The 66176-nt window shown below is 37.6% G+C and overlaps 2 protein-coding genes across 5 annotated transcripts in view; both read right to left on the reverse strand.

The window, feature by feature from the left end:
• KERA (keratocan) overlaps positions 1-5538 on the reverse strand; it is an 8691-nt gene extending 3153 nt beyond the window's left edge. The window contains exons 1-3 of one of the 3 annotated variants that reach the window (XM_012174075.5): positions 5477-5538; positions 5257-5308; positions 3040-3933 (exon numbers count right to left, since the gene is read on the reverse strand). In XM_012174075.5, coding sequence (XP_012029465.1) covers positions 3040-3925 — 886 coding nt within the window. In that variant the 5' untranslated portion in view covers positions 3926-3933; positions 5257-5308; positions 5477-5538. Of the gene's footprint in view, positions 1-3039; positions 3934-5256 lie in introns of all 3 variants that reach the window. The other 2 variants (XM_042246599.2, XM_004006250.6) reach the window with 2 other exon arrangements.
• Positions 5539-40646: 35108 nt separating this feature from the next.
• LUM (lumican) lies at positions 40647-50174 on the reverse strand. Of its 2 annotated transcripts, none has more exons than XM_012174076.4 (3): positions 50134-50174; positions 44502-45395; positions 40647-41517 (listed from the first exon to the last, which is right to left on the reverse strand). In XM_012174076.4, exons 2-3 carry the CDS (start codon positions 45373-45375, stop codon positions 41363-41365), a joined length of 1029 nt encoding a protein of 342 aa, XP_012029466.1. In that variant the 5' UTR covers positions 45376-45395; positions 50134-50174; the 3' UTR covers positions 40647-41362. The 2 variants fall into 2 exon arrangements, with proteins under 2 accessions (XP_012029466.1, XP_004006300.1); XM_004006251.4 differs by lacking the exon at positions 50134-50174 and adding an exon at positions 47812-47907.
• Positions 50175-66176: the final 16002 nt, after the last annotated feature.

A 66176-nucleotide genomic window follows, 5' to 3' on the forward strand; every position in this document is an offset into this window, starting at 1 on the left:
CTCTGATTGTATACCATTTTGTAAATTTAACTTGCTAAAAGTAATGACTTGCATTTTATAGCAGATTTGTGTTCCTCAGGGTATTTTTCTTCACATATATTACCACCTTATCATGATGCAACTTTTATTGGGCAACATTCCCTACCTGGGTATTGCTTAAATAGTGACTCAGGTGGGTAAGGTCTTGTGCACCAGGTATTTCATTAAGTAAGTAGCTGAGTCCCACCCTTTTCCAACTGCATAGGGTCACTTGCCTACTAGGGAGATTATATCCTTTCTGATATGTTATCTCTTGTCTTTATTACCCTTATTGCCCATAATCCATGCATGTCTAAATAACTAGAATGTAAAAAACAAGTGTTCTAAATGTAATTATATTTTCATGAAATAATTTTAATGTTTCTGAGAGAGTACCAAGAAGCAACTTGTTTGAATAGGTAACATTATTGCCACATTTAAAGTCCCCTAAAGTATTCAGAAGAAATAAACATTTCTATCATTTTGGATAAATGTTTGCTGTCCTATAAACTCTTCATATAAAAGTTATGTCTCTGGGAAACCAATTTATTAACAACTAGAGTAGATTATGTGGTAAGAAGAACTAAGTACTTTAGCAGTCACTATAACGCAGTGTGATATAATCATGAGCCAAGAACTCTTGCCAGGGAAATTCTTCTTTTCCATTTATTTTCTTGGAATATAGAAATGACTGTGCTTGATATCTACATTAAGAAACAAGTAAATCAATTTCTCTATGTAGACTTTGCAGCTGTGAAAATGATTTTTACCTCTTTTGCTAGAAATCTGTCTTAAGCCTTATACTCTAGAGATTGAAGAAAATGTCCTATGATTATGCTGCTGGACTGAGAAAGATCACCTAAGGGAAACCCTGGATTCAGGTCCTGTCTATTATATTTACCCTTTGTCCTTGGCAAAATACCCTCAACTAGTTGAGCCTCAGTTTTTCTATCTTCAGAAATTCGTAATAGTGCACAAGATTCCTTAGAGGGCTCATTTGTGCTTCTCAAAGTGTGGACCAGCAGTATCCGTACTACCTGAGAACTAAATCCTTATACCCCACCCAGACTTACTGGGTCAGAAACACAGAGACTGGAGCCCAGAAATCTTTTATAAGCCTTCGAGGTGATTCTGATGCATATTAAGATGGAATGTGGGAAAACAGAGACATGAGACAACTTCGATGAAAAAAACACTCAGAGTAGAACAGAGTCCTTCTCTTCTTTGGGTAACCTTGTATAGCTATGTAATTACCTTGCATGGGTGCCCAAGCATGTGTTGAATTTTACTACCTCACTCCTGAACACTCTCATGCTCATAGTCCCAGTTCAGGGGAATCCTCAATTCACAAACAGGGATCTATGTGGAATCCCTTTATAAACTGACTTCCTACCTCAAATGTCTATGGGACTTTTGTTGTCAGGTAAGGAATGCACCTGTAGAAGCATAGAACTTTTGTCAGGAAAAATTACATTTATTTAGGTTGATATTGGGCTTTCCGGGTGGGTCACATGGTAAAGAATCTGCCTGCAGTGCGGGAGATCAGGGTTCAATCCCTGGGTCAGGAAGATCCCCTAGGGAAGGGCATGGCAACCCACTCCAGTATTCTTTCCTGGAGAGTTCCATAGATGGGGAACTTGGTGGGCTACAGTCCATGGGGTCACAAAGAGCCGACATGACTGAGCAACTAACACACACACACACACACACACACACAGGTTGATATTGGCTGTGGTACTATTTGGTTCAGTACAACAGATTCAGCTATTAAGATATTTTCCTGTTCCATCTTTTGCTTTAACTACAAGATTAAACAATGTGTCTCATCACCATGGCAAAAAAAATCACTGCTGTGGCAGCAGCCTGCTCATTAGTTCCTGGATTTTATGCTCAAGTGTGCTGTTAGGAAAAAAATACATATCTCAAATAAATGAAGAATTCATAGTGCAAAAATGGTCTGTTCTTACAAGTGGGATATTTATGTAATTATTTGCTTAAATGGCACAACCTTCTGACAATTATCTGTGTTACTTTCCTACAAACCATCCAACTGATTCTCACTTTAAGAATGTATTTTATAAAGTTGTTCAGAAGCCCCCCTCAAGATTATCTTCCTTAAGGGCCTGTTCGAGGATAGAGCATTCCTGGACACTTGACAGGCTGATAGCACAGCCTGTAGCTGGACCAAGACGTTGTCCACTTCTACACCAGAGTCAGCCTCGTCTCAGGCATAATTGCGAAGATGCCAAGGTTGCCTTTAATGTCTCCAGCTTCTTCCCTTCACAGCATCTCTGCCTCCAAGGCACACTGCACTCATCTCTCTCTTTTCAAAGCTATTTTCAGGAAAGGAGTGAGTATTCTACCTTGTTGATTGCCATTAGTCTTAAGGAATTGCCACCTTCCAGGGACAATTGTTTTCATTTCAACTGAGCAAAACCTTAAGGCACAATATTGGTTCCCAATGGATGGTCCCTGAAACAGTAATCTCAGCATCTCTAGGATACTTGCTAGCTATGAAAAGTCTCAGGTCAGAAACTCTGGAATGAGGCCACCCATCTACATACTCCAAAGTTTGAGAAACCCACTGATCTAAAGCAGAAACTCTAATTAGGGTGACTGTAGGCATCAGCTGTCTGCAGTCTTTAAGACTGGGGTCCCTTCTTGATACCTCCTAAATCATATTCTGTCTCTTACTATCCATGAGATTGTTTGCGCCTGATACACTTTCTTCAGTAAGTCTGAAGAATCTACTCAGTAAAATAAGATAGAGACATTTAGTTTATCCAACAGATAATATACCTCTGTAGATTACTAAAATCAACTTTTCAATCTAAGATTTCAACCTCTTGGATCATTGACACTATGAATAGACAAAACTTGAAAATACGCTTTAAAAAAATCTAAAAGTACAAGAGTTGGAATAAAACACCCACATTATTGAAACAACAACAACCACAAAAGAAGATATAGAGTTAACTTAATGAGTATCTTAGTCAATGACACACCCTGATGGTTACTTACTTCTAATTTTGTTGTGATCGAGATGAAGGTGCTGCAGATGAGCACTGATTTTGGGGACCTTTGTGAGTTGATTGTGAGACAGTTGAAGATCTAGAATTGATGATACATTAAAACCACTAGAAGGAAGGCCAGCATCAGATAATTTGTTGTGGTTGAGTCTCAGGAAGGCCACTTTAGGAATCACATTAAAATAATTTTCTGGTATTCCTTCAATGGAATTGTTGTCTAAGAACAGCTGCATTGTATTGGCCGGTAATCTTGGTGGCATATTCCTCAGGGCATTCTTAGCCATGTTTAGCTGCATGAGGTTCTTGAGTCCCTTAAAGGTGTCTCTTTGAAAGGCATTGTCTAATAGCTTATTGTGCTGCAGGTCAAGAAGGGTCAGGTTCTCCAGATTGCTGAAAGTCCCTTGAGGAATTCTGGACACCTTGTTTCTAGCTAATTGTAATTGTTCTAAGCTTCTTGGCAATGGAGAAGGTACCTCCTCTAGCTCATTATCTTCCAGAAACAAGAAAAGCAGCTTCTTCAGTTGGCTCAGGGCTCCCTTTTCAATTCCATAGTTGGTTATTTTGTTCTTGTTTAGGTTTATCCATCTCAGCTGGGTGGCATTCTCAAATGGCTTCTCAGGAATGGTTTCTATCAGGTTGTTTTCAAGATAAAGGTACCGGATCCTTGATGGTATAGCAGGGATTTCTTTGAGACCTCGGTTTTCACAGTACAAAGCAGTAGGGAAACTGGGGGGACAGAAACATTCCCTGGGACAATCGAAATCATACATTGTCCAGTCCTCTGGATCACTTGCCTCATAGACCTGTCTCACACTTCGAGTCCACACCGTATCTGTTACGAATAACACCCAGATGATGAAGCAGATTGTGGTTGCCATTATAGTATCTAGAGTAAGAGATTTAAAGAGTTTGACCTTTAAGTAACTGCGTGCACCAAAATGATCAGTAAACATAGCTTCTTCGGTGAGTGGGGAGGGAGGGAGGGAAAGACTTGACAGCATTTGATGCATAGTTATCAATCATTACCCATCTATTTAGTGAGCACTATCTGCAAAGCATTTTCCAAAAGTAAAACTGACTCACCAACTTGTAACTTTCCAGTTTTAACACAATCATGATGAAAACTGAGTAAGAAAAAGCAAATTTTAGGAACTCTAAGTGCTTTTCCATTTCAAGCTATTTAATACAAGGAAGTTAACTGAAACCCAGAGTTGAACACACATGTACAAAAAAGTGACCTTTTAATAACTCGAATTTAGAGTCTACATTGTTCCTAAGAAACAGGCATATGCTTTTACTTTTGCTCCTAAATGAGCAGAACATCTGGGTGAGATTTCCCAGGCTCTTTGGCCCTTGAACCAAAGAAATAGCGAGATCAAAGAACATTTCAGCAGTTTTGTGTGTGTGTGAAGGAAGGTTTTAGGATTTGAAGAAAAGTATGTGATTAATCGCTTGCTCTGTTGCCCAGCTTCTCAGGTAAGTTTTATTTTGGGGGTTTAGGAAAATATTTCTAATATTTTAATACAAGATCAGGCTGTTTAGCCAAGAAATCTGGATTATGAAACTCTCTCTAGATAGGTATAGGTATAGACATAGATACAGATATAATCACACTTATGTAAGTGGCATTGCTATGGTCAGTAAGAAAGAAAACAAAAGAACATGCTTAGGGCAGAGGTGATCTCCATAGTTTCAGTATGGCTGCTAACAAGCATAAGTTAACACTTACTGATATGTGAGACATTTAAAAGACAGAAATCCTCCCAGCTGAGTATCAGCAAGGCTATGGGAAAATAGAACTATCCTAACGTGAAAAAAATATATGTGTGTGTGTGTGTGTGTGTGTGTGTGTGTATCTATATAACAGTAACATTCTGACCAAGGTACGTTTAGTTCAAACCCTTGGTAATGAAGACCAAATAAATTTTACTGCTTCCTTAGGAAAAGACAAAATGAGCATCGTTTAGAAATGCTGATCTTTTGATTTTGCCACTAAATCAAGGCAAGCTCAGAGCTGCTTCCTCGAGCTGTCAAATTTCTTGTGATTGCAGAATGCTCCTCTGGTCATCCTCCAGAAACATTAAAATATTATTTTTTTTTTCAGAATAGGGATTTGCTTTAGTTACTGACGCTGTAACCCTGCCTCAGATGAATCATAACTTTGAATTCTTAACTTTAAGAGTTACGAAAATTGTAAAAAATAATTTACCTTGCTGTCCAGGAATGTATCGCTTGAGTCCTGTGTCTGGAGCTGAAGTTTGCTAAAATCAGTTAAGGAAAAAAAAAGAAAACTTTGACTAAGGGAATTTGTTTTTATTTTATGCTGTCAAGCCTCCTGTGAGGAAAAAATACAACCTCCTCTGACCGGCCACCATGAACACCTTTGATCTATTGTTTCCACTTTGACAGAGCCTCAGAACACCGCTTACCTCAGCTCTTGGATCTTCTTCTTCCCTTTCTATTGGTCACTGCTCACTCATAGTAATGGACTGACCCAGGCTCCACGCTGGTGTTCTTATAAATCCTCCCTAATATATATGCATCCATGGCTCCAGCTTTAACCCCTCCAACAACGACAGCACTTCTGTACCCAGGCAGCCCAGCACAGAAAATTCTGACTTTAATCTCAAGAACCCATAACAAAAATTCAGTGTCATTTTCAAACTCTGAGCTCACAGTCCCAAAGATATTGTAATGCGGTGATCTGGAGTAACAGCAAGAAACTAAACGCAGTTTTAATTTCAAGTACAACAAAAAAAGAGATTTTAAAGCATTTTTCTTTTTTTTAATTGGATACAAAGAAATAAGGGCCAATGTCCTCTTTATATGGAAATCTTTTACTCATTTTTTTTTGTATAAAACAGTTGCTGAAATTCTATTTAGATGTATTGATTTTGATAAGGGAAAAAGAGATAGAAAATATATTTGAGAAATTTTAAAATGAAATCTGGAAAGCTCTACCTGATGTTGGCACTAAATATGCTGTTATGCTTTGTTTTATAGAAGTAATTCTTCTGTCTCTCTTTCATATTGGGAGCTTTATTCCAAATAGCTATTAAAATGAGATTTTTTTCTCTTTATAACAGATGTTTTGCATTTAGGGCATTATAGGACCTTATGCTGCTCTCTTTTGTTTCTTTAGCATAGAAGTTTAGGATAATGTTTCTTCTAGTTCTTGTATTTGAGAAAAAAAAAGTTATGCCTCTTAAGGAAAGATAAAAATTTTTGAAAATCTCATTTTCAGATGTTATCCTGTTGATTGATTGTAATCATTGTGTTTTCTAAATCTATCTCATTCTGAGAAAAGAAATGTGTAGTGATATGACTTATTTGACACTACTCAGGCAAGTATTATCAGAGAGGGAACACAGTGAAGAGCAGGGAGCACTGGACTCACAAAACTTCTTCTGAACCACTTACTGCCTTTCTCTTAAACAGTCTTGTCAGCTACAACACAGGGCTGGACCCCCTCACAAGTTTGTTGTAAAGGATAGGAAACGTTAGCCTTTTTGTAGCAATACTCTACACTCTCAAATGGAAAATACCCTTCAATTTAAGGGCTTTTTTAGCCCAAGATCTAAATCAGACATGATCTCTTAGTAGCCCAACAGGCACATTTATATCTTAAAAAAAAAAAAAAAATTAAGGGTTATTTGCTTTTCTCACAGGGCTTCCCTTGCAACTCAGCTGATAAAGAATCCACCTGCAATGTGAGAGACCTGGGTGCTATCCCTGGGTTGGGAAGATCCCCTGGAGAGGGGAAAGGCTACCCACTCCAGTAATTCTGGCCTGGAGAATTCCATGGACTGTATAGTCCGTGGGTTCACAAAGAGTCCGACACAACTTTTTCTCACGACAATGATCTCTCTTTACTGCATTTTTCCTTTTCTTTTTCTTTTTTTTCTAAACCCTCATGACATAGACAACAGATAATGTCTAAACTGCATGACCCCCTTCAGCTACTCTCTTATTTAATTTTGTTTTTTAGCCAACCTTATGTCAGTCACTTCTTAATTCTATTACAGAAATGTTGCTACATATGTGTCCATTGTAGGAAAATTAGAGTCATGCATTGGCTACCTCTAATCTCCATTTCTAGCCACCATCCCATCCACGATTCAGCCACCAAAATAGAGTTTCTAACCCCTCCATTTCCCTCACGTTTCTCTGACAAAAAAAGAAAAAAAAAAAAACAACAACCCAGCAATGATCTTCGTGGTTACTAATCTACTGACGTCTTTTAGTTTTAGCCTACTTGACTTGTGACTTCTAGCAGTACCAACCCACCCCTTTAATGAAATGTTTCTGTCCTGGTTATTCCTCCTCTTTCCTTGTGACTTCTCTTTATCTGTATACTGAAGCTCTGTGTTTCCTGTATCATTTTTAAAAAAATTGTTTCTAGCATTTAAAGCTCTTCAGAGTCTAAGATCTCAAAATTTTTAAACAATTCCAAAGTTTTAAGCATTCCCTCCGTTATGATGACTCGTGAGGCTCTTTCTTCACTCCAGCCTCTGGAAGCAAACCTGAATTCCAATGTGTGTATCCACGCACTATATAGACATCTCCTGTTGCAGGTCTCACAGCCGTGAATCTTTTACTGCTCTTGTCACTTTATACTTTTGAGCGACGCTATCAGCTTATTCAGTCTCGAAACTAGAAATCTGGAAATCATTCTCAACTCTTCCTTCTTATTTTGTGAGCATGTGATAACATTTTAAGGACGCTGGGAGACGTGATATAAATAAAAAGGATCATCAGCAATGCTTGCCAGGTTTGGTATCATTGTTTCCAGACCAAAACATAGGGTGTTTGCCACCATTACTGTAATCTCTCTCTGCCTATGTCTTGGTTTTTCCCATAACAATTCAATCTACCCTTCTTGGATTGCTGATTCTTAGATGATTCTAACTCTTCATTAGAACTACTTATGTGGAAGTTCAGTAAATTAAATGAAAATAATGGTAAGAATATCTGAACCAAGCTACTTGATACAAGAATTAATGAAAGACTGCTGAGTCATACCTCATTCTGGTAAAAGGAGAAAAGAACTCTAGTATTTAATGATGAAGCTTGGAACTGTCTTTCTAATGAGAGATTCAGTTCAGTTCAGTTCAGTGCCTCAGTCATGTCCAACTCTTTGCTACCCCGTGGACTGCGGCACTTCCCTGTTCAACACTAACTCTCGGTTTACTCGTGTCCACCGAGTCAGTGATGCCATCCAACCATCTCATCCCCTGTTGTCACTTTCTCCTCCCACCTTCAATCTTTCCCAGCATCAGGGTCTTTTCCAATTAGTTGGTTCTTCGCATCAGGTGGCCAAAGTATTGGAGTTTCAGCTTCAGCATCAGTCCTTCCAATCAAAATTCAGGACTGATTTCCTTTAGGATGGACTGGTTGGATCTCTTTGCCTGTCCAAGAGACTCTCAAGAGTCTTCTCCAACACAACAGTTCAAAAGCATCAATTATTTGGCACTCAGCTTTCTTTATAGTCCAACTCACATCCATACATGACTACTGGAAAAACCATAGCTTTGACTAGACAGACCTTTGTTGGCAAAGTAATGTCTCTGCTTTTTAATAGTCTGTCTAGGCTGGTCATAACTTTTCTTCCAAGGAGCAAGCATCTTTTAATTTCATGGCTTCAGTCACCATCTGCAGTGATTCTGGAACCCAAAAAATAAAGTCTGTTGCTGTTTTCACTGTTTCCCCATCTATTTGCCATAAATTGATGGGACCCAATGCCATGATCTTTGTTTTCTGAATGTTGAGTTTTGAGCCAAATTTTTCACTCTCCTCTTTCACTTTCATCAAGAGGTTCTTTAGTTCTTCTTCGCATTCTGCCATAAGTGTGGTGTCATCTGCATATCTGAGGTTATTAATATTTCTCCCAGCAATCTTGATTCCAGCTTGTGCTTCATTCAGTCCAGGATTTCTCATGATGTACTCTACAACAAAGGTCCATCTAGTCAAGGCTATGGTTTTTCCAGTGGTCATGTATGGATGTGAGAGTTGGACTATAAAGAAAGCTGAGCACTGAAGAATTGATGCTTTTGAACTGTGATGTTGGAGAAGACTCTTGAGAGTCCCTTGGACTGCAAGGAGATCCAACCAGTCCATTCTAAAGGAGATCAGTCCTGGGTGTTCATTGGAAGGACTGATGTTGAAGCTGAAACTCCAATATTTTGGCCACCTGATGCGAAGAGCTGACTCATTTGAAAAGACCCTGATGCTGGGAAAGATTGAAGGCAGGAGGAGAAGGGGACGACAGAGGATGAGATGGTTGGATGGCATCACCAACTCGACAGACATGGGTTTGGGTGGACTCTGGGAGTTGGTGATGGACAGGGAGGCCTGGCATGCTGCGGTTCATGGGGTCGCAAAGAGTAGGACATGACTGAGCAACTGAACTAAACTGAACTGAACTTTGCATATAAGTTAAATAAGCAGGGTGACAATATACAGCCTTGACATACTCCTTCCCCGATTTGGAACCAGTCTGTTGTTCCATGTCCAGTTATAATTGTTGCTTCTTGACCTGCATACAGATTTCTCAGGAGGCAGGTCAGGTGGTCTGGTATTCCCATCTCTTTCAGAATTTTCCACAGTTTGTTATGAGCCACACAGTCAAAGGCTTTGGCATAGTCAATAAAGCAGAAGTAAATGTTTTTTTGAAACTCTCTTGATCCAACAGATGTTGGCAATTTGATCTCTGGTTCCTCTGCCTTTTCTAAATCCAGCTTGAACATCTGGAGGTTCACAGTTCATGTGCTATTGAAGTCTGGCTTGGAGAATTTTTAGCATTACTTTGCTAGAGCATGAGATGAGTGCAATTGTGCAGTAGTTTGAGCATTTGGGGCATTGCTTTTCTTTTGGATTGGAATGAAAACTGATCTTTTCCAGTCCTGTAGTAACTGCTGAATTTTCCAAATTTGTTGGCATATTGAGCGCAGCACTTTCATAGCATCATCTTTTAGGATTTGAAATAGCTCAACTGGAATTCCATCACCTCCACTAGCTTTGTTTGTAGTGATGCTTCCAAAGGCCCACTTGACTTCGCATTCCAGGATGCCTGGCTCTAGGTGAGTGATCACATCATAATACTATTATTGTCCAAAGTCCATGGAACTTGGGACATTGGAGGTTTCCAATAACTATTTACCAAATTATTAAATGAACAAACAAATGCATAAGGCACCTGTGTCATTTTGATAACTGATTTTTTAAATCAATATAGCTATGTATATTGAAACATAGTGAAGAGCCTTTGAAATATAGTTTAAAAAAAACAGTGACAGAGTTTTCCTGTTGCATCTTACTAGTTATTAAGCTGGCATAGGCTATTTAACCATCATAAGCCTAAGTCTACTCTTAAAGTACCTGCTCTGATTACTATAAAGGGTGAATTGAAAACCAAAGAAAACAGTGAAGGTGAACATATCAGTTGGCCCAGAAATTTCTTTCAGCAGAGTGTATGATGGCTGGCATATACTCTTGACTACCTAGGTTGGTATACACTCTTGACTACCTAGGTTGGCATGCACTGTTGTCTAGGACTTAACCTACCTGAGAGAAGTCCTAGAAACTTGAGATGGAGTTAAAATCTTGTTGGTTTACTGCTCTTCCTTTTGTTAGCACATTTCAATGCTTTCTATTTGCTTCTCTTGCTTCTCCTCCTCATTAATAAATAACAATAATAATGATGATAAAAACATACTTTGCTAAACTGTCTTAGGCCAGGAAATTAATCTTGTTGCATTCCTAAAGATCATTGACATTTAAATAGAGAAGGCAGGGACTTCCCTGGTGAGCCAGTGGTTAAGGCTTCATCTTCAGCACAGGGATGTGGGTTTGATCCCTAGTCAGGAAGCCAAAATCCCACATACCTCAGGGCCAAAAAAAACAACCAAAGCATGAAACAAAAACAATGTTGTATCAAATTCAATAAAGACTTGGTCCACATGAAAAAACAAATTGATAAAAACAAAGGCAATACATGAGGATATAAAACACATAAAACTCTAGTAGAATTTCAAATTTGTTGGTATACATATCTGATGTGTCTATTTTAGCAAAAGTTGAACTATTAGGTACTCTTAGGACCTATGTTTAAGTCCAGTTGATGGTATGTTTGGTAAGAGACATAATTTTCTCTTCATTGATCAATTTTAGGCTATTAAACTAAATTCTGTAAAATAATTTTAAAATATAAAAGGGATCTGACCCAGAAAGATGTTATGGGGAGGGAGGTGGGAGAGGGGTTCATGTTTGGGAATGCATGTAAGAATTAAAGATTTTAAAATGTAAAAAATAAAAAACTAAAAAAAAAAAATAAATAAAAGGGATCTGCTGACATATATAGCTGACACACACATATATACATGTATATTTTTTTCAAATAATACATTTAAAATATAGCAACAACACATTTAAAAGGTCAAAACTACTATAAAGCTGATTATGAACCAAGCAATCCCCTACTCCGCGCTTCAGTCTAAGTCCCTCTCCCAAGAGGCCATTATTTTCAACTTTACTATGGATTTCTTTTAATATTTACTTTAATATTCTTGCTGGTACTTTTTGTTTAACTTATCCATTTTAAACATCAATTATTTTCTTATTAGATAAACATTTAGTACATTTGCTTAGTCCTACCCTTACCCCACCTGAAGTCATGATTCCTTTCAATAATTCCTAGTGTATGCATAGCGCAAACTTAGATTAAATAGTTGCTACATATGTTATTACACAATATAAATATTGTTACTGCTGAAAAAATAATGCAAAATTATTTTAATTTCTTTATTGCACTGCACTTATTTGCCATGCATCCATGCATGCATACTAAGTCAGTTCAGTTATGTCCAGCTCTGTGCCAGCCCCATGGACTGTAGCCCACCAGGCTCCTCTGTCCATGGAATTGTCCAGCCAATTGGAGTGGGTTGCCATTTCCTTCTCCAGAGGATCTTCTCCATGCAGGGATCCTCTCTTAAGTCTGCTACATTGGCAGGCAGGTTCTTTACCACTAGCACCACCTGGGAAGTCCTTATTTTTTATTTGCCATATATGTATGTATATTTATAGTGTTCTCTATACATTCAAAGGGCTTTCCTGGTGGTCAGTGGTAAAGAACCCACCTGCCAATGCAGGAGACATGGGTTCAAGCCTTAGGTCAAGGAGATCTCTTGGAGAAGGAAATGGTAATCCACTCCAGTATTCTTGCCAGGGAAATGCCAGGACAGAGAAGCTGGAGGGCTGCAGTCCACGGGGCTGCAAAAGAGTCATATACGACTTAGAGACTAAACAACAATACATATAAAACTATTTCAATAATACTTTCCAAAACCAAATTATAAAACCACTTTGGAAGTTTTCTGCACCCAAGGGGTGGGGGTAGCATAGTGTGCTGGTTAAATCAGATCTACTTGGATTTAAATGAATCTCTCTTGTTTACTAGTTATGAAAAATTGAGCAACTATTTGTCTTTGCCTTGGTCTTCTCATCTGTAAATTTTGGAAAATAATAATAATGTAAATAATCAGAGTACAAATACCCCCTCATAGGGTTACTATGAAAATTGAAAGAGCTACTGTTTTTAAAGCATTTAGAACATGGTAAATGTATTCATAAATAAAATCAGAAGTACTAAGTTCACTTTTTTCCTGCTGGGAGATATTTCTCCTGGAATACCGTATCTTCCTACTTTAATCTAGTTTGCTTGCTGCTGTAAACCAACCTAAGCAAATTTGGCAAATACTATTTTTTAGGTTATTTATGGCACATTTCAGTGGTCTCATGGTTAATGAGGGCTATAGGAGTCTTCCACTACAATCTACAAGAGGTATTCAGTTTAATGAAAATAAGTTCAGTTCAATTGTGTCTTACATAAAGGCTTTTATTTTGCACCAAACATTTTTAAAATTCATGAAATGAGTCTCCATTATAAGATATCTTCAAATGTTAACTAAGTTAACCTGTGTCAAAACTAACGCCCATCAGGCTCCTCAGTCTATGGAATTCTCCAGACAAGAATACTGGAGTAGGTAGCCATTCCCTTCTCCAGGAGATCTGACCAACCCAGGGATCAAACCTGGGTCTCCTGCATTCCAGGCAGATTCTTTTTACTATCTTAGCCACCAGAGAAGTCCAAGCTAACTTGTGTCAAATTAATGCAAATTCAATATCTTGTAATAACCTATAGTGATAACCTATAATGGGAAATAATCTGAAAAAGAACAGATACATGTATATATGTATAACTGAATCACTTTGCTGTACTTCTGAAAGTAATACAACACTGTAAATAAAAAATATTGAAAAAAGAAAGAAAGAAAACTAACACCAAAATTAACTGTCTCTGCCAAAGTGCAGTCTTTTAAAGTACATTTATGAATAAGAAATAGATCGAACCCGCGTCTTACGTCTCCTAATTGGCAGGCAGGTTCTTTACCACTAGCGTCACCTGGGAAGCTCTTTTGAATAATAGAACTCTTTTTTCTGAGATAGTGAGATTGTTGTGGTCCTGGAATTCCTTCACCCATCTCTTGGGTTAGATCCCTTGTTACTTTCTGAATCGTGTGTTCTGTTCTTTTCGTGGTTAACTCCAGAACATTGAGGGAATATAGCCTCTGATCGCTTTTTTGTGCACCTGAGTTACTTCTCTCTCACTCTCTTTGTGTGTGTGTGTGTGTGTGAATTCACATTTATAAATGTATTTACTCAGTCCCCCACCTTCCCACACCCCACCCCACTTAACTGGTATTTTGACTAGATGCAATTTTAATTTGAAATAATGTTCCTTACAAATTTTGAGGATACTCAAGAAAACAATTTTCTTGTTGCTTCTGGAGTTGAGGTGGAAGAGGTTGATAAAATTGTAATTTTCAGTCTTCAGAATGTGACTCTTTTTTTTTTTTTTTTTTTTTGCTTTCAACTTTTGAGATTTTCCTTTCGTCTTCAGTTTCTGAACTTTTACAACTTTACAGCAATATGTCTTGAGAGAGTGTATTTCACTCATTCACTGTTACTCAAGGAGCCCTTTCAATCTGGAAATTCACGTTCATATGGTCCATCAATTTTTTTCCTATTTTCTCTTTGTGAGTCTTAGATAGTGCATTCCTGGTTACATTGTCTAAATCTTTTATTTTTGTTGTTGTTCAGTTGCTAAATCATGTCTGACTCTTTGTGACCCCATGGACTGCAGCACTCCAGACTTCCCTGTCCTTCACTATCTCTGAGAGTTTTTTCAAGTTCATGTCCATTGAGTTGCTGATGCCATCCAACCATCTCATCCTCTGTTGCCCTCTTCTTCTTTTGCCTTCAGTCTTTCCCCACATCAGGGTCTTTTCATAATGAACTGGCTCTTTGTATCGGCTGGCCAGAGTACTGGAGCTTCAGATGTAATAATCTTATTAGAAGATCGATGGAAATCAATAGCATTTGACAGCTAATGCTCAGGTATTTTATCTAAGTCTCTCTTTTACTATCTTTGATCTCTTCTATTAATATTTCCATTTTCTAAAAGTTTTTATGTTTTCTAACAGAGTTTTGCCTTCTTTAAAATTTCTGTATCATATGCCATGTATTTACTTTGAAAATTTTTTATCTGGTTGTTCCCTTCCTAAAGCATTCTTTTCTCTTCTGCACTTAACTATCTTCTCTTATCTTGTTCAAAACAAAATTTAAAACTACAAGGTTTTGATATTTGATAGCATTGTGAATTTTTTTTTGTTGTTGGTCACTCCAAGAACTTTATTTCCCTTCATATCTTTTTCTTTCTTATCTTGACCTATAGCAGTATTTCATATTGGAAACATCCCTGACATATTTGATGGTGCTTTGCTGAACTGATACTTAAGAGGAGGCACTAATAATCTTATTAGAATATCCATGAGAATCAATAACATTGTTAGCTGATGCTCAGGTATTCTGTCTCTCTCTCACTTTTATATATACCACACACACACACTGGGAACAAATGGAAAAAGTCAATGCTTATTTTTAGTGTACTTTTCATAACTTTGATTTTTATTAATACTGCTAATGTGCATTTTTTCAGTTGTGAATAGATAGCAAATAACCTTCCATGTATAGTTTAGCCTTTGTATATGAAGCATCCTGAGGCTATGCTATCCAAAGTTTGTCTGAAACTAGTAGCAAACTCTGTCACTTATAAGCTATTTATGTTGTGATTCAACTTTGAGATTTATGACTCTCTCTGGTGCTGGTTCTTTCCAAGACTCTACAGGAAGACTTTAAAAAACCTAATTTAAAAAATAAAAATAAAAGTATCTCTGTGATTCTTGGGTGAGCTCTGTTACCAACTATCCAGAACCACTTGGTTCTAGAATTGTCCTCCTCCAGCTGTTCTGTTCCTACAATGTTCCACCTTAGCACTAGCGACCTTCAAAGAATACTAAGATAACAGGAAGTGAGCAACTTGAAAGACAATTCATTTAAAGCTCACCTCCAAAGCATTTTGGAAGAAATCTCTTACAAGAAAGCATTGCATCAGAATAGTGAGAGCTATACTCATTAATGTCTCCAGCATGTTGAGGAGATCAATTGAGTCATATGTATTCTTGTTCTCTTCAGCTTCTTATCAAACTGCCCTTTCAGGGCATCCCAATCAGACCTATACTGTTGCAGCATCATGCTCTTAATTGGTTCCTGCATGTCATATGATGTCAATTACAATTATATTTATACCCTTCTCAGACAGCCGGTCATAGAGAAAGCCCCTGTGAGGTCATAAGTGGGACTGACAGGAAGAGACGGCAAGATCCCGCCACAAGATTAGGACCTATTTGGCCCCATTTTCATTTATATCATGTATTTGCTGAATCAGCACTACAGAGCAATTCAGCTTAGGCTAGAGAGATAGGATAATACTAGATTTATGAGTAGTTAACATCAATTATTGTTTTCCCTTCCCTTCAGAAGAGACTATTGCTCTTAAAAGATTAATAATGAAAGTGAAATTGAAGTCACTCAGTCGTGTCCGACTCAGCGACCCCATGGACTGCAGCCTACCAGGCTCCTCCATCCATGGGGTTTTCCAGGCAAAAGTACTGGAGTGGGTTGCCATTGCCTTCTCCAAAAGATTAATAATTACTTGCTAAACATAAGCATATCCTTGCTTTGGAAATCTAAGAGGTTAATTTTCTTATTAAGCCTTACCACACACTACATATAGCAACCTGACCTGCTGTACACCATTTAAACATCATTTAAGTTGATGAGTGATAGTAAGCAGGATCACTGGGACCTCAATTGTCTGGAGAGCCTTCTCTTATCATGGGACAAACTCAAATCTTACAGGTTCTCAGCACCAGACTCACATGCAGTAACATGTGGCCTCCAGAATTTAAAGAGACTGTTCATGTTCCTAGTGCTCACTGAGGACATAGTGCAAACTGTCCTCCCTTTAGAGAGATAGCTCAACATTCCTTAGACCTCTTCACCTTTATAATAAATCAGTGACTTGACAACTCTCTCCTCTTCCATTATATTTGTCTCCAATGCTCCGGCATTCACATGTCTAATCAATGTATCTAGCTAATAAAGTTTACCCTCTAGGTTGTATCACATAATGTTCCGTGAGATGGTATTTCTGCAGACTATAATGCGGTACAAAGCTAAGGAGTTAACATAATCCAGAAACAGTATGGCAAAATTCTATTACTGTTCTGCCTGGTGAAAGAAAACAGACTGCTTCTAGTAATTTTGTTTATTGGAAAAGAGGAGAAAGACATGATTCAGATCAGTTGCTTTATACAAAGTACTAAGAACTATAATGATTTGGACCCCATATGGAACAGCAGTTGCAACAGAAGTTGCCATCTAATTAAACTTTGGAAAATCCATTTTTATCTTCTCAAACTATCCTTCCACTACTAAACACAAATGAAAATCTGCTGAGAATCATTAACCCTGCACTTTTAAGTCATTAAAGATGGCACTGATATTTCTGATTTTCACTGAAACATCACAGTTATTAACTTAATGTTTTTGTAGAAGTAGAAGACTCTGCAGTTTTCAACTTGGTATTTCCAATCAGAATGCTCCTTTTTTATGGGTTACAGACGAATGTGAGAAATCCTTCACTTTTTGAGTTCATCTATTCTAGCTCTATAAGAACTGGGGAAAAAATATGGGGAGCATATGGGCTGGAGGAGGGTAGATTTTCCATTTGTCATTTTAACATCAAAAAACCCTCCCTAGTGGATTGCAAAAGTGTCCTGCGTCCCTGGGGATTAGATGTGTTTCAAAACCATGGTGTCTTCCACAGGGCATGTGTGTGTGTGCATACCCAGTTGTTAAATCATATTTGACTCTTTGAGATCCCATGGACTATAGCCTGCAAGGCCCCTCTGACCAGAAGATTCTCCAGGCGAGAATACTGGAGTGGGTTTCCATTTCCTCCTCCAGGGGATCTTCCCAACCCAGGGGTTAAACCTGAGTATCCTGCATATCCTGCATTGGCAGGCGGATTCTTTACACTGAGCTAACTGAGACGCGCTCCGTGGGGCACAGTTACATTGTAATGACCTCTGGTTCTTTAAGGGGAATACTAGGTTTAAAAAAAAATAGTTGGGATCTTCCCGGTGGTCCAGTGGTTAAGACCCTGCACTGGCATTGCAGGGGGCCTGGGTTCGCTTCCTAGTTGGGGTACTAGATGCTAAGTGCCACATCTGAGAATTCACATGCTGGAACTAAAGATCTTGTGTGCTGCAACTAAGACCTGGTGCAGACAAATCAATAAATAAAAAGAAATATTAAAAAAAACAGGAGCACACACTTGAGATATCGGTGCAAAGTACTTATAGTATTTATTTAAGACGATTTCTCATGAGACTTCCCTGGTAGGTCAGATGATAAAGAACCCATCTGTAATGCAGAAGACTCCAGTGTGATCTCTTGGTGGAGAAATCCTGTGTAGAAGGGAAAGGATTCTGGTAGCTCTAGATCCATGATTTAACTAAACTTTAAAAATTCAATGGAGGGCAGAAATTCCATATTATATGTCATAATGGCTTACCCCAGCCTCTGAATAACGGTTCTGTGGGGTTTTCTTTTTTCTTTTTATTTTTTAACCCCAAAAATGTTTTGTATTGAGATGTTGTGTGTTAGTCGCTCAGTCATGCCCAACTCTTTGTGACCCCAGGTACTGTAGCCCACCTGGCTCCTTTATCCCTGGGATTTCCCAGGCAAGAGTACTGGAGTGGCTTGCCATTTCCTTCTCCATTGTATTGGGGTATAGCCAATTAAAAACATTGTTATAATTTCAGGTGAACAGTGAAGGGACTCAGACATACATTACATTTCACAAATCAAATAGCTCCCCAGAGGACATCATATCTCTTTCATTTCTGAAAATCTAAATTTCAACTGACTATTAAGTTCTTTTGGGATCAGACATTCTGACTTTGTACTTTGTATTTCTGATCCTGATATTTATTAATGAAAAATGTATTTATTTTACTCATTGGTAGTTAAATGACACTACATTATCTCTTCCACACCAAATTTACCCTTCCTCACTAATATCATGCCATCAATTTTCATTGCTATGTTTTCCACCATCAACCCATGGATATCACTAAAATCTTCTAAAGACCTTGGTATTTCCATCTCTAATATATGTCGTGATGAAAATGAATGGGTGGATTATTCATGATGAAAATCCATTTTAACATATAAGAATTCCACTTTGTGAAAATTTTGATTTTGTGCTTCTACACTATACCAAGGAATCAATTTCATTCAATATATGCTTCCATTGAGTTCCACTTTGTGGTAAATATTTCAGCGAACTAACAGACCCCCAGGTGCTTAAACTATGTTAATGAATCCAGGCTCTGAAAGTACACTCTTATTGCTAAATTCAGCTTGATCTAATATTATCATTCTCCTTGGTTGAATACCCTCAGAATCTATTCATCTTTTCCAATATTTAGTCAATATTAGGCAATTCCTGTGGTTCTTTTAGAATAGTATTTCCATCCCAAGATTACACTTTCTAATTGATACCCTGTTGTTCTCCCTTATTAGAGGTGGGAATCATATACAGGCCAAGGGGAATGGGGCATGAAAAGAATTAAATCCCTTTTAAAAGTTATTCCTTTGAGTTGAGGAAGAAGTAGCATCTTCTAAAAGGAAAGAATTACTTTACAAATCAAGGAGTGTAGGCTTCTTTCAGCAAACAAAGGAAGTTCAGTGGGGCTGGGAATCCCAAGCAGTCATTTTCATCCATATCTCATTGTCTAATCCCCATGCCAATTCTTGGGCAGCCTTGTTTCCAGATCAGTGTTCTAACTCTTTATAAAGAGGCAAGATGAACAGTGCATTAAAATATATGAGTCCTCTCATCCTCCAATGGAAAGAAATAATTAAAAAGTAATTTTATAAAGCCCTTGTATTTCAAGCCCCAAACTTGAACTGAGAATTTTGGGAGTTGAGCTTGCAATTTATCTCTTGTCCAGTGATTTCATGGGTCTTTAGAAGCAGCCATTTTTCCCTTCCTGTTTCATGTCCTTCATACTGTCCTATGACAATAACTATATGTGTTTTTTTTTCATTGAAGTATAATTGCTTTACAATTGTGTTAGTTTCTGCTGGACAAGGAAGTGAATCAGCTGTATGTATGCATATATCCCGTCTCTCTTGGACCTTCCTTCCCACCATCCCATCCATCTAGGTCATCACAGAACACCAAGCTGAGCTCCCGGCACTATACAGCAGGTTCCCACTGGCTATCTGTTTTGCAGATGGTAATGTATATATGTCAACGTCAGTCTCCCAATTCACCCCACCGCCTCCCCTCCCCTGCCCTGCCATGTCCACGTCTGTCCTCTGCATCCGTTTTTGCATAGCAAAAAAACTATAAATGGGATGAACAGACAGCCTTCAGAATGGGAGCAAATAGTTACAAATGAAGCAACTGACAATGGATTAATCTCCAAAATATAAAAGCAGTTCATGCCGCTCAATATCAAAAAACAAAACCCCATCAAAAAATGGACAGAAGACCTAAACAGATATTTCTCCAAAGCTATGTGTTTTTTCAAATCCTTACCCTCAGGTGCAGAGAAGGCAATGGCACCCCACTCCAGTACTCTTGCCTGGAAAATCCCATGGATGGAAGAGCCTGATAGGTGGCTAAGAGTCGGACATGACTGAGCAACTTCACTTTCACTTTTCACTTTCATGCATTGGAGAAAGACATGGCAACCCACTCCAGTGTTCTTGCCTGGAGAATCCCAGGGACGGGGGAGCCTGGTGGGCTGCCATCTATGGGGTTGCACAGAGTCGGACACGACTGAAGCGACTTAGCAGCAGCAGTAGTACCTTCAGGTGATGTGTCATTTTCAGTAACTATACAGGGGATATGTCCCATTTTTGCAGCTCACTGTCTTCCAGATTAAAAAGTAACTATCTTTTAGCCAGGAATATAATTGCATGATTAAAAGTACATACAATACTAGACATTTTTTTGCACAGGAACCTTCTCTATTGATTGTCCCTTGCTTACTCTAGGACTCTATCTTCATGGGTTCCCCAAACCTGCATCCACAAGCTCTCTGCTGTAGTGTTATCCAGACTTGCACTTTTCTCAATTTACTATTACATCTTCTGTCCAAGCTTTGCTCATGATACTTCCTGAACCAGAAATCCCCATACCACCCATCTATATGTAGAACACACACTCAAACACAGCATCACTTCCTCTATGAAGGCATCAGTATTTCCTATACCACACCTTTAGAAATAAGTACATGTTCCTGTGAGAAGCTAATTACCCACTGTAGACTCAATCCCAGTCAAAACAATTAGTGGTTGTTTCTCTCCCTGTCTTTTAGCCTCCACCTTACTTGATGACAAGCAATTCCTTTTCCACCTTTTCCCCCATTGACTAACTTCATTGTGCTGATATATCGTAGGTGTTCCATGGATGCTTATGTGATGATGAAGAGAAATTAAATTTGGCCAATAGTTCTCATAGCCTTTATAGTCTAATTTTCACTCCCTAATAGAATAATTTTCAACTACTAGTCCCCTTGATATTTAAGCATTTAATTCTTAACTTTTCTCTCCATTGAGAGACTTGGTTAAAAATATTTAATAATATAAATAATTAGCATATTTATCATTTATCTCAGTAGGAATTTTCAGTTCTACTGAGTATAACTACTCTCTGGGATTGAATATTCCAATTAATTTCTCCCCATGTATAGACTTTTCCTTTTTTTTGTCTAAATGCTTTCAGTTCAGTTCAGTCGCTCAGTTGTGTCGGATTCTTTGCGACCCCATGAACTGCAGCACGCCAGGCCTCCCTGTCCATCACCAACTCCCGGAGTTCACTCAAACTCATGTCCATTGAGTTGGTGATGTCATCCAGCCATCTCATCCTCTATCGTTCCCTTTTATTCCTGCCCCTAATCCCTCCCAGCATCAGGGTCTTTTCCAATGAGTCAACTCTTCGCATGAGGTGGCCAAAGTACTGGAGTTTCAGCTTTAGCATCGGTCCTTCCAAAGAACACCCAGGACTGATCTCTAGAATGGACTGGTTGGATCTCCTTGCAGTCCAAGGGACTCTCAAGAGTCTTCTCCAACACCACAGTTCAAAAGCATCAATTCTATGGCACTCAGCTTTCTTCACAGTCCAACTGTCACATCCATACATGACCACTGGAAAAACCATGGCCTCGACTAGACGGACCTTTGTTGGCAAAGTAATGTTTCTGCTTTTGAATATACTATCTAGGTTGGTCATAACTTTCCTTCCCTGGAGGAAGCATCTTTTAATTTCAAGGCTGCAGTCACCATCTGCAGTGATTTTGGAGCCCAAAAGATAAAGTCTGACACTGTTTCCACTGTTTCCCCAACTATTTCCCATGAAGTGATGGGACCAGATGCCATAATCTTCGTTTTCTGAATGTTGAGCTTTAAGCCAGCTTTTTCACTCTCCTCTTTCACTTTCATCAAGAGGCTTTTTAGTTCCTCTTCACTTTCTGTCATAAGGGTGGTGTCATCTGCATATCTGAGGTTATTGATATTTCTCCCAGCAGTCTTGATTCTAGCTTGTGCTTCTTCCAGCCCAGAGTTTCTCATGATGTACTCTGCATAGAAGTTAAATAAACACGGTGACAATATACAGCTTTGACGTACTCCTTCCCCTATTTGGAACCAGTCTGTTGTTCCATGTCCAATTCTAACTGTTGCTTCCTGACCTGCATATAGGTTTCTCAAGAGGCAAGTCAGGTGGTCTGGTATTCCCATCTCTTTCAGAATTTTCCAGTTTATTGTGATCCACATAGTCAAAGGCTTTGGCATAGTCAGCATATAGTAAAATTCTTAGGACAAAAATTACCTATGAAAATTAACTTTTTGTATTTTCCTCAAATTTTAAAATATGTTAAAGTAAAATAGTTTCAAATAAAAACATTGCTGTAGTAGTTTCCTCACTGGGAGGTAAATTATATTTGTGCGTGCCTGCCAAGTAACTTCAGTCACGCCCAACTCTTTTGCAACCCCATGGACTGTAGCCTGCCAGGCTCCTCTGTCCATGGGATTCTCCAGGCAAGAACGCTGGAGTGGGTTGTCTTGCCCTCCTCTAGGGATCTTCCCAATCCAGGGATTGGACTCAAGTCTTTTATGTCTCCTGCATTGGCAGGCAGATTCTTTACCACTAGCACCACGAGGGAAGGCCAAGTTACATTTGTAAAAGATAGTATATAACTATTAGATCCTAAACACTGATTTCAACATTACCCAAGATTTCAGTGACAACTGGAGCACACTGACTAAGCCAGGCTCCAGAGTCAGATGCCTAACTAGTCCTGACTTTGGGTCATTCACTTGGCCCTTTCCATTAGTAAAATAGAGGCAATTGACACACTTATTTTTATACGGCAATTTCTTTTAATGATTCAGCCTTAAAATGTGTATACATTTTGTCCACAACCAACATTTGAAAGCCTGACTTTTTCTTTGGCAGATCTTCTTTTCAAAGCAGCTAGGATGTTGTATAACAATGTTCTTTTTGTGTTCTTTTTGGAATAATCATTCATGTTCCTGGCTAGAAACCACATTCACATTTTCCATATTCATAATTTTGGATAAAAAGTTTTTTCTACTAAAAGGATGCCACTCCTAATTACAGCATCAAAAAAGAAATTATCTAAGATTTTCAAAAGAAAATAAAAAGTTTGGTATTATTGTATGACCGCCATAGTTGGAGTACTGAAGAAGTGTAACACAAACCTACTTTTCTTGAATTAAACCAAATAAAATATGTGTTTGTTATTCTATGTTTGGTGCCAGTGTATAGTAATGGAGATTCCAGAAACCACTGTGAATTTCATTTATCGAATCTGAAGAAATAAACTGTGTTGATGGTAATACACCCAATCTTTCATCATCCTCTATCTGCTAAATTAAGGAAGCAGAAATAAAGTGATTGCAGTTGGGCGGTGAAAGGTTGAGACAGATAGCTTTTGTTCTTCGTCCAATTTTTTTAAAGGTACTTGCTAGTAGTCTAAATGAAAAGTTATTAACTATCTTTTTGCATTAAAAAATCTCATCACTAATCTTGTACCCCTCAGGATCATGCTGTTTTTTACAATTTTTATGTAGTGTAATTTTGTTTCTTTTCAGGGTGAGAATACAAATGAAGTAGCATTTAAATGAACTAAAGAGAAAGCAGGAAAAATAACGTGTAAAAGAAAAGAATAAAAAGAAAGATTTTTCATGTATTTAAATTTTATTACAAATTCCATCTATGTTCAATGCCACAGAAAGTTCAAGAAGAATAAAGATTTTTAAATGATCATCATCTTTGGCCACTTTTCTTGTAAATAATTTAGAATTTCTTGGCAGTATCTAACGACCTTAATGTAAGCTGTGTTTTGTGTATTAAAAAAAAAAAGTGTAAAAGTTATGAATAGAAAGTAATATTGGGGATAGTTTTTGACTCCGTGGCCACTAAATCATGTTTTTAAGCCAAAAATGTCACAGTACTTCAGATTTAGATCAATATCAACTCAGGTTAACATTTATGTTGCTAAATGCTATAAGGGATATAAATAATAGAGATGAGATAGTCTACTCCATATTTCATAAGAACTGAGATGTCAAACTACTTCCCCATCCATTTATTTGCTATTTATTCAGTCTCCCAAAGACTAATTTGTTATAATCCCATTCAAAATCACTGTGCCATAATTTGTGTTTAAGACTATTATGAAATAATTATATGTAGTAAGTACAAACTGTGTGCTAGGGTATTAGAGAAGCTTGGAATAAATCCTCTCTGAGATAGTTCTTACCTTTTATAATGGAAATGTCACAGCATACAAACTTTTCCTCAAATCTAATTCAAATAGCTATCTTTCCTCAATTTGGCTCTATGAAGATTCTAGGGAATGATATATACCATGTCATTTTAATTGTGTCTGTTGAATTTGACTGCTTCCCAGGTGGTTCAGTGGTAAAGAATTTTTCTGCCAATGAAGGAAACACCGGAGACCCAAGTTAGATCCCTGGGTCAGGGAGATCCCCTAGAGAAGGAAAATGGCAACCCACTAATATTCTTGCCTGGGAAATCCCATGGACAGAGGAGCCTTAGCTATAGTCCATGGGGTCTCAGAGATTCAGACACGACTGAGTGGCTGAGCACATGAGCACAGCTGATTCTGAAGACATAATTTCTTGCATAAGGTCTTTTTGTGCATGTGAGAGAGAGTTTGGGTGTGAGATTGCTGTTAATGAAGATGGGTTTACATTACTAAACCAGTAAGGAAAGACCATTATCCAATTAAAATTTTGTAAAAACTTATCTTTCTAATTATACCTGGGAAAACATAATCAACTGGGCCACCTGAGATAGCACAGGTTCTGATGACATTTCCTTCAGAAATGTCTGTGCAGTCTTTCCATACTGAAATTGGACTTAACACCTCAGCAAGAGGACTGATAGACTTCAGATTTTTTTTTTCAAGATTTTTTTTTAATATGAATCCTTTTTAAAGTCGTTATTGAATTTGTTACAATATTACTTCTGTTTTATGCTTTGGAATTTTGGCCAAGAGGTATGTGGGATATTAGCTTCCTGATCAGGGATCAAACTCACATCTCCTTCATTGGAAGGTGAAGTTTTAACCACTGGACCACCAGGGAAGTCCCCCAACATTGAGTTTCAAAATATATTTTTCCTTGCCACCTCAAACTACAAAATAGTTTCTTCACATTCACTTGAAAGTTTATAGTGAGCTCAAGCATTGTTTTGTTTATAGAGAGATCTGTATACAATAAAATAAAGTTTTAAAAAAGTAAAAATGAACGGATTGTAACTCAACCATACTTCAAAAATTTTTTTTTAATCTGTACCCAAATGACATGATTTTATTATTCTCACCTCTGTATATTTTCCATCATAGTCAAAGTTGTTCTTACATCTGCTTGGGATTTGGCTAAAGAGAATTGTTAGAGAAAAAGAAAAATCCAAGGGAAAATTGAACAAGCATACACATTTTATAAAAAAAAGAATTCTTGTAAAGTAAAGCAAAGTTATTGGAATCTAATGTGACTTGGCTAGGAGTACTTGCCACTAAGCATTTTTCCCCTCAGGTAGGGTATTGCAGATTTTATTTGAAATATTATAAATCTAAAAAAGAACTGGCTACATAATTCACTATACATTTCACAAATTTCTCCCAAGCCAAACAAATTAATTTCAGATAATATTTTCAGCCAAAGGATAATAAATAGTTTCACTGTTAAATTCATTTTCAACTACTCAAAAAGCCTCCAAGCTGTTGGTTTCATAAGTTGACAACCTACTCCCTACAATCATTTCTAGGACTTTAACTCAAATCCATAAACTTTATGCAAGTATGTTTGATTTTTTTTGGCTTTTTAAGTCCTTGAAAGACCACCTAATTGCAATGGTTTTAACTTATTCACTCTATGAGTATTAGGGAATGTATCTCAAAGTAATTTTAAATTCACACTTTACCTTTCTCTAAATTCTTAGAACTGTGATTTAAATTCAATTTTTAATAATAATATCCTCTATAAAGCATCTAAAAATTTAAAAGGAAGCATATCTTTAAATGAAGATTTTTTTCTAGAAACTTTCAATATTCTTTCCACACCCTTACCTAAAAAATTTAGAATCATCCAGGGAACTTGTCCAATTTTCACATCCCAAAGCTTCCATTTCAGAGACTGTGACTTAATAAATTTGAAATGGAGCCTAGAAATCTGTACTTTTATCATGATGTCATGGTGACACTGATTTAGACTGTTCAAGCAAAACACTCTGCAAATTTTTGTTCTATATTTTTTAAAATTAAAATGTGCTCCCTGATATCAACCACATTTTTTTCCCTTTATGCTTCCAGAAAGACCAGGGCCTGTGGCAGAAGTAGTCAAAGCTGAGGGCTTTTCTTTAGCTATAGAATAATCAGTTGTTAAAGAGTTACTTAAGCTTGAGGTAGAGAGAACAGCATAGAATTTCACTCTGTCACCTCTGAAATATAGCCTTGTTGTCCTTTAAAATTTAGAACTTTCCATAGCTTATGAGAGGGGAGAGAAAAACGAGAAACCTTGAATGTACCCTCTGCCAATTGGCTGCTATGCCAATGTGGGGACTGTAATGAAAAACCTGCATGGTTTTCTTTCCATTTTCACCAGATGGAATCTATCATGACAATCCATTTTAAAAGCCCCTCGGGCTGGGAGGGTCCGCTGTAGGCAAACTGTCAGCTCCAGCGTTGACAGGATCCCTGTTTCTAGGCATTGCATCTGTCTCCTGGGAAACTTACAAACATCTTTGCAAAAGATATTAATTGGTCTTTAGTGTTAATTCATTTTGCTGGCTTCTTTGTTATCATGAGCTTGTTCCCTGGGTGTAGAGAAAGGAAACTTTCCTCTTTTCCCACCATCCAGCACAACAGATGCTTTGGCACTTTTAGCAGATATCAGTTGCAGGTGTGAAGCCACCTTGTATCTGCCCACAAGCCAAGAACACTTTTTGGTAAAAGTGTTACCTTCAGTAATCATCTGAATAGATGGAGATAAACACCTCTCCCATAGAACTCATCTTCCAAAGAGGTGGAGAAGAGATAAATAAACAAACTTACTGCAAAATTCTAAAGGGTATGTGGCATGAGATTGTGGGGAATGTCATAGGACTCAGATTAAGAACAGAAAAGAAGAGAGAAAGCAATGGCAGTGTAGGGAGAGGAACAGCTGGAAGGAAAGAATTTCAGGGAAAGAGAATATGATTTGATTTCATGATGGTGGGCAATAAAGACTTTAAAGAAAAAGTGGTATTTAAATCCCCCCCAACCTCCACCAAAACATTTGGACATGGGCTTGAGAAAGTGTAATAAATTAAGAGTATTGAGGGGTCAAACTAGGTCTTTAAAGAAGCATTAGAATTATTGCTGATAACGCCTACTGGATACTACATTCAGTCAATCAGTATTAAGCCAGGGAGGTTCTCCAGGGCATGAAATATGGGTTAGAGGGAGCTACAGAGCATGAAAATGATTTGCATTAAGCACTTCAGAACTTCTCTTTCTCCTTTAACATTTTAGAGTAGATGATGATAAGAACTCAAATTTCTTAGCCATGGTAGGATTCTTTTCGTGAGATATCAATAATGTTGGTTTTTTATTAAAAACACGTAATCTTTATAATATCTGATAATGTCTAGACCACATCACATTTTACAACTTAAGTTGATAATTTCATATGCTTTAATTTTTTTCAGATGGCTTTAAGTGATGATATTTTGTCCCTTCTAGGAAGATTCTACAAGGATCCATTCCTCAGAGACTAGGGAGAGAGCTGGGGTACAGAATGGAGAGGTGGTGCTAAGGAATCAAAGATTTCAGTCCAGAAGGAGTAAACTAATAAAAAGAAATGCCCTTTAGATTAGAAAGAACTCATAAGAAACTATGGGCCCTTGGTAACACCTAAATATATTTCTGATACTTCTCTTAACTAATCATTAGGATGCAAGATCACAAAATTTTCTTTACTCTCTAGTGAAAAACATAAAAAGCAAGGCCAGTTCATCTCTGAAAAGGTTTCTTAAAGAGATTTTGCAGATGTTCCATTTTTCTCCTATAATCAGTAAAACTGATTTAAATGTCACAATTTACTGATCCTATTGTGGCTTCTGACAGAAAGGATAAAAAGCACTATAAAGGCTCTCCCAGAACAAAAGAAAAAAGTTTTGTGTCATCTAGAATTTGTGCATGTTTATTTTAAACTAACAATGAACTTACTTCTTTGAATGGAATGTCTTGGTGCATTTTAAAAATAATGTGAGAAAATCTGATGAATTACAAGTGGAATAAGGAATCTTCATCAAGTTGTTTCTGTTTATTATATTTTCTTAGCATTGATCTTTTCTCTTAACTTTTCAATTTCCTGTATCCAAGGAGAAAAAGACATTAAACGATGGCCAAGACCAAGGGCTCACCCTGTCTCTATGTGTCCTGCATTCCACTGCTCTTCTCCACCTCAGGCATCTGGAGAATAAATGCACAGAAGTCAAGGTCTTACGAATGCACATTTCTTTGAAATGGGTTTTTAAGCCCAACATTACATTACTGCATGACAATATTGGCCCAAGTGGAAGACACCTTTTTTCTTGATGAGGATCAGACAACAGAGGCTAACAACACTGAAGACAGCCTGAGTTTTCTCCAAGCCCACACCTAAATCGTATTTTTCTATTCTGTATTGTTAGATAGGTGAGAATGGTAAGCCCTAGATACATGTATAGCAGGGGAAAATGTTCTTCTGTATCATCTTAAAAATCTGTCAGTTTGCAAAGGTGAACGAACAAGCAGTTTGGCCTTGTGGAAAAAAGGAAAGAGAGAGAGAGATAAAGAAGAGAAAGAATAACAGCTTATTATTAGGAGATTCAATGTCCTAAGTAAGGGATATAAATGATTCCCCAGTACTTTGGTGCCATAAATGTCTATGCATCCAACAAATATTTACAAAGTGGCTTATATGTGCCAGGAGTATTGTAGGCCCTGGAGACAGAGCACTAGAAGTAAAAGACGGAAATATCTGCCTCTGTGAAACATGTATCCTGTTAAGGACAAAACAGTAAGAAGAAAATGCGAATAAATTAAATAATACATATTAGAGCCAAAGAAATGATGCTTTTTAACTGTGGTGTTGGAGAAGACTCTTGAGAGTCCCTTGGACTGCAAGGAGATCCAACCAGTCCATTCTAAAGGAAATCAGCTCTGAATATTCATTGGAAGGTCTGATGCTAAAGCTGAAGCTCCAATACTTCGGCCACCTGATGCGAAGAGCAGACACACTGGAAAAGTCCCTGATGCTGGGAAAGATTGAGGGCAGGAAAACAGGCAACAGAGGATGAGATGGTTGGATGGAATACCAGCTCAAAGGACATGAGTTTGAGCAAAGCAGGAGATGGTGAAGGACAGGGAAGCCTGGCGTGCTGCAGTCCATGGGATTCCAATGAGTCAGACAGGATTTAGTGACTGAACAACAATGACAGTACAGATTAGCTTGTACAAGTGTGGAAGAACAAAATAAGATGTGTGGAGAGATTTCATAAATTAGTTAAGGGAATCTGAGCAAGGATACATTTTATAAAGATGTGAAGAAGTACACTATCCTGAATCAATTTAGCTTCTTTGAGTTATTACCAAAATCAATTCTGGCTAATTTAAACATAGGAGATTCTTTAGAAGGATACCAGAGTTATTTGCATAGGAAAGGAAGAGAAAACAAATAAGCAAATATGTAAGAAACAAACAAAACTTTGGAAGTTTTGTATTTAAAGGAAAGAATATTACGGACTCATCTCAGGGCATAGTAAAATCAGGAATCACCATAGAAGGCAGAGGATGCTTATTACATGGGTGAGAAAGTTCTGTAGGGGTGAGGTCATTGGAAAAGAGTAAGTACGATAGTATGGACTGGTCATTTGAATTAAGGAAAGACTGAGGCAGGAGATAGATGGGCCCTGGGCTGAACAGTTCCTCCCCTGTGGACAGAAATTCCTTAAGAGCAGAAACTCTATTAAAGCAGGATGATGGAGAGAGGCTGGGCCTTGCCCAGATAAGAGATAAAAGACCACACATTCCTCATTCTCAAGGTTAAGGAGACCTCCCTGACTACGCATGCACAGAAAGGCTCCTTGGAGGTCAAGAAGAGTCGCGGCGTCACCTCATGATAAGTCCTGTGCACTACCCTTAGGCCTCTTTACTAGAATCCGTTTTGGCTAAGAGACAAACACGCTCACATGGGAGGTTCCTGAGAAATACTAAATATGGACTCAGGACAAGGCAAATAAAAATAGTTTGTCAAAAGAAAACCCGGAAGAAATGCCCCATAAAAGTGATTCAAACTGCCAGGAGGGTAACTCAGTGACTCTTGAGCCTGCCCATGTATCTATCCACACACACTGTACTCTTTTCCTCCTAGTAAATGCTTTGTTTCACTGCTTTCTGTCTTTGTGAGCATTCATTCCTACAGAGTCGAAGAACCAGGGGCTGGTTGCTGAGCTCTGGTCTAGTGGCTCCGCCTTGGTGTTCTCACCTTCCCAATCTGACTTCACTACCAGGAACCAAAGCCCTGCTTCAGGCTGCGGCAGGGGCCATTGCAAGATCTAGCAGAACTGATTTGTTTGCATCGGCAAAGCTGAGTAACCCATTTCTTCTCGAGTGTAAGAACTGAGACAAGCCTATGGGTTACTTTCTATCTGCGTTTTCCTTCTCAGTTCCTCTGAGCAGCCTTCAGGGAGGATAAGACTCCTGGAGACTGAATGGACAGTCTGGAAACCATAAGCTGCAGAGAGACAGCAAAGGGGATAACGACCCAGGATGAGCCAGAGTCTACCTTTACCTGCTTTGCAGGCTGGCACACGTCTAGCCCTGCTTCCTGCAATTACCTGGGTTGCCTGTGTCTCTAGTTCCTTCTCATCAAAGGGAACAATAAGTGGGAAGAATACTGAGATAGTCAAGCTACCTGGAAATCCCAAAGTCTAGCTCTGTAGCCTTGAATCAGTTAAAAATAACAAAATCTTCGAGCTCCAAAGAACGCAATGTCATTTATTCCAGTCTTCTTGATTTAGGTATGAAGATAACAAAGATCAAAGAAGTAATCACCCAACCAGATACTTAGTGGCATAACCATGACTATAACCCATTCCCACTGAGTGTTTTTTCTGCTGTATTAAACCACCTGCTTAGCCAGGAAACTTTGCTTCATTTTCTTCCTTTCAAAAATGGGTGTGAATATCTACTGAATAGTTCATAGTCTTTTGGATGAGACTGATCTGTGTTTAAACCTCAGCTGCAGATTTCACCATCTGTATGAAACTTGGCTAGTTAATATAAATTTCCTGAACCTCCAATTCCTGGTGTGTAAAATAAGGACAAGATTTATGTCATGGAAATCTTATGATATTTAAAGAAGGAAATTATATGACGGTTTTAAGTAACACTATTAATGATTTTTTAAAATAGCCTATTTGGGTTGAAAATAAATTGAATCATGTATTTTATCAATGCTGTTTATGTTTGTTGCCATAGCTTATATTCTTACATTATATTGTTTTTGGTGAAGAAAAGTAGAAGGAGGAGAAGGGGAGGAGGAAGAGGAAGGAAGGAGGAGCGAGGATGGAGAAAGGAGGAAGGAGAGGAAGAAGAAGAAAAAGAAGACTTTCCTGATGGCACAGTGGATGAGAATCTGCCTGGCAGTGCAGAAGACACGGGTTCGATCCCTGGTCTGGAAGATTCCACACGCCATGGAGCAACTAAGCTCATGTACCACAAATACTGAGCCTGTGCTCTAGGGCCTGTGAGCTGCAACTACTGAGCTTTTTTGTGCTGCAGCTACTGAAACCCACCCACCCTAGAGTCCGCACATGGAAACTACTGAAGCACATGGGCCTAGAGTCTGTGCTCTGCAACAGGGGAAGTCACTGTGATAAGAAGCCCTTGCACCTTAACATAGAGTAGCTTCCACACCCTGCAACTAGAGAAAGCCTTCGTATAGCACAGCCAAAAACATTAAATAAGTAAATAATAATAACAAAGGAAAGAAAAAGAAGAAGAAGAGGAGGGGCAAGAGAGAGAGGAGAGAGCATCACAGCTTTCATTCCAAGAGAATAATCAAACCTTCCGGCTTTGTCCTCACTCTAAACTTGAGGTGGAAAAGGTACAAGTGAGAGAGGATTCTTTTATCAGAAGTTAAACATTCTCATTCTCTCAAAGAGGGAGATCTTGGACTCATGCTATTGGAATTTGTGCATTTAATACTTCAGTTCAGCAGTTGCTAGATGGGTTTACTTGAGAAACAAAGAAAGCATTTTACTTTTGCAGTAAAAGAATTATTTGGAACCTGGCTGACTGCTGCCCGATACTTCATCTCTGAAGAGAGAATTAGAAACCCTTTAGGGAAAAGTACAAAAATGAAAGACTTCTCTGGTACTGAGTGTTGTGACATCTATCATGGTTACAAAAAAGACTGAAGTCTGTCTCCAGTTGCTTTACCAAGGTCTAAGTGAAATCGAATTCCACTTGTTTCTCATGTCTGGGGAAGGATAAAGAAAGACTAGAGATAAAGGTGAACTTAGAGTGGTCGCCCTGTTTGAAACTGAGAATATTTAAAAATATTCCTATTACAAAAAGATAAGCTAAAATTGCTGTAGAGTTACTTTCTGGCATTCGTTTGGCTTACTTTTAAGGTTTTGGTTTTTTGTTTGTTTGTTTACAGTATTACCTTTTTAGCTATTATAAAATTGTGGAATAAGATAGAGGGAAAATGCAACCCTAGAACAGCTAAAACAATGCTAGTAATAGTCAAGGAAACCCCAATCTTAGCAATAGCTGAAAGAGCAATGCAAATGGTGCTAACTAGGAGTTAGAGGTAGTTCTCAAGATTATAGTAGTCAAGAAACTCTCCCCCAAGGGTTTTTCAAAGTACGTATCTGGAAAATAATTTAAGTGGGCACATCAGCTTCTGAGTGTGGTGATTTATTTGCATTGATGGCAATCTTTCCTGCTAAAATTTGGATGTTTATTCGCCAGGCAATATTTCTCACTGAAATGATCTAAATTGTGATATCTAAGCCATGATCAAAAAGTTTGGCAATGACATTCGATTTCCAGTTCTTTTAATTTTAAAATAATCTTTTTTAAAGCAAGTCTTGGTTAAGAATTTGGACAATGTCTTGACATTTTCAAAGCAAAGACATTTGAACACCTATTCATACATCCAAATAGCCATGAAGTCATAGTACTTTTAATTTCCATCTTAGACAAATAAAGGTCATTATTTTCTTAGACCAATGAATTTTTAGTAATAAACCTAGAATGAAGATGATTGTACTCAGGATTAAAGGCCATTAAAATAATCTGAAATGGAATCTTCATCCTAGAATTTTCTGGGAAAATGCCAAAAACTAGAAAAAAGAAGTCAGATGGAATTTTTTTTTTTTTTTTTTGGCCAGTGAGTTGACAAAGTGAAAAAGTGATTGCAAAATCTTGGAAAGCTTTAGTCTTACTAACTAAAGAGAAGAAAAGCCATGTTCCTATCAACAAAATGCTCAGGCCCCATAAAAATGGTCCCAATTTTCAGACTGTGTATTTGTCTGGGGAATAGAATTACTTTAAAAGAATTAACACTGGCCAAGTATAATTAGCAGAACAAATGGTCTCTCCAGTCCTCTCCTTCATCTTTTAACAGTAATATTTTAAACTGAATTGATGTAGAATAAGAATCTATATAACACCCAAAAGAGGAAAAAATACCAGGTAATCTCTGAATAGGTTACTTTAAGCCAAGGAATCTACTAGTTTATGAGGGACTTTAGAAAGAAAGTTTCTTTGGGTATTACCCAGCCCAAATCTTTCAGCAATGTTTTGACCCTTGAAGCAAAGAAACTCACACTAGAACTAACTCTGGAAACCTGATAGGAACAGTACTAGAAGTGGTTGAAAATATAGGCTCTGGACCTCCAAATATGGTTATTCTGAGGTACTAGGGATTAGTATTTCACTATATGAATATTTGGAGGGACCCAGAGTGAAGAAGAACTAAAAAGCCTCTTGATGAAAGTGAAAGAGTGTGAAAAAGTTGGCTTAAAGCTCAACATTCAGAAAACCAAGATCATGGCATCTGGTCCCATCACTTCATGGGAAATAGATGGGGAAATAGTGGAAATAGTGTCAGACTTTTATTTTGGGGGGCTCCAAAATCACTGCAGGTGGTGATTGCAGCCATGAAATTAAAAGATGCTTACTCCTTGGGAGTAAAGTTATGACCAACCTAGACAGCATATTAAAAAGCAGAGACCTTAGTCAACAAAGGTCCGTCTAGTCAAGGCTATGGTTTTTCCAGTGGCCATATATGGATGTGAGAGTTGGACTATGAAGAAAGCTGAGCACCAAAGAATTGATGCTTTTGAACTGTGGTGTTGGAGAAGACTCTTGAGAGTCCCTTGGACAGCAAGGAGATCCAACCAGTCCATTCTAAAGGAGATCAGCCCTGAGTGTTCATTGGAAGGACTGATGCTGAAGCTGAAACTCCAATACTTTGGCCACCTCATGAGAAGAGTTGACTCATTGGAAAAGACCCTGATGCTGGGAGGGATTGGGGGCAGGAGGAGAAGGGGGCGACAGAGGATGAGATGGCTGGATGGCATCACCGACTCTATGGACATGAGTTTGAGTGAACTCTGGGAGTTGGAGATGGACAGGGAGGCCTGGTATGCTGCAATTCATGGGGTCGCAAAGAGTCGGACACGACTGAGCGACTGAGCTGAACTGAACTGAACTGAATTCAACCCATAGCAGAAGAGAGGGAGCTGAAAGATTAGTTAGAAACACTGCAGTTGTTCAGGCCAGATCAACTGAAGCTTGCATTGTGTTCTTAGTCACTCAGCCATGTCTGACTCTTTGAAACCCTATGGACTGTATCCTGCCAGGCTCCTCTGTCCGTGGGGATTCTCCAGGCAAGAATACTGGAGTGGGTTGCCATGCCCTCCTCCAAGGGATCTTCCCAACCCAGGGATCAAACCCAGGTCTCCCGCATTGCAGGCAGATTCTTTTATTGACTGAGCCACCAGGAAAGCTTGCAGTAGGGAGGTAGAAGTGGAGGTGGGAAGAAATGGAGAGATTTGGTATGTACTTTGGTGGCTTATTCATTAGAAATTTCTGATGAACTGAATGTGAAGTATAAGAGTAAGAGAAGAAGAAAGGATGCTCTCTAGTTTGCAGTCTTGAGAAATCTCTAGATATCGTTTATTATCCTAGCAAGTTAGTTTAACTCTTTGTTCCTCAGTTTCTTCACTGTAATTTTATGATATATCAAATATGTAGGAATGTTGAGAGGATAAAATCTAAGATATAAAATATGTATTCAGTTCAGTTCAGTCAGTTCAGTCACTCAGTCATGTCCAACTCTTTGTGACCCCATGGAATGCAAAGCACGCCAGGCCTCCCTGTCCATCACCATCTCCCAGAGTTTACTCAAACTTGTGTCCATTGAGTTGGTGATGCCATCCAACCATCTCATCCTCTGTTGTCCCCTTCTCCTTCCGCCTTCAATCTTTCCCAGCATCAGGGTCTTTTCAAATTGTCTTTCATACAATACTATCTAATGGTATATATTAGATATATTTGGTATATATAATGGTATATATTGGATATATAATGGTATATATTGGATATATAATGGTATATAGAATATATACCATTAAATATTATTGTATGAAGAACCTCCATAGTTTTTTCCATAGTAGCTTTACCAATTTACATTCCCACTGCACAAGTATTCCAACTTCTCAGCATCCTCAATGACTTTTTTTTTTCTGTTGTTTTGAAAATGACCATCCTAATACTGAAGTAGTATCTCATTGAGGTTTTCTTTTGTATTTCTCTACTGACTAGTGATGTTGAGCATCTTTTAGTGTGATTATTGGTTATTTGCATGTCTTCATTGATGAAACGTCTATTATTTCAACCATTATTTTAATTAGACTATTTGGAGATTTGTTGTTGTCACTGTTGAGTTGTAGAAATTCCTATTGTATTCTGGATATTAACTTCTAATCAAATATGTGATTGGCAGTTATTTTCTTCCATTCCATAGGTTGCCTTTTCACTCTGCTGCTTGTTTCTTTAGACATTCAAAAGCTTTTAAGTTAGATGTAGTCCTTTTGATCTATGTTTTAATTTTGATGTCTGCAATTTTTTTTCATAATCAAAAATCATTGCCAAACCTAATTGTCTTGAAACTTTCCCCCTGTTTTTCCTAGGAGTTTGACAGTTCTATATTTTATATTTAGATCTTTAATCCATTTTGAGTAAACTCTTATGTATGGTATAAGATACGAGTACAGCTTCATTCTTTAGCATGTTAATATTCAGTTATTTTTTTTTTTTTCCTAGCAAACTTTTCTGAAGGAGTTGTTTCTTCCCCCCATTGTACAGTCTTGGCACTCTTGTCAAAAACCATTTTGCCATTAGTGCCAGGGTTTATTTCTGGGCTGTCCATTCTGTTCAGTTGGGCTGTACATGTGCTTTTATGCTAGTTCCGTGTAGTTTTAACTACACCTACATAGTAGAAGTGGAAAGCAGGGATTAACAAAGTGAAATAAAGATACATGGGACCTCACTCATTTTATACTGTCTAAATTTCTACTTTTCCTTCCATGTGTTGCAGTTCAGTTTTTTATACCTTTTTAGGAAACACAATCTACTGAATGCATGAGTGAGTGAACAAATATATCCAGCAAGATATTTTTAAAAAATCATTTCTGTCTATTTCATGTACTTATAGCATGTCTTGGAGAAGGCAATGACACTCCACTCCGATACTCTTGCCTGGAAAATCCCATGGACGGAGAAGCCTGGTGGGCTGCAGTCCATGGGGTCGCTAAGAGTCAGACACGACTGAGCGACTTCACTTTCACTTTTCACTTTCATGCATTGGAGAAGAAAATGGCCACCCACTCCAGTGTTCTTGCCTGGAGAATCCCAGGGATGGGGGAGCCTGGTGGGCTGCCGTCTGTGGGGTCGCACAGAGTCGGACACGACTGAAGCGACTTAGCAGCAGCAGCAGCAGAGCATGTCTGGGTTTCCCAGGTGGAGCTAGTGATAAAGCCAGTGCAAGAGCCTTAAGAGATGCTGGTTTGATCTCTGGGTTGGGAAGGTCCCCTGAAGGAAGCCATGGCAACCCACTCCAGTATTCTTGCCTGGAGAATCGCATGGACAGAGGAGGCTTGTGGGCTACAGTTCACAGAGACTCAAAGAGTCAGATGCAACTTTAGTAACTGAGCCTGCATGCATAGCATGTCCACCTTAAATTTGATAACATTGTTATTTTATATACATATTTAGTTCCTGGTAGTAAAGTTCCTTTAGAGTTCACTTTAACTCAAATGAGCATTTACTTTTACTTGTGAGAACAATGTTAAAAAAGTTTACATGATTGTTGCAAAATTCAACCAAAGAAAAAAATCTAAGGCCATCATTATGATAAAATTACAGCTCTACAAAAAACCGGAACCCAAACCTTAAAAGATCACAAGGAAAAAAATTCATAGTCCTTTATAAAACCAGTCTTTTAAACTCTCCAGAATTTCTGAAAACAGCTATTACCAGTAAAAGAACTTTTAACTAAGAAATCAACATTCCTCTGGCTCATTTAGTGGTCTATCTTCCATCTCTATTTTTGTACTTATTAGGGCACGATAATTCCTCACAAACCTCAAAACCCCAGTACATCATAGTTCTCTTTCACCATAAAGGCACGACTTAGCATTGATTTTCAAATGGAGATGTTGAAGGACTTTTCTCATTTTCCTTACCCCCAGACCCCTCGTACCCGCCCTATTTACAGTCTATCATTAATTCTCCAACGAATCAGTCTTAGTAAAAAATAATAATTCACATGCATGATTGCTTTAATCCACACATAGGGTTGTTTATCCAGAAGGAGACAAAATCAGAATCACTTTTGTTAGTGAGATAGTCAAGGAAGTTCTTGTTTAAATTCACCCTGTTTTGACCATTTCCCCTAAGTACCTTCTTCCTCTAGGCACCTTCCTGAACGTTTAATCAAACTAAATTCTAAGCCGTCTCTCTTGATAAATACCTTTGCTTAGAGAGAAAGGTGCACAGGCAGGAAAGAAATATCTATGAAGCCACTCGAGTTAGTTTTGAGTCAGAAGTGATGTACATTATGTTCATGAAATTACAATTTTTATTCCTTGCTCACAGATGAGGGCTTAAATAAATTAAAATACAGAAAAAATAGTATGTTACTCATGTATGTATGCTGCAAATGACATGCTTTCTTCTATTTTGCTTCCCTAGAGAGGATGTTTCTTCTTTTCAACTGTTTTGGATTTCAATGACTGGATCACAGTAACTCAGCGTTTTTAAAGATGTGTTTTAAAGATGTTTTTAAAGATTGCTGACCACTAGTATAAGAATCCTTATGCTCCTTAAAAATGTGGAATCCTATGTTGCATGACTTACCAGGTCTGCATATCTGGGGCATTGTGCTGGCAATCTGCATTTAGAAAAGCATCTGAACATGCTGATTATACACTTGAGATGTTGGAAAGCATTACAGAAACTGGTGTGGGAGCTGAGGAAGGGAAGAGAGAAGAGCAAATGAAGAGTCTCCAATATCTTTTCCTCCCTAAGGCTGTCACAATGCATGAAAGAGCAAACAGTATCTTCCCTCCTCCAGCTCTGCCCTGGAGAGATGGGGTTTGGCCTCTAGAAAGGGGAGGCGCCTGTCCCCAAACAGGGTCTAGCTAGTCCTCAGATGCTTCTACTAGAAATGTCACTTCATGTTTAATTTGTCCTTGTCAACCACTTTAAGAATTACATAATATATCTGTCTCTGGGTTGGGAAGATACCCTGGAGAAGGAAATGGCAACCCACTCTGGTATTCTTGCTTGGAGAATTCCATGGACAGAGGAGCCTGGTGGGCTACAGTCCATGGGGCTGTAAAGAATCGTCCAGGACTTAGCTATTAAACAACAAAACAATATTCATGTCATACATCAGTCTGCCAGATAATGATAGTTGATAATGGTCCTTTGATGATAAGCCATTTTACCAGAAGATAGAGTTCTCTAAAAATGTTCTGTTCAAACATATTAATACTTTAGAGAAATGTTGCCTTTGTTTTAGACTCCTTTGAGACTATATATGTGCTTCTCCATGGATGAGTGATCTTTGACTGCACATTTGGCCCCAAACATATGCTTTATTGTTAACTAGGTAAGGTAGAAGTTATAAGTTATATGCCTTATGGTTTCCCATGGTATAGAAACATGGATATCCTTTTCCGCATTATAAACTCTTAACTTTATGTTACAAATATATTGGTTTCAAGATAAATTGATCTATTAAATCTCATATTCATAAACATTTATATATATTCAACATTTTCAGTCCTGGGAGTGATTGGCCATTTTTGCTTACAACCAATGAGTGATTGCTGAGATCTTATAGCTGCTTTTTATTTAATAGAGTATTACTGTGTATAAATCAATAAAACCAGCAGGAATGGAAATAATGACAAATATCTAAGGAAGTTGTGAGATTTAAATATTGTAATACTGTGATTAACAAGAAATATACTTTTTGGTCATTCGTATATATTTGGTTCTTACCCCCAAGGTTTCTGACTCACAACTCTTAAAGACTTTGGAATTTCCTGAATAAGAGCAATAAAGTTATCTTTTGTTATGTTAATAAGTGATTTTGGAAAGCACTTAGGTAACCTAAACCGGGGGGAAGGGAGAACTGGTTGCTAAGAGACCCAAAAACATCCTGAGAGAGTCTGAACTTTCAGTCCCTCCCCCTCACCTCCTGGGAGGGCAGAGGTGCTAGAGACTGAGTTCAACTGCCAATGCCCAGTGACTATGAAATGAAGCCTGCATAGAAACTAAAAAGGACAAAATTGGGACAGCTTTCTGATTGGTGAACCTGTGGAAATTTGGGGAGAGCGGCCTATGCTTGGAGAAGGTGTGAAAGCTTAGCACCCTGTCCCCATACCTTGCCTTGCACCTCTTCTATCTAGCTGTTCCTGAATTGTACCATTTTATATTAAATGAATAATCTAGTGAGTAAAGAGCTTTCCTGTTCTGTGAGCCACTCTAGCATATTCCTCAAGTCTAGAAGGGGGTCTTGGAAACCTCTGATTTATAGCCAGTTGATCAGAAGAAGATGTAACAACTTGGGCTTTCAATTGGCATATGAGTGGGGAGGGAAGGCAGTCCTGTAGGACTGAACCTGGACAATCTGACCCCATCTTTAGGCACATGGTGTCAGAGCTGAGTTGTATTATAGGACACACCTGGGATTTGCACAGTTTCAAGTACATATTGTAAGATGTATTTAAAGACTCTTTACAAGTGGATGCTCTAAGCAGATAATCTAGTTAAGGAAAAATTCTATTTAACATAAGCAAAATATTTCAGGCTAGAGACTTTTAAAATTCTAATCTATTATTTTATCTATTTTTACTGGAGAGATATGAATTTCACAAGAAATCAAACACAGTGATGCCATTCGCTATGTTTTATTTTGCTATTGGCTTGTTAAACATAACATGCGAATAATCAAAAAGAAACATACACATGACTTAGGGTGAGACATAATTCTAGAAAAGAAAAGTGTCATTAGGAAAGTGTATATATATTCTTAACGCTAAAAATACTGCTGTAAGTATATGTAGTTTCACAAATTTTGTCTAGTATTTTGCAGAATCATTGGTCTCAAAATTTACCATCTATTTTTCAGCTAAACAGATTTGAACATTGAAATGTGAACATTTGAGCATGGAGATAATTTACTTCAGGACTGTAGACATCCATATGCATGTAATCCATGCTTTTGGGCACATTAAGTTCAGATTTAGAAATTTTAAAACTTGACTGACTTTCATGAAACCAGTAAAAAGCCTTTCACATCATTTGACAGTAGAGATGTAAAAAACACTAAATTTACAAATAAAGCATTAAGTTTCTTGTCAAGGTGTGTGTGTGTGTGTGTGTGTGTGTGTGTGTGTGTCTGTGCTTCTGATGAAATAGGCCTGCCTTTCATCTTCTCTTTTAAAAAAGTAGTAAAATGTTTACAAAACATTTTCCCTTAGAATTAGAAATTTATGAAAGTAATAAACAGCAACAAAAAATGAATACTATAAAAACTGACACACAAATAAACATAACCATAAACTGCTGTTCCAGGCTACACCTCAATGTAACTGGACTCAGTAGACATTAATTAACAGTGATCTCATTCGCGACACGTAGACATTCATACATATCAGGTGGCAGACTAGTTTGGGTGATGTGATTGCCATCCAAACGCAAATGTTTGATCTTGGAGTAGGACAGGGGTCCCAGGATCTTACAGAAGCTCTTCACATCAAACTCTGGAAAATTAGAGTGAAACATTTCAATCATTTCTTTCAATACATGAGCTTGAAACCATCATTTAAAAAAAAAGGGAAAATCTTTAAGACCATAATAATATCCAATAGCACTTCTTCCCACTTATTTGATGTATCTTTGAATTTAGAACTATTAAAGGCATATTTCAGACTTCCAAAGCCCAATAATATTTAGTAAAGAATACCTATGGTTAAGTCAGAAGATTCAATTAATGTTTGAAGGAACAGAACTTAAGTTCTTAATGAAACATCTTTTTTAGTATTATTTGAGTTCTTGATTTAGAAATACTTTATTATAGAAAGGCATGCAGTTAGCCTATCATGTTATCTCAGCATTATTTTGAAATATTAAGTCGAGCCTGAGGAAATCTAAGATGGGGTGCTGTAACATGAACAGTCTCAGCAGAGTAAGGATTTGGAGTTTTTGCATCTTAAAAGGAGTTAAATAGATGAACTCTAGAGAGTTTTCCAACAACCATACTTCATGACAAAGATTCAAAACTCCAAAGCAAAAACCAAATCATGGGATATCCACCATCTCAGTCCATGTCCTTTTCTGCTGGGGTCAAAAAGTTGCTACAAATGAACATCTGAGTTAGTCTTTAATGGGCACCAAGATGGTTGCTAGATAGCGTGACCCGTGTATCTACATTGAAACTGCCTATGGTGGCACAAATCTATTTCAGAGTAACCTTATGCTGGTCCTTTATCTTGTTATTTTTCTTTCATTTTTCAACTCTAGCTAACAAGGACTTCAGTTGAAATCCAAACACACTGCAGTCTTTCCCTCTAAGATGTTGTCTTAAATTACTCATCTGTCAAATGCCAGGGATTTTGCTTTCAGTACTGCCTCTGAGAAAGTATGGAACAATGTAAACAACAAGGGTCTAGGCCTCTATTAGTTTTCTGTTTCTGCCATTTCCCTTCTGAAACATTTATCCCATTCTAAGTATAGCATATCTATCACACTGTGTGGCATGAAGGTTTCACCAACTACAGTATGTAGAGCACTTCACACAGTGCTAGCACATTACTATGTACTGAAGTTATTGGTGTCCTTTTTCCCCCTCTTTTCTAAATTGCTTTATACTAGGAGGATCTGTGACTAGTCTAATGCTTAAAGTTGCAAGTTTGAAAAATAAGAAATCATTTTTGACTGTACATTTCCTAATATAAGAAAAGCATTAAGGAACTCTCTTTATCTTACAACGTGGGCAACTGGTATGTGTAAATATTATGCAGCAAGATAAACTAAGTTGAAGACACACAGGCAAAGTCACATGACAAGAATCCCTGAAATGTGTATACCTAAGCGTCAAAGATAAGGAAGGGAGAAAACGTAACTATTCACTTGCAAATGACTAAACGTGCTGGGCACTGGAATTTCAGTCTCAGCTTGCCACTGAGAGGCTGCTGGCATTTCTCTCTTGGTCCATCTGTCGCATCTCCTACACTGGCTCTTTGTTTTTTACTCATACAATGAAAACTAATTTTTCCACCTTCGAATGCCCTTGCATTTATATCTTTCTCCTTTCTTGTCTCAGAGTAGGAAGTAGTCTTTCTCCTGCTAACCTCCACCCACCAAATCTAATGGGTTTCTTCAGCCCTCAACCATCTTAAATTCCATTAGCATTTTGGCTTGTCTGAGTATCCTTTTTCCTGACCACAAAAGTTTATAATGTGGGACCATATATTGCCACATAGTGAATTTTCCCCTGGAAACAACTCTAAGGGTTTAGCTCTAATAGCTTGACTGTATTGCATGACAGGCAAGCTTTCCAGATGCAAGAAAGAAGATGTGGCATTGCAGAGCTGGCAGTCACGATTTCCTTCATGAGAACACCCCAACTCTACTAGGAGTTACATGAAACTGTTGCAGAATTATAAAGTAGCATATTAATAAGGCACAATGCAATTTTTTCTGATAGGAGTGTCAATATCCTTAGCCAGTAGGACAAGGGGACCAAGTTTTATAATATACACATGTTCAATTTCAATAGATTATTTTGCACGTAGAATTATTTGCTGTGTGAATCAGTGTTTCCCACCTGAGTTTTCATTTTAAAAATCTCATCTGTGAATTACAGGTTTTTTCTTCTGCCAACTTCCATTAAAAAATAAGGTTAATATTGGTGAATAGTCAATTTACGATCTAAATCTTTATAGCTTAAATTGAAATACGTGCCAGGAAGTCAGGAGAGTACATAAACAGCCCGAGTGGATCAGGTCAAACTCCTACCCAGCAAATAAATGAAAAACAAACTACAGACATACGAGAAAGGAAGGAGAAATGATGGGAAAATCAAATGAGGTGAAGCGTTGTATGTAAGAAAAAGGGGCTCTGTAATTCTAGTAAACTATATTCCAAACACTTACCATAGTCCTCCTTAAACTTTCTCACAGTCCTCCTAAGAACACTGTGAAGACTACACACCCCAACCACACCAGGGAAAACAGAGATAGATGGTGGTCATGAAAGTATAGCAACATGTTGAGCCCCAAGTAAAGATGTCAGAGGAGACCACGAGTGTACGCAGGCTGCTCTGGGGACAAGCAGGAGAGAGATGTCACAGTCTCTGATGACTGTGTTCCCTCTGGTCTTGGTTTCCCCCTTAGCTACGTCTTGTCAAGAAACAAACGCACACACAAATTGAAGCCATGAAGGAGGCAAACAATAACAGATGAAAATCAAGGGTTAACACAGCAGAAATAATTAGCCCAGAATATTAAATCTGAAGAAATGAGTGTTTAAATTCTATATGACCTTAATGATTTCTTATCTGGACACTCCAAAGAAAAGCCAGATAATGGATAAACAGCTAAGCTAGAATTCTATATTGTAGAGAAATATTTTGTTGGCATTTTTTTTTTTAAACTGGAGCCAATTTAATATTTGTTTCACACAACTTAGGCATTTAAAACCTTGAGGAAGTATCAATCAATCATGGGCACAGTTTTCTACTTACTTTCAAGTTCATTGACCTCCAGGTAATAGTTTTCAAGGTTTTCATTGACTGTCGGTATGCTTTTCAGCTTATTATAGGAGAGATCCAGCTCCAACAAAGATGATACATTAAAAGAATTTCCAGGGACTCCACTATCAGCCAGTTCATTATGAGACAAACGCAGATACTGCAATGCACTGAAACGCTTGAAATACTCATCAGGGATGTTGCTAATCTTGTTGTTGTCTAAGTAAAGAGTTAGAAGAGACACTGGGAGACCAGAAGGTAGTTTGGTCATCTGATTGAAGCTCAAGTCGAGGTATTCGAGTGACTTCAGACCTTTCAAAGCAGCTGAAACGGCATCCTCTTTCAGCTGATTGTGCTGAAGGTGGATAAAGGTCAGGTTAACCAGTCCATCAAAGGAGCCAAGCTTAGAGATCTTGTTGTGAGTGAGCTGCAGGTCCACCAGAGACTTGGGAAGTGGGCCCACAGATTCTGTCAGATTGTTGTAATTTATGTGCAGCTTCTTCAGTTGCTTCAGTTTAGAGAAAACCCTTCCTTTTATCTTGGAATTTTCTAGAAGGTTGTGGTCGAGAATGAGCCACTGCAGATCAGTTACGTTTTCAAAGGCCTTCTCATCAATGTGGTCAATCTGGTTATTCCTAAGGTAAAGGTACTTGATTCCAGGAGGCACCATTGGCACGCTCTTCAGTTTCAGCTCATCGCAGTACATGGCTGTGGGATAGCTTTCAGGGCAGTTACATTCTGGTGCACAGTTTGGTGATGACCTCCCATATATTGATTGGGGGAAATCGTAATAATCATAGTAATCAGGATAGGTGCTGCTGGCACCGCCAATTAATGCCAAGAGGAGAGGAAACACACCTAGATTCATTCTGGCAAATGCTTTGAATCCTAAATAAAGTGAAAATATGTATTATAAAACAGTATTCTTTCAGGAAAAGTATACTAAGAAGAAAGAAAATGCATTTAAAAATGCAAATTTTATTATTTTAGAGTGCTTTTTTACTGCACTAATGATGTCTGTTAATTTGCTTTGAAGGATTAGGATAAGGATGTAAATTTACAATGTGTGGGGAAGGGAACAGATTCCAGGACAGATTGCATACACTGGCGCCCCCTTCTGGGCGAGCTAGGCCTAATTGTTCCAGTCAACCTCTCTCCAGCTCCTTTTCTTAATTACATGGATTCCTGCAAGAGGTTCTGGGAGGGGCCCTTTAACCACCATGTTAGAACGCAGCTTCAGAATACCTTCAAGACCAGAAGAAACAAAAGGAAGAAGACAGTTGTAAACTGGACCCTCTACCCCACCATCCAACATCATTAAAATATCTCATTAAAAAGATCCTTCCTGAGAACATGGGCAATCTGTGATTTTGTCTGGAAGAACATTGTTCTTATGTGTGTCTGCTGGGGGTGGTTGGGGGGCGGTGATGGTGGTAGTAGTGGTAGGGTGCTGGGGAGGGTGGAAAATTCTTTTAGAACTATCTTTATTGTTGACTCTGAAGAGAGGAAACAGACTTCTTAAGTGGGGGTGTGTGCATATTATGTCAACTTTTATCTAACATTCTATACTTTTAAGCACATTACAAAATTCTGTTTGAAAATTAGTATTTAGTATATTAGTTTCAGTAAAATTATTGTTTGTTAATCAAGGAAATGTCACGAAATCTAAACAGCTTTAAACCTAGAAAGAGATCTAACTGGTAGAGAATGATATTCTTTTCAAAGTTTTGAATGAAAGCTTTTCTTTCTCTCAGTCACTCACAATTTGTCTGCCTTCTTCATGTTAAAATTTGAGAAGGTAGGGTTTGCTTATCTGGGTTTTAGCACTGGCACTGAATGAAGATGGAAGAGAGTGGGAACTAAGGAAGGCCTGCATTAAACACTGAGCATTAAGAGCCATGTAGGAAAGGATCAATTTGGGAATATACACTGAAAACAATTTGTATCAGTGATCTTCACATGTACCTGTTGCTAAGGATCAGTGAAGCACATTTCAATTGCTTGGGAAGTAAAGGGTCAGCAATGTAGATAAAGGAAAATCGGATATAAGAGCTGGGCTTTTGTAGAATGAAGAGTTATAGCTGAGCAGTTGGTCACTCTGGGAGGGAAACTGTTTCTGTGAGGCAGCATCCACATTCCAATGGATACCATAAAATAAAATCTCTTCCCGTGAGAAACAAGGTACAAGCTTTTGGATCTAGGTAGTTTAGGACAAGCAGGGTTTTCTGCTCTCAGGAATTTTAAACATCTTTGCTTTAACTTGGAATTATAAAATACTTAATTTTAGCAGATGAAACACTCGAAAAGATTGTTAGGATCACTCTCATAACAGACATAATGTAACATGTAGCCAGACTCTTAGTAAATTATTCCCTAAGATTGTGATGGAGTCATTAAATTTAGTTGACAGGACTTGGCCATGAGAACAATTACATAGTGCTAATGTAATTGTAGGATTCTTTTTAAATTACAGTATATTAATGTTGTAAAGATTTGTCTTACTTTATTAATAAGTCCAAATTATTTTAATTCAGTATACACTAAAATAGACATGGGAACTATAATGTGAGTATTGAATAGTAATGAAAAATGCTTCCATATTTTTTGGCAGAGTCAAAACAAGGGCTCTGAATTCAAAGAGAGTTTGTAACCATATAATGACTCCATTATGAAGCAAAAACACACTTTACTTTCCCCTAGTTTTTTTCAAATACCTGTGGCTATGAAGAAAAGGCTCTTTTCCAAAGAGTAAATCATGTTTCCCAGAATTTCTTTAAAACATGTTCCTGTTTCTTAAGACATACATCCACAACCCAAATCTTTAAAATTAATAGAATTAAGTAATCCTTTTGTTCAGGTTTTATAACAGCATGAAGTGTTTACAGCAAATCATAACAAATTATAACGACATACCAGTTGCAAAATATTTTGAATATTGATTGAAATGGCTTCCTTTGTTCCAAATTAAGTTCTAACAAAACTAACATATAGAACTATTTAGCATAAAATAGCAAACATTTTAAATGCCATACTGTTTCACTGTGTCTACTTTCTAGTGAAATCTTGAAACTTTTTATAACATCCTTTGCTAAGTAAGGCATTATAGACTGTATAAAATGTATCTCAAATTCATAAATCATGGAAAGTATATTCTGCAAGATGTGAAAGTAAATGCTCAAAACTGGATTTGCTGTTGAATAGCAATTGGCAAAGTTGCTCTGGAATTTTTTTTTCTGTTCTCATTACAATAAACACTGTCCCAAACCATCAGCATCCCCAGTGCTATAGTTAAAACAGCACTTACCTTACTGTCTTGACCCTGCTTTCGTTAATTCTTAAAGCAGATGCACTATGGACAAGAATCCACCAATATATGCTGTAAACTCTGTCAGACGGAACTGGCTGCCAGATTCTTAGTGATACAAGAGCTGAGGTGGGGGGGGTGGGGGGAAACCCAGCCCAGTCACGCCAGTCTCTGAATGGAGTTATGTCATTGTGGGGATCTTGTGGTGTGGCATGCAAACACTCTCTAATGAGGTGCAGGTGGACTTGGTGAGCAAGGCCAGCCCAGCTCACTCCCTATGGAGTAAGAGAGAGATGCGTGCTAAACCCGCCCAAATAACCTAGTTTTTAACCCCAAATGGAGTCCTGCTGCAAATGAGGCATCTACAGTGAGAATGTTTCTCTTACAAAGCCCTTTGCTTCTATAGCTGTGACAACAATTAAATGCAGTTCTCTCAGCCAGCTATCATGTTCCTCTAAAGGTCACGTAAATCATCAACTGAATAAACCATTTCAGGAAAATGTAAATGAGAAGACTCAGAAGAATTGAATCCTTTTTGCTCATTACTCTTGAAATTTATACTTACTTGGATCAACTTAATTTTTGGCCAAAAGAGAAACTTACATTAGTTTCTAAAATATTAAAATGCTTCATTTATACTTTGATACAAGTGATAAGTATCAACATTTCCAGTTTGCTTATGTTAAGCAGACTCATTTTATGCTCTTCAGGTCTGGAACCAATCAGTAATATTCTGCCTGTTTCTTATTTTGTGGATTTAATTTAGGAATTCATCCAAAACCTTACTTGGGAATAGTATTCTATAGCTTATTGCCAAAAAACATAAAAGAAGATGAAAAAAATAAATGTATACTAAAGATATCACAAAGTAATCATTTTTCACTGACATTGCATGATAGCAATTGTTTTTTTTTCCAAAACTGAAAGTTATGCTAAGTTGCATTCTCCCAAAGGCCTGGTTTGACATATGTTTCCTTATCATTTCCTGATGCAGGCTTCTAGAAAATGAGGATCTACTCAATTCCTTGTCTATTTCACTTTGTGATTGTATCAGCTTTGTAGCTTTTTTATATGATTTTTTCCATCCAAATTTTTCATTTTCTCATGTTTATAGGAATTCTTAGAATCAGATACTTTAAGTTGCCACCTTGTAAGATTTTCCCTTTTAAGATAAATATGTGACTTTTTGAAAATTATGAGACTTTTGAAAATTAATTTAATCTTCGTGATCACATTAGTGTAAATGCCTCATTTTTGTCAGAGAACAGTTTAAAAACACAACAATCTTCTTTGAAGTAACTAATACAATTGTAAAGTAATTCGTAGCATAATGTTTTAAGAAAATTTTAGAAAGCCCTCTGTTTTACATTGGTCTTCACCAGTAGTTCAGCAGTAAAGAATCTGTCTGCAGTGCAGGAAATGCTGGTTGATCCCAGGGTCAGAAAGATCCCCTGGAGAAAGAAATGGCAACCCACGCCAGTATTCCTGCCTCGGAAATTCCATGGACTGTGGTGTTCTTGGTGGGCTTGGGTCTGTCCATGGGGTCAGACAGGACTAAGCCCCTAAACAACACCAACAAACCCAGTGTTACAACAGAGGACATAAATAAACTTAGAAGAACTCAAGAAAAAAAAAGGTTATATTGATCAGTCATATATCATTAAATGTCTCATTGCAAGAAGATAGCTAAAACAATTCTAAGCATTAATTTTGTGTGTGTCAACTTCTATAACCTGCAATTTTGTTTGAAAAATTCCAGCTATATATTCCAAGGATTTTTCTTTTGAGCAATAATATGTTGTCTGTAACAGAGAAAGTGCATTAAGTTGAATTTAGCTTATTGTGAAGCTGATATTATCTATATACCTTTTCTATAAAATTAGTTATGTGAGGCCAATAATTGGATACTATTGCACATTTTAAAGCATATTTCTTAGGCTTATTAGAAAGAAATGAAATTAATATTTGTGGCGTATCTAATTTATTCCATGCTTTATTTTCACAAGGTTCACATATTTCTAAAGTTTAAATTTCATGCTTTAAAATCCATGTAAATATTATTATCAAGTTTTCAGAGAAGTAAAAATGGAACTCAGAAGGTCTAAATAATTCACTGAAAAAACAAAATCATGAGCACCTTCACCCTCTGGAAAGAGGGTGGACAGGATGGAGCTAGGAAAAGGTATTTAATCAGTTTAAAATATTTTCTAGGCAACATTATTAACAGTTGAGAAAATGCATAAATATTAGCCAGGCAAAAGTTTTTAAAAGGCACAAGGTTAGCTAAGCAATACTTTCTTTCTTTGTACTTGACATACTCACATTCTCCCATATGCACACGTTAGACCTCCTGGGTGAGGTTTGAGCTTTCCAACTCGGTGAATGGAAATTAGGTCCTTTGTGGTAATGGATGTGGGAGATTTCATCAGAATCTCTGTTAAAATGATTGAGTCACCACGTCAGCCTATCAGCTGGACTCTCTCTGTTACTTGAGACCAGCAAGGGGGGTGAAGAACATCATTATTGTTTCACCCACCTGATTCCGAATGGGCTCCCATGGAGGCCCGGATGGTAAAGTGTCTGCCTGCAATGCGGGAGACCGGGGTTAGATCCCTGGGTTGGGAAGATCCCCTGGAGAAGGAAATGGAGACCCACTGCAGTACTCTTGCCTGGAAAATTCCATGGATGGAGGAGCCTGGCAGGCTACAGTCCATGGGGTTGCAAAGAGTCAGACACTGCTGAGCGACTAACACATCGCTATTCATAGAGTCATAGAACCACAGATTTGGAATGAATCTCAGATACCCTTTAAAGGATGAGTTATATGAAACCAATTCCCCAAATTCTGCAGCTGGATCTTTTTCTTCTCATGTGAAGAGCTAAACTAACATGTTACCAGTACTCCACTCAAAGAACTGCAACATTGTTTTCCCTTTGTGTAGGATGGATGGCCTGACTTCCCTAGTAGCTCAGTTAAAGAATCCACCTGCAATGAGGGAGACCTGGGTTCGATTCCTGGGTTGAGAAGATATCCTGGAGAAGGGAATGGCTACCCACTCCCGTATTCCTGCCTGAAGAGTCCCACAGACAGAGGAACCTGGTGGACTACAGTCCATGGGGTCGCAAAGAATCGCACAGGACAGAGCGACTAAGCACAGCACAGGATGAATGGCATCTTATGTTTCCCAGTGCTCCATCTAGGCAGTAAGATATGACTGTGCATCAGTGATGTGAGGTCATCTCAGAGCATAGAAGAGGATGAAATCCAGTGACAACTCCCTGCTAATAGACGAGAAAGTTCTTTTTTTACCATTTTATACACTGAGATTTCAAACTCAGCTCTCTTCTTATCTCTCATAAAAGTTGTTTGTTTTAGCACGTTTAGAAAATGCAGAGGAAAATAAGAATTTTAACATGGTTAGAGAATAGTTTTAAGGGAAAAAAGTAAAAATATATATTCTAGCCCAGAGATTACTATATTATTTTGGTGTTTTTTCTTAAGGTGTGAGTGTGTACACACACAAACCAACAGACATTGATTTTCACCAAAGTATTTCAACATTACACTTATAGTTTTGCAGTGTTTTCCACATGAAAGTAAGTTGTGGGTATTTTTGTATGTTATTAAATATTATTATCTAATGTCATTTTAACTAACTGCATTAAATTTTATTATATAAATGTATCATAATGTAGTTGTTATTTTTTAATATTACAATGAACACTTGCTTTTTCTTATAATTTGTAAAGCACTGTCTCCTGCATTGAAATTTCTTTCACCAAATTGGTTGTACCTAATCTGTCTATTCTGCTTATCGCAATAGACACATTTTAAATGAAAATGCCATTTTAGTAGGTAATGTTTTCAAATCAGAAAATAAAGGAATGGATTTCAGTTTTTTTTCTCCCCTCAGGTCAATCTTTTTACCGTTCTTAACTTTAGCATTTCTTATGAGCCACAGATGGAGAAGCGAATGGCAACCCACTCCAGGATTCTTGCCTGGAGAATCCCGTGGACAGAGAAGCCTGACAGACTATAGTCCATGAGGTCACAAAGAGTTGGACACGACTGAGTAACTTACATACACGTGAGCCATGGAACTATCTTCATTTTCAGAGTCCTTACACATGGGTGTGTATTTTTAAACTCATTCTACAACTGCTTCCATTTCTCTTGCATCTTACATGAAAAATATTTTTAGAATTATCAATAATAAGGATTACTGTATTTTTGCATTAAATAGTTTGCATTGTAAAAATAATATACATGAATGGTATAACATGCTGAAACATTTAATAACATACCAGGATATAATATAAGGTTAAATGTAAAATAACCTCTTACCCAACTGACTTTCCAATTGTACTCCCCAGAAATAATCATTGTTTTCTATCTTTATTACTTGAGGTATTTCAGACATGTTCTATATACCCAACAGAATTTCATTTCTCTATTTCTTTTTCTTTCCCTTTTATCCCTTGTGCTTTGCACTTTTCATCTAGATTACTTATTTTATCTAACTAATATATATATCTCTGCCTCATGTTTTATATAGTTACAGAACACACTGCTGTATCAAATATTACTTGTGTTTTTGCTCAATGGTGAGTTTTTCAGTGCTTTCAATGCTTGCTGTTTGTTGTTTGCACAGTTTAATCATTATGACACAATATGTGGATCAAATTTTGTGCATTAGTACAATTTAGCTTTAGGAAAATTCCAAAAGTGAAATTTCTGATGAGAAGTGTGTGCACATTTTAACACTTTACAGCTATCATCTAGTTATTGGTCTGATTATCACTGCCATCAATGGTATATGAGAATGTATTTTTACCAATCATTCATGAAGTTTGAATATAATCAAGAGTAACATTTCTGTAATCTCATTGTTCAAGCATTATTTATTAAATAATATTTGGTAGTTATAGTCTCCTCTCTTTATTCCTTAAGATAATAATAGTGAATTCATTATGTAACATAAATAATATTTTAATTAAAACCCCATATTTTCCAAAATATACATATTATTTTTGTAAAATGTTTAATAAATGGGTTGGTAGGCAAGAGCTGGGCTCTTATAGCTCCTTCTTTATTCAATCTGTTGTGATATGTTGCTATGCTTAATGCATATGAAGAAAATCTTGTCTCAGATATTAACCTAAGAAAATAAGTATATTAATAGTTTAATAGTTTTTTAAAGATAATATCAAATATTCATCTTTAATAAACATCAAACCTCAAAAGTATTTGAAAGGTTTTTAAAGCCTTTAAAGCCTTAAAAACTTTTACGCTTTTAAAAAGGTTCGTTGCAATGTAAAACCTGAAATCATATCAAAGAACATTTTTTTACACTGGTTTCTAAAATTCAAGGCTTTAGTCTCCAAATTTAGAAATAGCAGATGATGCTTAACAGCATCAAAACAAACAACCCAATCAAAAAATACACAGTAGATTTAAATAGATATTTCTTCAGAGAAGACACACAGATGTCCAAGAGGCAGCTGAAAGATGGTCAGCATCACTAATCATTAGAGAAATGCAAATCAAAACTACAATGAGATAATACCTAACAACAGAGATTAGCCATCATCAAAAAGTCTACAAACAATAAATGCTAGAAAGAGTGTAGAGAAAAGAAAACCCTCCTACACTGTTGGTTGGAATGTAAATTGATACAGCCACTATGGACAACAGTATGGAGGTTCCTTAAGAAACTAAAAATAGAGCAATCCCATTCCTGGACATATATTCAGAGAAAAATATGATTCAAAAGGACAATTCACCCCAGTGCTCACTGTAATGCAGTTTACAGTAACCAAGACATGGTAGCAACTTAAATGTCCATTGACATAGGAATAGACAAGGAAGATGGGATATGTGTGTACATATATACACACACACATATGTATATATACACTCACAGTGAAATATCACTCAGCCATTACATGGAATTGGAGAAGGAAATGGCAGCCTACTCCAGTATTCTTCCCTGGAAAATTCCATGGATAGAGGAGCCTGGTGGGCTACAGTCTTTGGAATGGCAAAGAGTTGGCCATGACTGAGCGACTGAGCATGTTAAAAAGAATGAAATAATGCCATTTCCAGCAACACAGATGGACCTGGAGATAAGTGAAGTAGGTCAGACAGAGAAAGGCAAATATTATATAATATCACTTACATTCAAAAACCTTAAAAAAAATGATACAAACTTGTTTACAAAATACAAATAGACTCATAGATTTAGAGAACAAATTTATGGTTCCAGGAAATGGGGAGGAGGCGGAAGAGACAGATTGGGAGTTTGGGATTGACATGTGTACACTGCTGTATTTAAAATAGATAACCAACAGAGACCAACTGTATAGCACAGGGAATTCTGCTCAATACTCTGTAATAACCTAAATGAGAAAAAATCTTGAAAAAGAGTAGGTACACGTGTACATATAATTGAATCACTTTGTGGTACACGTGAAACTAACACATTTTCAGCCAACTCCACTCCAATATAAAATATAAATTAAGAATAAATAAATACAATTCAATTTTTTTGCTTGACAGTCTGAATTTTCTCAATTATTTTTTTTCCTTAACATGAATGATATGTTTTGCTTTTTGAGAGTATATTTGTGAAATACTCTAATCTGATAAGCTATAGTTCATCTATCAGTCACATTTTTTAATTAAAAATAGTACTCCATAAACTCTGCTCAATGTTATGTGCCAGTCTGGAAGGGAGAGGGGTTTGGGGGAGAATGGGTAAATGTGTATGTATGGTGAGTCCCTTCACTGTTTACCTGAAACTACCACAACATTGTTAATTGGCTATACCCCAATACAAAATGGTTTTGGTGTTGAAAAAAATTAAAAAGAATAGTACTCCATAAAAAAGTAGCTGGTTCAGCCACAGTCATTTATAGATTTGTCCATTTTTAAGGCAAAAGTACAATTATACAGATGTGATGACTCAGTCTTCATGTTTTGGCTAAATCTTTATCTGGGTGATTTACTGTGACTTCTTTCACTGACATTTCATCCAGCAAGCATTCACCAATGTCACATTAGTCTCTTAGCTTTTGTGCATACTTTTCAGCCTACGCAGTATATTTTTCCCAATAAAATACTCAGTGGCTTTTTATTTCTAGTTTGAAAAGACATAACAAACAACTTTTGACGTTTAGAGTCTCTCATGTCTTAAGTTAAATACTTAGTTCATTTTTCTTTCAACTTTGAACGATTGCCCTTAAAATGATCTCACAACACAACTGACATCATAAAATGATCTAACATATTCTGTAGCATAAGACAAAATAAGTTATTAATGTCTATAAGGCCAAGAGATAATATGATTTTCATCATATTTCTGATGCTCATTCCCATTTTCACTAACCATTTTTAGAGGTCTTTAGATTGGATTCCTTATTCTCTTCATTTAAAGAGCTCTTTGGTATGCTAATTTTGTGCAGTGCAGCTAGAGTTTGAGAAAGAAAGTCTTAATCTCCCTTGTTAATGACAATAAAGTCCTGAAATACAAGAATATATTGATTTTTTTATTTCATCATAGAATAAAACATTTCAAAATTCTAATAATTTTAGACAAAATTTTAAAATTTAGAAGTATTTTGGAAAAAAAAGTTACAACAAAGTATAATTATTTTCTTTTTGTTCACTTTTATAGTCACAGACAATTTGAGGATTTAAAAAATAATTATTTATTGAACAACAGCTACATAGAGAAATGATAGTAGATATAAACAAAGATAAATAACAAGAACACAGTATTATTGGTGAGAACTTTGATGATTAACTGAGTACATTTACATTAACTGAGTGAGTACATTACTTAGAACACTGTAAGCATACAGTGATTTATTTCAATAAGCTGACATATAAAAGGCGTAAGTGACTAATATTTATACTAATATTGACATTATATAACATGGAAAAACAAATTAAAAATACACCTTATCTTAGTATTATAAATTGGTAAGATGTAGTGAAAGAGAATATAAGCATTGAAAGCAGAGAAAGGCTGCTTGTTGAGTAAACAAATATTTAAACAAGGTAGGAAAAGGTAAAGGGGTGGAACAAAGAGTATTCAGTGCAGAGGTTTCCGAATTTTTGAATGCGGGGTTGATGATAAAAGCTGGATGGTTAAGTAGTATGGAATTGCAGTTGAACATGTAAGGATGATGAGGTTACACAGGTCATCACCGTGCGTGGGACACATTTTAAATTTTCATTCAGGTGCTTTGGGATGCTAATGACTGTAGCTAACTGAATGAGAAGAGGAAGCAGAAAGGCAAAATGGAGTACAGCAGCATTAGTCGAAGCCAGAATTAAAGATGGTGACTTGAACTAGAGAGATGGCAATGGACATGGATAGAACATGGTACATATAATGTCAGTATAATCAAAGAATGAGTTAACAGCATAAAAATATTTCCTTCTGATGTCTGTAGCTGGAGCTTAATTAAGAACCTTAAAGACTATAAGCCCTGAAAACAATACTATGGAGCTACTCTCAAATATGCAATTCAAATTAAAGTAAGTACAAACCATGGAAATTTCTTGGCTGTCCAGTGGTTGAGGTTTCAATCCTCGGTCAGGGCACTAAGATCCCACATACATCCGTGCATGCTAAGTTGCTTCAGTCATGTCCAACCCTTTGCGACCCTATGGACTATAGCTGGCCAGGCTCCTCTATCCATGGTATTCTCCAAGCAAGAATACTGGCGTGGATTGCCATCCTCTCCTCCAGGGGATCTTCCTGACCCAGGGATCAAACCTGCATCTCTTATGTCTCCTGCTTTGGCTGGTGGGTTCTTTACCACTAGCACCGCCTGAAAGATCCCATATGCCTTGCAAAAAAATAAAAACCCAAAACAGAAGCAATATTGTAACAAATTCAATAGACTTTAAAAACGGTCCAAAAACATTAAAAAAAAAATACATGGCAATAAAATAAGTGTGCAACAGTTATAAAGTTCTGATTTGCCCCTTGAAAGAAAACCAAAATTTATTTATCAGTCCACACATAAATACCGATAGAGACTTAGGCACCATATTGGACTAGAGAGCAGCCCCATGTCCTCAAGAAGCACAGAGTCGGTGAGGTAGGAAATTTGCAAATAAGCACGTAGTTGTGATGCTATATGGCAAATTCTTCTACAGAGGGAAGAATAAGAGAGAGTAACAGCAGCAGAACCAGGCCTGACTGATTGAAGAGGATTTTACCTTAGGAAGTAAAAATCAAAATGAAGCTTTGCAGTGAAGGTTGAACTGGGATTCTTCAGGGAAGAATAGCTACACCAACCTAGACAGCATATTAAAAAGCAGAGAAATTACTGTGCCAAAAAAGGTCTATATAGTCAAAGCTATGGCTTTTCCAGTAGTCTTGTATGGATGTGAGATTTGGACCATACAGAAAGCTGAGCACCAAAGAACTGATACTTTCGAACTGTGGTGTTGGAGAAGACTCATGAGAGTCCTTTGGACTGCAAGATCAAACCAGTCAATCCTAAAGGAAATCAGTCTCGAATAATCATTGGAAAAGCTGATGCTGAAGCTGAAGCTCCAATACTTTGGTCACCTGATGTGAAGAATTGACTCACTGGAAAAGACTCTGGTGCTAGGAAAGATTGAGGGCAGGAGGAAAAGGGGATGACAGAGGATGAGATGATTGGATGGCATCACTGACTCAATGGACATGAGTTTGAGCAAGCTCCAGGAATTGGTGATGGACAAGGAAGCCTGGCATGCTGCAGTCCATGGGGTCACAAAGAGTCAGACATGACTGAGCAACTCAACTGAACGGAAGGGCAGAATTCTTCCTGAAGAATCCCATGGACAGAGGAGTCTGGGTGGGCTACAGTCTACAGAGTTGCAAAGAATCAAACACAGATGAAGCAACTGAGTACAAGGGCAGACTAGTTCGTTCACACCATTTGAGGCAGAGTGAAAGATTTTGAGAGAGGCAAAGGATGGAGAAACCTATTTTTTTAAGAATTAATTGTTTTCCCATGACTGAGTTCAAGAATAGAAGGTCTGTATACACATTAAAAGTTAAAAAATAAATCTCTTTTTCTTCTGATTAACGCTATGATGGTTCAGAACATATTTTGTTTTCAAAGGAACTAAATTAATCAAGGCTTTATGCACAAATAGAAAAAAAAATTAAAAATATTTTGGTTTCAACCTAGGAGTCCAGCAGCCATATCATGAAACTAAATAAAGTTTATAAAAATTGGAATAATCCTAAAGTGTTTAGTTAGTACCAAAGTCATATTAATATTTTGAAAATGACATAATATAGACTCATTATAAGACAAGTTCCACTAAAAGCAAATAAATTCCTAACAGAAAGTGGTGTAAATACTCATTATTTTAGTGTTTAAAACTTTGGTCCTGAAATTTAATATCTACCCTTCATTCCAAATATCCCCCCTCTTACATGTGCAAGAAAATTATTGACCTACAAGATAAAAGTCGTTAGTACACTTTCTAATACACATTTTCCGGGGCTATATGATTTCCCCTAAGTTTCAGAAAAGAATTTTAGAAAATAGCTCTGGGGTTTTAAAATGCAAATTGTAGTTAACTTATTCATAAACCACAGAGGGTTTTTTTATGATAATTATTTCAATATTGAAGACTCTAGTGTTCTAGAGTTCCCTTCTACAGAATATATATTTTTGGATACTCACCCAGACCTATTATATTCTAACCCATACTCAATTTCTTCCTTTGCACAACAATACAATTACCATGTCAGTAAAAGTTCTTCTAAAGTTTCCAACGAGAAAATGGGGCAGATCCATTATAATAATCTTGGCAATGATTTGTTGATTTAAGTATTTCTGTATTAAAAAGAAACTGTGTTTTTTCCTACTCTAGTTAGTTTTGGACATAACTCATATTTCAAAATAAGTTAATGATCTCCAAAGATGTTTATTGATGGACATCATTCAAGGAACTTAAAAAAATATAAATTCCCAAGAGATTTCCCTTGGAGATCCTAACTGAATGTGTGTGACTATGACATTTACATTTTTAGCAAGCACTGAAAGTGATTATGACAAGCAGATGAAAGTTATGTTCTATTCATTTCTCTATTTTTTTGCTTTTCTATGTAATAGATGATCCAAGACTTGGATTCTACTCATTTCTGTTTGTTTGCTTCTTGGTAAAGTGGAAGATAGCATCACTGTAAGTTTAGGGGTCTTAGGCTAATTTCAGGTATGGAGAACACCCAACTTTGGACTATTGAAATGATCTTCTCCTCAGGACTTTAGATTCCAAAAGCCTTATTTCTTCTGGTTTCTTGTACATTAACAGTCCCTTCATAATTCTTTGCATTCTCAGTTGTCTTATGCAAAGAGTGTGTCTGACTTTTTTTTTTTTTAAGTAAAAAATGTGCAATTAATGGAGAAAATTCAGGATTAGTGAGTCAGGAAGACCCCCAAGGGGAAGGTTTTATCATAGCTTTCCTTATCTATTCAGTCTATTAAATAATGCAAATTTGAGGAAAGAGGATGTTAAAAGACTCAGGGTCTTCAGGACTCTGGCTAACCTAGAAGCTAGTTAGTCACAGGTTATTTATTCATTTTATGTTGATTGAAAATTAATGCACTGTATTCAGTTGAACAAAGAAAATTGAAGGGTTTTTTGTTTGTTTTGTTTAATCTCTCTTCCACCAACACTGGATGGTAGGAAATCTGAATTTAGTATTTTGTTAATCTCTATTTAAAAGGCCTCTCTCAATTTGATTGTCCTTTAGCCTTCCACAGGGATTTCCCTGGTGGCTCAGATGGTAGGTAAAGCGGCTGCCTACAATGTGGGAGACCTGGGTTCAATCCCTGGGTCGGGAAGATCTCCTGGAGAAGGAAATGGCAACCCACTCTAGTATCCTTGCCTGAAAAATCCCATGGATGGTGGAACCTGGTAGGCTACAGTCCATGGGGTCACAAAGAGTTGGACTGACTGAGCAACTTCACTCTAGCCTTCCAGAGTTTAACTCCAGGATGGAATCTGGGTGTGGAGCTTAACATATGTTCCTGGTGCCAGGGGCTTAGGTAGGGCAGGAGCAGCTACAAGGATTAATATATAATGGTTCTTTTGTTCCTCCCTATCTTCATTGATGAACCTCTGCACTGGGAACTTTGCTTCTGAGTCTGTGTCCTCTTTATCTCTGGGTTGGTTCCTGTACTAATCAATTCTCCGTGAAGGCTATCTCACAGCATCTCCGGCTGGCTTTGAATAACTTCCTGATGGTTGGCTATGACTCCCAAACGAATCCCTACTTGAGTGGTTGACTCTGCAGTCACTAGAGTAACAGAACCAAGGCCAGAGTAGACAGAGGGAGGAGAAGGAGGGACTTAGATGGGCTCCAAGATTAGTTTTCCCACTGCTCTTATAATAAATGATCATGAGCTTAATGGCTTAAAATAGCATACATTTATTATGTTTCCCAGTGGTCATGTATGGTTGTGAGAGTTGGGCTGTGAAGAAAGCTGAGCGCCAAAGAATTGATGCTTTTGAACTGTGGTGTTGGAGAAGACTCTTGAGAGTCCCTTGGACTGCAAGAAGATCCAACCAGTCCATTCTGAAGGAGATCAGCCCTGAGATTTCTTTGGAGGGAATGATGCTGAAGCTGAAACTCCAATACTTTGGCCACCTCATGCGAAGAGTTGACTCATTGGAAAAGACTCTGATGCTGGGAAGGATTGGCGGCAGGAGGAGAAGGGGACAACAGAGGAGATGGCCGGATGGCATCACGGACTCGATGGACGTGAGTCTGAGTGAACTCCGTCCGGGAGTTGGTGAGGCCTGGCATGCTGTGATGTATGGGGTCGCAAAGAGTCAGACACGACTGAGAGACTGAAGTGAACTGGGCTGATTGAATTTCAGTTCTGAAACTCAGAAATGCAAAATGAGTTTCACTGGGTTAAAATCAAAGTATCTACCGGGCTGCATTTTGAGGGGGAAGTCTAAGAGACAATTCATTTTCTTGCTTTTTCCAATTTTTAGAGATATCCAAGTTTTCTGTTTTTGTTTGTTTGTTTTTTGTCTCATGTCCACGTCTGCAGAGTTGACGATGGTCACTTGAGTCTTACATCATATCACATCACATCACATCACTGTGATGTTAGCTCTTCTGACTCCTTCTTCCTTTTGTAATGACCCTGTGATTCCATGAGGCCCACACAGATAACACAGGGTAATCAGCTATTTTAAGGACATGTGCTCAGTGTGTCCGACTCCCTGTGACCCCACAGACTGCAGCCCACCAGGCTCCTCTGTCCGTGGAATTTTCCAGGCAAGAGTACTGGAGTGGGTGGCCACTTCTTCCTCCAGGGGATCTTCCCAGTGCAGGGATCAAACCCAAGTCTCCTGCCTTAATAGGCAGATTCTTTATCACTGAGCCCCTGGGAAGCCCATTTTAAGGACAACTGAGTTCTTAATTTTGTCTACTATTTTAATTCCTTACTGCCACATAATATAACCTGTTCACAACTTCTGGGAATGAAGATGTGCGTCTAAGAAGCCACTATCGTGCTTATAACAGTTTCAAAACATTTTACAAACCCATGAGTTCATTTAAATAAAATCTCCAAAGATGTTTGATTAGAAAATACTCTTCTCTGCAGATCTATGGCTTCCGATATGTTTGATAGAGTTTTTAAAAAATCAATTATAGCCACATCATATACTATCTCTTAATTTATCCTTTAACATTATAGAACATTAGAGAACTAGGCTTTCTATTTTTAGCATTTATTATTCAGTATTAGGATAATTAGGGCCTCCCAGGCGGCACAGTGGTAAAGAACCTGCCTGCCAGTGCAGGAGGTGCAAGAGACACAGGTTTGGTTCCTAGGCCAGGAAGATCCCACTGAGGAGAAATTGCAACCCATTCCCGTGTTCTTGACTGGAAAATCCCATGGATTGTCCTGGCTACAGTCCACAGGGTTGCAAAGTGTTGGGCACGACTGAGCACACACCCACCACTCCATCCAGTTAGGAAGGTGAGCTGAGCTATGAGCTTTAGTAACATTATTCAGCTGTTATACATTGCCAAATCTGTGTATTTAATATTCCTTTGGGATCAAGGAAAAATAAAGTCATAATAAATTTGTTCCTGGTCTGGTTAATGTCCATTCTGGGAATAGACTTGGGAGTAACTTAGGAAGTACACTGAGACATTTGCTTGTGGGCATGTGGGTTGTTCTTCCCAGAAGTGATGTTGTACACTAGACTTGGCCACCAGTCCCAGGAAGGAGGGCGCGAGTGCTCCTAAGTCTGCGTTTATTTCTCTGATCGCTGTGGTCATGACTCAGAGTGGAATCCCTAAATGAGTCATATCTCACTTTGCTGCTTTGAGAAAAAAGAATAGGATGAGTATCTAAGAGAAAAACAGGTAGGTGGTTGTACTGGATCGTGGCTCACAAGCACTGAAAATACAAATCCCACATTTCTAAATCTCAAAATGCTAATCATTTTGTCCATAAATATTATTAAGATCCTTCTTAACACCGACTCCCTTCCTCCCCCTTTTCCTGCTTGCTTTCCAATTATATTTCCCTGTACTGCTCTTATGATTACTTTGTGATAAATGCAATATCTATTATTATTTTATCTATAATGTGAATACATATAATGTGAATGTATTAATACATAGCTACATATTTTATAATTATGTAATTATATATATAAATATAAAATGTAATGTAAATGCATATAAAACATGTGTATACATTTAATATATATACATATATACACATTTAATGTGTATATATATACACATTAAGTGAATATATATACACACACACACATTATGTATATATATCTTTTATATATACGTTTAGTACATATGTTTTCCACACAGAAGAAAACTAAATAGAACAGAAAAGCGAACAAAAGAAGGGGTATATCACTACTTTTAGATTCACTACTTCAATTTTTTAGCTTTTATTTATGGCTCTTACTTAAGGAATACTGTTGTAGTATACATTTGGGGGGCATTCCTTAGAAAAAGTAAAAAAGATAAAGTGAGTATTTTTCAGATATAGTAAACCCATGGTAAAATTTGAGCCCTCTGTCTCCCTTCCTCAATTCCAAATGTCACTTTCTTCTTAAATGAAATTCCAAGGTTTCCCTCTTCCTCTAATGCAGGAGTCTTACCAATTGAAGTGGTGAAATATGTTCAAGACATTATTACATGTTTGCAGATGGTCACTCTAAAGCACCAAGTCTCTGTAAACACATCTTACTGTATATGCAGAGCTCCTTAAGCAGCTTATTTTTTAAAATTTAATTTTATTTATTTTAATTGGAGGCTAATTACTTTACAATATTGTATTGGTTCTGCCACACATCAACATGAATCTGCCACGGGTATACACGTGTTCCCCATCCTGAACCCTCCTCCCACCTCCCTCCCCGTACCATCCCTCTGGGTCATCTCAGTGCACCAGCCCCAAGGATCCTATATCGAACCTGGACTGGCGATTCATTTCTTATATGATATTATACATGTTTTCATGCCATTCCCCCAAATCATCCCACCCTCTCCCTCTCCCACAGAGTCCAAAAGACTGTTCTATACCTCTGTGTCTCTTTTGCTGTCTCACATACAGGGTTATTGTTGCCATCTTTCTAAATTCCATATATATGCGTTAGTATATTGTATTGGTGTTTTTCTTTCTGGCTTCACTCTGTATAATAGGCTCCAGTTTCATCCACCTCATTAGAACTGATTCAAATGTATTCTTTTTAATGGCTGAGTAATATTCCATTGTGTATACATGCCACAGCTTTCTTATCCATTCATCTAAGCAGTTTATTTTAATGCCTTATTTCTTAAGAGTCTTTTGTGGTAGTGATATCTAGAGAAATTCACCAGTTTACCGTTCTCGACAAAGCTAATCAAGATCACTAATGTCTTAGTGATTTACAATTTAGAGAGCCCTTTCTGTATGTTATTTCAACTGATCCTTATTAAAACTCAGTGACATACAAATTACTAAGTCTATGTTAAAGATGAAGAAAATCAGACCTCATATACATGAGGGTCCAAATTCCTTGACTTCTCATCCCTGAGAGAGGAGATACTCTCATGTTCTCCATTTCCCGTTGGATACTCATTCTCTCACCAACCCTTGCCACCACGCCCAGCTCAAGTCTTCCAACATACGTGCTTTTTATGCTGTTGTTTTCACTGTAATACCTCCAGCATCCATCACAATGTTCTGCACAAAGTAGGAATTTAAATATTTGTTGACTGAGTGAACAAGTAGATGAAGATAATGGTTTGATCCACTCACAACTAAAATATTATGCATGCTGAAGAAGTCTGAATTTGATTCAGAGTCTGATGAATATCTTTTAGGAATTAAACCATAATGTAGGTAGTTAGTCCTGGGATTATGTAAAGTTTTCCAAAAGACTCTGTGTTAATCCAAACTTCCCCACACTTCTTAGGCTGTGTAATGAAAGCATTTAAGTTGGGCCCTTTTGCCTCACAGTACATGGAAGCCCTGTGGCTCTACTCTCTGCAGGCTGTCTGTTTCAGTTACTCTTTAGCTTTTGTCATAATGTTATCAGAAGTGGGGTCTGGCTGCTTGCTGCTCTAAAGCCAATAAACAGGCAAGGTTAGTGGAAAGAAAAGGTTGATTATTTCAGAGGCCAGCAATGATGGGGCAGGGGCAGACTCCCATCCAAAGGCCAACTCTCCCCACCCCACTAACCCCACCCCCTAACAATCAGTGGGCAGGAGGGTTTATAGGCAGAGGGAGGGTCTACATGTAGAAACAGCACAGTCAGCTCTGACAGTCATCTTGAAATTGGTCACGTAGAGATCAGATCAGCGTCATCTTGACTGTTAAGTGCAGTTAATCTTCAGTTTCAGGGTTGATTTGTTCCGCTTTCTTAGAGGCCAGCTCTCGGAACTGTGGCAACTTGTTATGGCTACAGTCTGGTCATCACGTAGTTAACTTCTTCTACCTGATGGGGTTTCAGAACTTGCGAAACAGCTCAAGGGATATAACTCAGAATATTATCAATAGCCCTTGAGGAGGCGCTAAGGGTTCTTGACTGCTTAATGACCAAGCTATTGTTATTTGGTCTTATTTGACTGCTTTCCTTTGCTTCTGCATTTTGTCACTTCTCTGATTAGACTTATTAAAGTTTTTCTACAGACAAAAGGCAGGTGGAGGACATGGAGGGACTGACTATAGGGTGCTGCTCCATTTCAATAGCACCTATTACAATTTGCCTTTTATTTATTTCTCTGCTTACTCTGGGAGAAGGAAGTGGCAACCCACTCAAGTGTTCTTGCCTGGAGAATCCCAGGGACAGGGGAGCCTGGTGGGCTGCCTTCTATGGGGTCACACAGAGTCAGACACATATGAAGCAACTTAGCAGCAGCAGCAGCTGCTTACTCTGTGTGTGTGTGTGTGTGTGTGTGTGTGTGTGTGTGTGTGTGTATTCCTCAATGGAGTGTGATCCTACTTGCTTTTTATGCTGTTATTTTCACTGTAATACCTCCAGCGTCTATCACAATGTTCTGCACAGAGTAGGAGTTTAAATATTTGTTGAATGAATGAACAAGTACATGAACATCATGGTTTAACCCACTCACAGCTAAAATATTATATATGCCAAAGGATTCTGAACTTGATTCTGAGTCTGATGAATATCTTTTAAAAATTAAACCATAATGGAGGTAATTAGTCCTGGGGTTATGTGAGGTTTTCCAAAAGGCTCTGTGATAATCCGAATTTCCCCATACTTCTTAGGCTCTGTCATGAAAGCATTTAAGTTGGGTTCTTTTGCCTCACAGCAGTATTAAACTTCTACTTCTCAACCAATTTGTGTTTCAAAAATATTCTTACTACGAATCTCACAGATTTAATTTCTTATTGCCAGTTTAAAACATGATATTACCATAAATTTGCATGTAAATGATAAAGAATATAGGACTTGAAGACTGGTGGCAGGATTATTTCCTTCATTAATTTGCTGGCTTTTTCCTCTTTTCTAGCAGTTTTTTTTTTTTAACTTCTTTGAATTTTATAATCTTTATCATTATAATGAAGTCAGTAAAGTGTAACAAGCTTAAAAAAAAGAAAAAGCAACAAAAGTAATAGTAAGCAGGAAAAAGAAGTTACCATTTTAGACCTATGAAATACCATTTAAGAAAAATCTTTTCTTTGGCAAAATGTAGTGGAATGTTCAAAGCCTTTGATCCAGTGATCTCCATGTCTAGATGTCAAAATAAGTGATTTATAATCAGGACAATAAATTTTTATACAATATATAATTTTTAAACATTATATATTATTTTATGGTAACAGAAAGTTGGAAG

Source organism: Ovis aries, chromosome 3, assembly GCF_016772045.2.
Source record: "Ovis aries strain OAR_USU_Benz2616 breed Rambouillet chromosome 3, ARS-UI_Ramb_v3.0, whole genome shotgun sequence".
Classification (NCBI taxonomy): Eukaryota; Metazoa; Chordata; class Mammalia; order Artiodactyla; family Bovidae; genus Ovis; species Ovis aries.

Bases quoted from the DNA above. Each gene is read 5' to 3' on its own strand.
- LUM (XM_012174076.4), bottom strand. From the start codon at position 45,375: ATGAATCTAGGTGTGTTTCCTCTCCTCTTGGCATTAATTGGCGGTGCC. The intron at 41,518-44,501 runs GTAAGTAGAAAA...CTAATTTTCCAG, and splicing joins GGAGGTCAATGAACTTGAAA to AGTTTGATGTGAAGAGCTTC.